This window comes from Coregonus lavaretus, assembly GCF_964263955.1.
Source record: "Coregonus lavaretus genome assembly, chromosome: 17".
NCBI classification, from domain to species: Eukaryota; Metazoa; Chordata; class Actinopteri; order Salmoniformes; family Salmonidae; genus Coregonus; species Coregonus lavaretus.
This window is the reverse complement of record NC_140004.1, coordinates 45995450-46067538: the sequence shown is the minus strand read 5'-3', so window position 1 is coordinate 46067538 and position 72089 is coordinate 45995450. Positions and strand designations below refer to the sequence as shown.

Here is a 72089-nt window from a genome sequence, read left to right as displayed (position 1 = left end):
GCTAGTTCCATCATAAAGCTGTTTAGCTGATTATCTAGGCCTGGCTGGTTGGGTGCGGTGGTTGGTGGAGCGAGAGAAGAGGATTGGACTGGGATGGGATGGGCAGGGTTATGGGGTTTACATTTACATTTTAGTCATTTAGCAGACGCTCTTATCCAGAGCGACTTACAGTTAGTGAATACATATTTTTTTTATACTGGCCCCCCGTGGGAATCGAACCCACAACCCTGGTTACTGTACTGGGATAGGATTGGGCTGAGCATCTCTGAGAATCAGAAAAAAACTTTTATTCACCAAGGAGGGAAGGATGAGGATTATTAGGGTAGATTTAAAAGGACTACTGTTCAAAGCTTATTGTACACTTTTCTCATCTTCCAATATTTCATGGATTGAACACGGCAACTTTCAGGATGAATCAAGCCACTATTTTTGAGACAATCATAATTTTACAAAATATACAGAACCACAACCCTGTAATTAAACACAGCAAACATAAAACAATAACAAACCTCTAAAAATGTCAAATGCGGCACGTAACTTCCCCCCTGAATAGTAACACGCCACTGAAACAATGCGTGATACTGGCAACTGCCGTGCCATGAACACACATTCATCCTTTCATAATACTCTGCTGTCATAAGCCTCGTTGAAATTCAGCATATACACACACTATAATTACCAAACACAACAACATTCCACAGTGCTCAGTACCTGTGTCACGATCGTTTACGGACGAGAAGGACCAAGGCGCAGCATGATATGCATTCGTATTTATTTACGGCTAAAGACACTACAAAACAACAAACGAAACGTGAAGTCCAAGGTAGCATACAAACAACATACCTTACACGGAACAAGATCCCACAATCCACTAGTGCCAACAGGCTACCTAAGTATGGTCCCCAATCAGAGACAACGAGCTACAGCTGCCTCTGATTGGGAACCACCCTGGCCAACATAGATCTAAACGATCTAGAACAAAAACATAGAAAAACTAAACATAGAAAAGTCCACACCCTGGCTCAACATTTAAGAGTCCCCAAAGCCAGGGCGTGACAGTACCCCCCCCCCCCCCTATTTTCTTCTGTTTCGTGCCAACTGAACCCGACCCAGTGTAAGGGGTCTAGGTCACAACTCTCCAGATTGGCCATTTGTTTGATTCACACCCTGCAACGGGAATGTATCCGTTGTGACCTTCAGCAAAAAGACCTGCAGCTTCTCATTGATTGGCTCTGGTGGATGGGCAGTTCTCTTGTGATTGGATGTTCCCTCTCTCCAGTTGTGTTTTCCATAAAAGATGGCGTCGCAGCATTGAAAAAAATTAATAATAGTGCACTATATGGGGACTAGGGTGTCATATCAGATGAGTAGCCTTGGCAGCTAAAGGGGTGTGGTCAAGGTGAGCCATGGAAGAGGCACCTGTCAGGTGACCTGCCAAAGGGGTGTGGTCAAGGTGAGCCATGGAAGAGGCACCTGTCAGGTGACCTGCCAAAGGGGTGTGGTCAAGGTCAGCCATGGAAGCGGAACCTGTCAGGTGACCTGCTATGCATGGTGTTTAGGCTAGAGAGTTTTGAATACGCCTGGACAAAAATTGAAAAGTAGATGAAAAAATGTCATTGAAGCCTGTAATGCCTGACCTTCAGCAGGGTCACCACCTCCACAGCCTGTGGTGCCTGGCCTCCAATGTCCAGCAGGGGCTGGTCTTGTACTTTCTCAAATCAAATACATTTTTATTTGTCACATGCGCCGAATACAATGGGTGTAGACAACCGTGAAATGCTTATTTATGAGCCCTTCCCAACGACGTAACAGTACCAGATCAATGTGGAGCTATATACAGGGAGTACCAGTACCAGATCAATGTGGAGCTATATACAGGGAGTACCAGTACCAGATCAATGTGGAGCTATATACAGGGAGTACCAGTACCAGATCAATGTGGAGCTCTATACAGGAAGTACCAGTACCAGATCAATGTGGAGCTATATACAGGGAGTACCAGTACCAGATCAATGTGCAGAGGTACGAAGTATTTGAGGTAGATATGTACATGAAGGCAGGGTAAAGTGACTAGTCATCACGATAGATAATAATAAGGTATTTGAGGTAGATATGTACATGAAGGCAGGGTAAAGTGACTAGGCATCAGGATAGATAATAATAAGGTATTTGAGGTAGATATGTACATGAAGGCAGGGTAAAGTGACTAGGCATCAGGATAGATAATAATAAGGTATTTGAGGTAGATATGTACATGAAGGCAGGGTAGACTAGGCATCAGGATAGATAATAATAAGGTATTTGAGGTAGATATGTACATGAAGGCAGGGTAAAGTGACTAGTCATCACGATAGATAATAATAAGGTATTTGAGGTAGATATGTACATGAAGGCAGGGTAAAGTGACTAGGCATCAGGATAGATAATAATAAGGTATTTGAGGTAGATATGTACATGAAGGCAGGGTAAAGTGACTAGGCATCAGGATAGATAATAATAAGGTATTTGAGGTAGATATGTACATGAAGGCAGGGTAAAGTGACTAGGCATCAGGATAGATAATAATAAGGTATTTGAGGTAGATATGTACATGAAGGCAGGGTAGACTAGGCATCAGGATAGATAATAATAAGGTATTTGAGGTAGATATGTACATGAAGGCAGGGTAAAGTGACTAGGCATCAGGATAGATAACACGAGTAAAATAAAGCATTAGCAAATTATGATTGTAAAAGTGTGTGTTTGTGTTGTGTCGGTATAAACAGTGCATTCGGAAAGTATTTAGACCCCTTGACTTTTTCCACATTTGGTTACGTTACAGCCTTATTCTAAAATGGATTAAAAAACTCAATCTACAAACACAATACCCCATAATGACAAAGCAAAAACAGTTTTTTTTTTACATTGTTGCACATGCTTTAAAAATACAAAAAACTGAAAACATCACATTACATAAATATTCAGACCCTTTACGCAGTACTTTGTTGAAGCACCTTTGGCAGCGATTACAGCCTCGAGACTTCTTGGGTATGACGCTACAAGCTTGGCACGCCTGAAAGTTTCTCTCACGGTATGAGATGGTAATTGTGAAAGGGCATGCTCCTGACACCGCTCATTCTGGCATCACATTATGCATTCAAGGGACTTCACGGGTTACAAGTGGGGGAAGTGAAATTCTTGAGAATCGCTGAATTGAAAGTGAAACAGATTGTCTACTGTAGCTTGACTGTTCTGCTGTACTGAGTGGTGGTATGGTGGGAAAGTCCTCCCCCATATCCTGTCTCCCACGGTAGGCACCCATGCTGTGGGCTGAATTTCCCCTCCACATCAAGGATTTGCTTGTATTTGGTGCCATTCATTGTTCCCTCTATCCTTACCAGCCTCCCCAGTCCCTGCCACTGAAAAGCATCGCCATAGCATGATGCCACCATGTTTCACAGTAGGGATGGTGTTAGACGGGTGATGAGCAGTGCCTGGTTTCCTCCAGACATAGCACTTTGCATTCAGGTCAAAAAGAGTTACATTTTTGTCTCATCAGAAAAACATAATTTTTTTTGCAAACTCCAGGTGTGCTGTCATGTGACTTTTTGTCAGGAGTGGCTTCCATCTTGCCACACTTCCATAAATCCCAGATTGGTGAAGTGCTGTAGAGACTGTTGTCCTTCTGGCAGGTTCTCCCATCTCAGCCAACGAATTCTGTAGTTCTGTCAGAGTGGTCATTGAGTTCTTGGTCACCTCCCTGACCAAGGTCCTTCTTGCCCAGTTGCCCAGTTTGGTTGGACAGCCTGCTCTAGGCAGATCAGTTTGGTTGGACAGCCTGCTCTAGGCAGATCAGTTTGGTTGGACAGCCTGCTCTAAGCAGTTCCATCTTTTTTTCCAATTTCCCAATGATGGAGACCGCTGTTGCTCTTGGAAACGTTCAACACTCTAGAAATTGTTTTATACCCTTCCCCAGTTACACACACACATACACAAAAAAGTATGTGGACACCCCTTCAAATTAGTGTTTTTGGCTATTTCAGCCACGCCAGTTGCTGACAGGTGTATAATATTGAGCACACAGCCATGCAATCTCCATAGACAAACATTGGCAGTAGAATAGCCTTACTGAGGAGCTCAGTGACTTTCAACGTGGCGATGTCCTAGGACATCACCCTTCCAACAAGTCAGTTCGTCAGATTTCTGCCCTGCTAGAGCTGCCCCGGTCAACTGTAAGTGCTGTTACTGAAACGTCTAGGAGAAACAATGGCTCAGCCGCGAAGCGGTAGGCCACACAAGCTCACAGAACGGGACCGCCGCATAAAAATAGTTTGTCTCGCAACACTCACTACAGAGTTCCAAACTGCCTCTGGAAGCAACATCAGCACAAGAACTGTTTGTCGGGAGCTTCATGAAATGGGTTTCCATGGCTGAGCAGCCGCACACAAGCCTAAGATCACCATGCGCAATGCCAAGCGTCGACTGGAGTGGTGTAAAGCTTGCCGCCATTGGACTCTGGAGCAGTGGAAACACGTTCTCTGGAGTGATGACTCACACTTCACCATCTGGCAGTCTGACAGATTAATCTGGGTTTGGCGGATGCCAGGAGAATGCTACCTGCCACAATGCAGAGTGCCAACTGTAAAGTTAGGTGGAGGAGGAATAATGGTATGGGGCCATTTTTCATGGTTCGGGCTAGGCCCCTTAGTTCCAGTGAAGGGAAATCTTAATGCTACAGCATACAATGAGATTCTAGCCAATTCTGTGCTTCCAACTTTGTGGCAACAGTTTGGGGAAGGCCCTTTCCTGTTTCAGCATGACAATGCCCCTGTGCACAAAGCAAGGTCCACACAGAAATGGTTTGTCGAGTTCGGTGTGGAAGAACTTGACTGGCCTGCACAGAGCCCTGACTTCAACACCATTAAACACTTGGGGATGAATTGGAATGCCGACTGCGAGCCAGGCCTAATCGCCCAACATCAGTGCCAGACCTCAATAATGCTCTTATGGCTGAATGGAAGCAAGGGGGGGGGGATCAACTCCATATTAATGCAGATGATTTTGGAATGAGATGTTCAACGAGCAGCTGTCCACATACTTTAGGTCATGTAGTGTATTATGCCGCATCACAATTCTATCTGGGAGACCGTCAGCTGTGACCGGTGTCTCTTCCTAAATCATTGTCCAATCAACTGAATTTACCACAAGGTTGTAGAGACATCTCAATCCTCATTTTCCCGTACATTTGCAAAACAAATCTAAGAAACATGCTTTCACTTTGTCGTTACGGGGAATTGTGTGTAGATGAACGGGAGAAAGAAAAATCTGTGTAATCCATTTTGAGTTCAGGCCGTAACAAAATGTTGAAATAAGTCAAGGGGTATGAATACTTTTCTGAAGGGGACTGGACATGCAGGCACACACACACACACACACACACACAGTATGGAGCAGGTGCTTCCTGCCACGTGGGCTAGGTGACAGTAATGTAACTGACCTGAGTGGACGTTGGGCACTATAAACAAAAGCATGAGAACACAGCAATGTTCACACAGGTAGTCAGTCATTACACAGTTAGTGAGTGCATATATATTTTATATTTTTTTTCATACTGGCCCCCCCGTAGGAATCGAACCCACAATCCTGGCGTTGCAAACGCCATGCTCTACCAACTGAGCTACATCCCTGCCGGCCATTCCCTCCCCTACCCTGGACGACGCTGGGCCAATTGTGTGCCGCCCCATGGGTCTCCCGGTCGCGGCCGGCTACGACAGAGTCTGGACTCGAACCAGGATCTCTAGTGGCACAGCTAGCACTGTGATGCAGTGCCTTAGACCACTGCGCCACTCAGTGTGTGTGTGTACAGTAAGAACCAGTTAATAGACTTCAGAGCCCTGCCACCAAGTGAGAAAGGCTGTTTATTTAGACTGGGCGGTCTATGAGACTTCCTCCAACTGAACAGCAACAAGACAGAGGCAATGCTGATAGGCAGTCCCCTGCAGCTTCCACCCTGTCATAGATGGCTCCATCATCATCACCTCCTGCAGCTTCCACCCTGCCATAGATGGCCCCATCAACATCACCTCCTGCAGCTTCCACCCTGTCATAGATGGCTCCATCATCATCACCTCCTGCAGCTTCCACCCTGCCATAGATGGCCCCATCATCATCACCTCCTGCAGCTTCCATCCTGCCATAGATGGCCCCATCAACATCACCTCCTGCAGCTTCCACCCTGTCATAGATGGCCCCATCAACATCACCTCCTGCAGCTTCCACCCTGTCATAGATGGCCCCATCATCATCACCTCCTGCAGCTTCCACCCTGCCATAGATGGCCCCATCAACATCACCTCCTGCAGCTTCCACCCTGTCATAGATGGCCCCATCAACATCACCTCCTGCAGCTTCCACCCTGTCATAGATGGCCCCATCAACATCACCTCCTGCAGCTTCCACCCTGTCATAGATGGCCCCATCATCATCACCTCCTGCAGCTTCCACCCTGCCATAGATGGCCCCATCAACATCACCTCCTGCAGCTTCCACCCTGCCATAGATGGCTCCATCATCATCATCTCCTGCAGCTTCCATCCTGTCATAGATGGCCCCATCAACATCACCTCCTGCAGCTTCCACCCTGCCATAGATGGCTCCATAATCATCACCTCCTGCAGCTTCCACCCTGTCATAGATGGCCCCATCAACATCACCTCCTGCAGCTTCCACCCTGTCATAGATGGCCCCATCAACATCACCTCCTGCAGCTTCCACCCTGTCATAGATGGCCCCATCAACATCACCTCCTGCAGCTTCCACCCTGTCATAGATGGCCCCATCATCATCACCTCCTGCAGCTTCCACCCTGCCATAGATGGCCCCATCAACATCACCTCCTGCAGCTTCCACCCTGCCATAGATGGCTCCATCATCATCATCTCCTGCAGCTTCCATCCTGTCATAGATGGCCCCATCAACATCACCTCCTGCAGCTTCCACCCTGCCATAGATGGCTCCATAATCATCACCTCCTGCAGCTTCCACCCTGTCATAGATGGCCCCATCAACATCACCTCCTGCAACTTCCACCCTGTCATAGATGGCCCCATCAACATCACCTCCTGCAACTTCCACCCTGTCATAGATGACCCCATCATCATCATCTCCTGCAGCTTCCACCCTGTCATAGATGACCCCATCAACATCACCTCCTGCAGCTTCCATCCTGTCATAGATGGCCCCATCATCATCATCTCCTGCAGCTTCCATGCTGTCATAGATGACCACCTCATCCCTCTCTCCTCAGTCATTGATAATTTGGGTGTGAAATTCGACCCTGCGCTCTCCTTCAACGGCCATGTTAGTCACGTCTATAATACGTTGTTCTTTCACTTGAAGAACATCTCCCGCCTAAGACCCCGTCTCATCACATCACACCTAATCTATGCATTCATTTTCTCCAGGATTGATTATGGCAGTACTTGAGGGCCTGCCTGCTAATTCAATTCATAAACTACATCTCATCCAAAACCGTGCTGCTAGGATTCTGACAAACAAACAAAAAATATCTTCCCACATCAACCCCCATCCTTGCTGATGTCCATTGGCTACCTGTTCCTCAAAAGAATTGACTATAAAATTCTCCTCCTGGTCTACAATTCCCTAAATGGCATCGGACCCACCTACCGGTCAGACCTACTCTCCCCCTATGAACCTAAATGGTATCGGACCCACCTACCGGTCAGACCTACTCTCCCCCTATGAACCTAAATGGCATCGGACCCACCTACCGGTCAGACCTACTCTCCCCCTATGAACCTAAATGGTATCGGACCCACCTACAGGTCAGACCTACTCTCCCCCTATGAACCTAAATGGTATCGGACCCACCTACCGGTCAGACCTACTCTCCCCCTATGAACCTAAATGGTATCGGACCCACCTACCGGTCAGACCTACTCTCCCCCTATGAACCTAAATGGTATCGGACCCACCTACCGGTCAGACCTACTCTCCCCCTATGAACCTAAATGGTATCGGACCCACCTACCGGTCAGACCCACTCTCCCCCTATGAACCTAAATGGTATCGGACCCACCTACCGGTCAGACCTACTCTCCCCCTATGAACCTAAATGGTATCGGACCCACCTACCGGTCAGACCTACTCTCCCCCTATGAACCTCCATGCACCCCATGTTCAAACCACGCCAAACTCCTCCATGACCAGGATCCGCACAACGGGGGACCGGGCCTTTGCCTCCTATGCACCACGCCTATGGAACTCCCCTCCTGATCATCTCAGGGCTGTTCAGACTGTTGGGGTTTTTAAAGCTGGCCTTAAGACTCATCTCTAATCAGCTGGCCTGCCATTATAGCCTTCCTCCTAGACTTTGATAATTGCTCTCATTTCTCCATTTTATGCACTTTTAGATTATTTTATGATTAAAAGCGCTTTACAAATGTAATGTAATAAGTGATTATTGATGATGGAGGGCACCTCTACTGAGGACCTGCGTCACAACGCCAGGAGGTTGAGCCTACCATCACCCCACGCAGACCCAGCTACAACCAGAGGGGGCGATGGAGCGCAGGGGTTTCCCTACTCTGTGCAAAACACTGCACCCACATTACACAAATAATGCAACAACAAAAAAAACACATTAATTTTGGTTATCAGTAGGACACAAGAAAATTCAAAAATGGTTTTGTTTGGGTCAAGTCTCAGAAATCCTAGACCCATGCTGTACCATTGTTAATGTAGGAGGCAACCGGTCTGCCTTAGGGAGACTAGTTGGGTCACAATCGGTCCAAAGGCAGCCACTGCCCACTCAGTACACCCCTGGACAACATGAAAGAGACATAGGCCGGTGTCCAACCCCCTGACTACAGAATAAACACAACCTATAGTACTACCTAAATATATTTTATATTAACCCAAGATAGACCACAGCCTGTCGCTTCCAATGGGAGCAAATGAATTAGTTGGCAGAACAAGCGAGGTGGGCGGAGCCACGCACGCGCTAGCAAAGATCCTATTGGCGCCGTTCTAGCATGTATTTGCATATTTCGATTAAGGGGAACGCCTAATCTATGAAGTGCGCGTGTGCAATAACTAAATTCACCCTTGCACTCCTAAATCAACGCAATTTGAAAGTCTACAAAAAATATATATATATATATTTTTAAAAAACACCTACGTAACAGATTCTAGTTTTGGGAAGAGAAAACTATAGAGATCACATTTTTCGTCGATGAGAAAACAAGCAGTACAATTCTCCCACAGCGCTTCTACTCATCGCCATATCTGGTGGTGAGGAGAAACGCCTACCAGATGAGTCAGATTTATTCATCTGGTGAAACATCTGGCTCATTGTTCTATGGTCCTAATCACATCCATATACTGTATAGAGGGTTTGGGCCAATGCGCTTTGGTCTGAAAGTTACCGAGAGCGTCACCTTATCCTCCACAGTTTAAAACCTATGAAAGATGTCTAGTGAAAGCAGATATGCAATTTGCTGACACCACAGACAGATACATATTATCCTGAATGCTAATCAATAAAAACGTCCTTAAATTCGCTACTCCGTTTTGCTTGCTTTCATAGGGAATTGTCGGAGGCGCTTTCGTATTAAGAATAAAAAGCCGCAGTCGCTGTAAAACCTGGCCGAACTCTATTCATGGGTCGTTCTACACAGGTGGTGTAAATTGGGGGTTAAAGATATATATATATATATATTAACTAAAATAAAGTCACATGTATCCTATATTGTCACAACCTTTCAGCACGCGTCTTCCAACATGTCAGGTAGACACACACACACACCTTACTGTATTGCATATTTGAAATATTTATCTGAATTTCTTACCAACCCACTAAATTTGTCACTGTAAAGAAGTGAGAACCATGCACAGTAGTGATCATTTTGATTAACCGATTACAGATTCATTCAAGAAAACGTTATTTGCATACCAAATTAACAAAAGAGTAAAAACATTTTGAACTGGATTTTTAAAACTTTTGAATTGTGAAATGGAATTTCTATTTTTCTGTCAAATGTTCAATGTTGACTGTATGAATCTGAAACTTGGATGGATAAGTAATTCAATGTTCATATTCGTCGCCAAACCCACTGGCTCCAGGCCATCTATAAATCACTGCTAGGCAAATCCCCACCTTATCTTAGTTCATTGGTCACAATAGCAACACCCATCCGTAGTCTGCGCTCCAGCAGGTATATCTCACTGGTCATCCCCAAAGCCAACACCTCCTTTGGCCGCCATTCCTTCCAGTTCTCTGCTGCCAATGACTGGAACGAATTGCAAAAATCTCTGAAGCTGGAGACTCTTATCTCCCTCACTAACTTTAAGCATCAGTTGTCAGAGCACCTTACCGATCACTGCACCTGTACACAGCCCATCTGAAATTAGCCCACCCAACTACCTCATCCCTATATTGTTATTTATTTTGCTCATTTGCACATCATCTCTTGCACATCTATCATTCCAGTGTTAATACTAATTGTAATTATTTTGCACTATGGCCTATTTATTGCCTTACCTCCATAACTTGCTACATTTGCACACACTGTATATATATTTGTGGTATTTTTGACTTTGTTTTGTTTTACCCCATATGTAACTCTGTGTTGTTTTTAAATCGCACTGCTTTGCTTTATCTTGGCCAGGTCGCAGTTGTAAATGAGAACTTGTTCTCAACTGGTTTACCTGGTTAAATAAAATAAAATCAGTCAAGACATGCAGTCATTTTTCAGTTCTTGTATTAGTAGTTACTGACAGTAAGAAATGCCACCCCATGTCTATTTTCTGGTTGGAGTTGCGCCACATCGTTTAATTTCAGTTCTCTTTTTTTGGAACTGAGAAGCCAAGAGAGCGTGACAGGTGGTGGCAAACTCTTTTCTATAAACACGTAACTTCCTTGATTGTGACGTTCTGACCAGTACGTAGTAACAGATGCAGCCTGAAACCTTCTTTCATGTTGCAGCCACAGATACATTTACGGTTTAAAAACATTGGGCCAATTTCCTATGAAATATGGCTGCACAGTAGGTACCTTACATCATGAAAGGCAATTTGCTGCCGAAACCGTCGCACCTGGTTTTCTATGTTGAAGATCGGAAACCTGTCGATTCAATGAGATACGTACATCAATCTTATGAAACCGTTAGGATTTACATTTTATATATATTGGGGAAATAGGCGTAAAAATATATATATTTTTAAAAGACACTGAAACAGTGTGACGGAAGTTGCAGCTGGTGGATGAGGTGAGGAAAGTATCGCCACACAAAGTTATTGGCGCATCTAAATCCAATCCATCATTTTTAATTTCTTTGCGGTTTTCCAAGAATTTCAGTGCCTTGGAATGTCACGTGACATTTGAGAAGCACATCAAAAGAGAAACAAATATTAGCTGAATCATTGACTAGCAGGGCTTTTTTTTAACTAGCTGGCTAGACCGAAGTCATTTCTTCATTCATCTTTACTGGTTTCCTCCCATCCCCTGCCACCTTCTCAAACTGGATTGGAGAAGAGGAATTTGGAAAGAGTCGTGTCCTACTCTAGCAGCGCCATGTGTCCCAACAGGGAACGAGAGATATGGGAGTGGCCTACTCTAACCATGCTACCAACAGGGACTTTTTGGCGGATGTGGGTCATGCAAAAAACAACTCTGGAATGTTTATTACATTCCCCTCAGATTACTCCCAGGATCACACCATGGGCTATGTTCTGCTAGAGTTAGATTGGTGAATTTCCACTGTCAAAATGAGGCCAAACTCCTAGGCACTGTAACACAACTTACTAAAGTAGCACCCTCAAACCAAGGAATCTGAATCCGTGGCAACAGTACTTCTAGATAAGGGGAAGGCAGTACCTTGACCATCTGCTTGAAACCTCTTTTTGGTTGAAAATGTGTCTTTTCAGCGTCGTGCTCACTGAGCATCTGGGAATGGTCAGATTTCTGGCCATAAAAATTAGCTCAACATAAGTGTTTAAAGTAGTAAGCTAACCGGTTAGTAAAACCCTTTGACATCAAAACGTGAGTACCTTCTGCAGTAATTTCAACTATTCTATACTTTGAGGATGAGCCAAAAGGAACAGCCTTTTGGGCCATGCACCTTGGTCATCCAGCCAAAGAAAAATAAATACCAAAATGGAATCATTAGAGATTGTTTTTTTTTCAAAAAAACATTTACATTGTACATTATATACATACAGATATCTGTTAGAAATAACAATAATAGCAACACATTCCACAGAAGCAGGATTGCAAAATTCTGTTACATTTTCCCCCAAAATTCCCAGGTTTTTCAGAAATCCCGGTTGGCAGATTACCGGACACCGAAGGGACTAACTATCAAATCCGCAATCCTTCAACCAGGATTTCTGGAGAACCTGGGAAATTTTGAAACCCTACAAACACAGTGAAAGATCATAGTGCATGTAGCACAGTCACCTCCTTCAGTTACACGTCAGGGTTTACACATTCATCTCCCACTGCTCTGCCCAAAGCCACGCACACACACACAATGTGCACGCACGCAGACACATTCACAAGATATTCACTCAACCACACAAATACTGCATCTCAGAAGAAATTATTCAAAACAATGTGCTTCATTCAGTACAGGGTGTGCTTGGGATTGATAAATAAACTATGTTCCCCGCAGTGCTTCCACTTCATAAGTTAATACAAATATACAGTAAAAAGAGACTAGTTTTGTTGGGGGAATGTCCGATGGATAACACACCCGTTTATTTTGAGTTGAACAGTCCGTCCGCACAAAGAAACGCTCCGGGAATTCTCAAGACAGTCCCGACAGACAGCACACCAAGGCCCGCCCCCACAGCCAGCACTTGGAAGTCCCATTGGCTAGAGCCAAGAGGCCACCAGTAAACATCCAGGTGCATCCCAAGTCCAAGGCCTCTCACCGTGTGCTCATCACTCTTCCAATCAAAGTGCTCAGACGAAGAAAAGGCGCTGCTTACCGACATTCCTTCCGCCTTTGGGTCCCCATGGTGTTGGTGCGTTGATTGTTGAATCCTTATAAGTTGTGCAATCTGTCAATCAAAGCAAGAGGACCTGTCAATATACTGGATTGATTAGACATGTACACATTAATCTCAGGACCTTGTCTAAATGGTTTAAAGTGATGTATCTAAGGAGACACCGTTAGGGAACTCAACACTAAGTGAATGGGCTGTACCTTTTTCTACTGGGTTTGACCTCCCAGCCATCACGACACTTGACGTACGTGATAACCTGTCCTGGAGAGATCTCAGTCACTGAGGGGTCCTGGGCACAGAACGTGAACCTACACAAGCACAAACAAGGAAATGAAACAAGGAAACAGGTCAATACAAAAAGACAACATAATAGAGCAGCAGACTTAAGATACAAAACAACCAAATCCCAGTTCAAAGTGAAAATACACTGAATGTTAAAACGGCAAGATGCAGTTGATTCAAAACTAAAATTACTCCATTTCCTGATTTATAAAGAAAGGTCGTTTTGATTGAGAGTATTATCAAATCAAAAGATGGCCGACTGCTTGGCGAACCAACCATAGAAATACAATTACTAGAACGAAATCCCTATTCTGAACTCCTTTTCCATTCTAGTAATTCTATGGAACCGACCACTCATTGAACGGCATATGAAAAACGTACTTCTTCTGCGTTTCTCCACACTTGACACGGATCCTGCGGACCTCCAGCACCTGGTTGGTGGTCGTGCTGTTGCTGTTCCAGGACCAGAAGGACTTCTTTATGTTCTTCCAGAAGGACCCTAGGGACTCGGTCACCCCCTCCCAGCTCAGACGAATCTTCAGCAGGTCCCCGATGTCATCCTCGGTGAAGACCAGGAAGGTGTTGGTTAGGTTCAGACCCACTTTGTTTGGACTGGAGGGGGAGAGGAGAGGGCCACAAAAAGGGTCAATCACAGGTCATCGTCTAGATACAGTAAAATAGTATTCACTTATTTGCCATTACACTTTTGTGCAGTAATAATAAAAAGGTGTTTTTAATTTGCCCCATTTCACACGTATACATAATTTGTGTGTTTTATATGCCAGTGTGAATTGGAAATGTGTTTTTTTGCATACCCCAAAGGGTCACGACCAGGATCAGCCATTATCAACAGCGATCCTGGAGCAACTTGGGTTAAGTGCCTTGCGCAAGGGCACAGATTTTTCACCTTGTCGGCTTGGGTATTTGAACTAGCGACCTTTCGGTTACTGGCCCAACGCTCTAAGGGGGGGAATTCCGACCCGAATTAAAAAAACACTCTTAAATGGAATGCAATTCCCTTTCTATGCACCCTTCTCTCTATGCTTATTCTGACCTTGAACTTAAGCATGATATTCACCTGCTATTCGTTTGCGGTGGAGATCGAATAAATGAAGGAAGGCGGTGTCTACAGATACACCACCTTTTAATTTATTTTTTACCCCTTTTTCGTGATATCCTATTGGTAGTTACAGTCTTGTCCCATCGCTGCAACTCCCGTATGGACCCGGGAGACGAAGGTTGAGAGCCATGCGTCCTCCGAAACACGACCACGCCAACCCGCACGGCTTCTTGACACACTGCTCGCTTAACCCAGAACCCAGCCACACCAATGTGTCGGTGTTGCGACCGAAGTCAGCGTGCATGCGCCCGGCCGCCACAAGGAGACGCTAGAGTGCGATGGGACAAGTACATCCCAGCCGGCCAAACCCTCCCCTAACCAGGACAACGCTGGGCCAATTGTGCGCCGCCTCATGGTCTCCCGGTCGCGGCCGGCTGCAACACAACCCTGGGAACGAATCCGGATCTGTAGTGATGCAGTGCCTTAAATCGCTGCGCCACTCGGGAGGCCTAGATACACCATGTTCTGACCTTGACTTCATTCCCTCATAATTCCACAACCTTTGAGCACGAGGAAACCATGAATAAGGTCAAGCGAAACTGCCTGTTCCAAGTGGAAAAATAATTTACCCCCCCACCCCCGATAAAAATATAATTCTCCATGCACTGTAATTTATACATTGATAAGAGCTAGGTCAATTAGTAATCCATTTGGAGAAGGGAATTGTAAATCACAAGAGGTTGGTGGCACCTTAATTGGGGAGGATGGGCTCGTGGTGATGCCTGGAGCAGAATGGTATCAAACACATGGTTTTATTTTACAATTTCTATCGTGTTAAATATTAGCCACTAGCGACAGCCACCGTAAGTAATACCCACATACATTTATAAACTGTCACGTTAGTGTTAGTGTCCTTCAACTTAAAGCCTTCATTTTGCGTAATTCCATTCACCCTTGTTTCCTCCGTCACGTCAGTGTGGTTGTTCCTGAGGGTTGCTAGCATTAGTGGACCATATTAGGCTAATGAATTACAAGTTGTGCAATAATTTGGGACATATAACCCATTTTAAATCATTATGGAACTCAGACCACACACACAGCAGTTTAAACCTGGAGCAAGTTTCACGACGCCATCAATACAGTTCCATGATTAGTGAGGATTATTAGGACTACTGGTCAACCCCTATTGTACACTTCTCATCTTCCAATATTTCATAGATTGAACTTGAATATGACAACTTTCAGGATGAATCAAACCACTATTTTGGTGTGTAAAGGCTCTCCAAACCTGTTTATTATTTCTTATGATTCACACATGTTTCTAACCCAAAACGATCTACTGAGTATTTTAAAATCTACCAGTTGGTGCTGAAACCAACATATATGCATATATTTAGATGCTTTCTTTCACTGATCCCTATATTCTGAACCCGTTTTCTCCATGTATTCTAGCGAGCCTGTCGGCAATTCTATTTTTTATTTTTTTATAATAACGCCGTATTTAAAATGCATTAGATAAATATACTGAAAAACCCTATTGAATGAAAACGCATAGAAAATCTGTTCGCCAGCAAGCGTGATGGTTTTCAGCGGTTGAATTAAAAATGTATTCAGTGCGTGAAACCGGGAACCACGCCTGAAAAGCCTATTACAAAACATGCATAAGGCAAGTCTGAATACCAATCACTAAGTGCGTAGGAAAGCCGTATATATATTTCCTAAGTCTGAATCAGGCCCAAAACCGCTAAGCTACCTGCCACTGAGTACAGCAGTACTCACATGTCTACATGCAGGTCATCGGTGTCATCGTGAGCTCCATACAGCTTGACGTGGAAGGTCGGGTCAGCATCGTCAGCCTGCTTTCTGTTGAACACGTGCATCTTCATCTGGTAATGGATGCCTAGGGCGGGACAAACGCAGCAGGACAAATAGATATCACAGGGCAGAGGCATAAAACAGGAGATATACAGTAGCTTTATGACTGCAAGATGTGAATGGGTCATACAAATAAGAGGTTCAGAGATATAGCTTGGCTACTGGTAAAGTACTGATAAGGTGCGTTATATTCAAGTGATAATGCCCGAGAAATTGGTGTCTGGAGGATATTGGCACAGGTGTTAAGCCTGAGACGAAGTAGAGAAACCGTGCCAATATCCTCCAGACACCTGCTTAGAGGGCATCACTTTTATGCAACAGGTCACCAACATTTTCAAATAATGATTGACTTTTTTGTTTTGGGTTTTGTTACTTGAACATATTCATACCATTACATCCTTCCACGAGATATACAGTACCAGTCGACAGTTGACGCCTACTCACTCAAGTTTATTTTAACTATTTTCTACATTGTAGAGTAACAGTGAAGACATCAACACTATGAAATGACACATATGGAATCATGTACTAACCAAAAAAGTGTTAAATCAAAATATAATTTTAGAATTTTCAAATAGCCACCCTTTGCCTTGACAGCTTTGCACACTCTTGGCATTCTCTCAACCAGCTTCATGAGGAATGCTTTTCCAACAGTCTTGAAGGAGTTCCCACATATGCTGAGCACTTGTTGGCTGATTTTCCGTCACTCTGCGGTCCGACTCATCCCAAACCATCTCAATTGGGTTGTGGTCGTATGATTGTGGAGGCCAGGTCATCTGATGCAGCACTCCATCACTCTCCTTCTTGGTAAAATAGCCCTTACACAGCCTGGAGGTGTGTTGGGTCATTGTCCTGTTGAAAAGCAAATGATAGTCCCACTAAGTCCAAACCAGATGGGATGGCGTATCGCTATATAATGCTGTGGTAGCCATGCTGGTTAAGTGTGCCTTGAATTCTAAATAAATCACAGACCTTGTCACCAGCAAAGCCCCCCCCCATGCTTCACCGTGGGAAGTACACATGCAGAGATCATCCGTTCACCTACTCTGCGTCTCACAAAGACACAGCAGTTGGAACCCAAAATTTGGACTCAGACCAAGGGACAGATTTCCACCAGTCTAATGTCCATTGCTCGTGTTTCTTAGCCCAAGCATGTCTCGTCTTCTGATTGTGTCCCTTAGTAGAGGTTTCTTTGCAGCAATTCGACCATGAAGGCCTGATTCACGCAGTCTCCTCTAAACAGTTGATGTTGCGATGTGTCTTACTTGAACTCTGAAGCATTTATTTGGCCTGCAATTTCTGAGGTTGGAAACTAATGAACTTACCCTCCACAGCAGAAGTAATGCTGAGTCTTCCTTTCCTGTGACTGTCCTCACGAGAGCCAGTTTCATCATAGCGCTTGATGGTTTTTGCGACTGCACCTGAAGAAACTGTCAAAGTTCTTGAAATGTTCCAGATTCACTTCATATCTTAAAGTGATGGACTGTCATTTCTCTTTGCTTATTTGAGCTGTTCTTTACATAATATGGACTTGGTATTTTACCAAATAGGGCTATCTTCTGTATACCCCCCCTACCTTGTCACAACACAACTGATTGGCTCAAACGCATTAAGAAGGAAAGAAATTCCACAAATGAACTTGTTAATTGAAATGCACTCCAGGTGACTACCTCATGAAGCTGGTTGAGAGAATGCTAAGCGTGTACAAAGCTGTCAAGGCAAAGGGTGGCTATTTGAAGAATCTCAAATATATTTTGATTTGTTTAACACTTTTTTGGTTACTACATGATTCCATGTGTTATTTCATAGTTTTGATGTCTTCACTATTATTCTACAAATGTAGAAAATAGTAAAAATAAAGAAAAACCCTGGAATGAGTAGGTGTGTCCAAACTTGACTGGTACTGTAGTCCCGAACCAAATCTAGGGTTGCTACCCTAGCGGGCTGATCGTTCGTTCCATCGGTTCGCTTGCCAGAGACACGCCAAGTATTTTTGTTTGAAATCTATGGACGTGACCCAGGCGTTCGTTCTAAATGTTCCGTTGCCATGACGGTTGGCAACATTCTTATCCCTTGCTCTCTAGCCAGCAAACGTCGGCTAACAGTCACGTCAAACAGTGCAACCAGAATAACAGCAAAGTAGCTGACTTTCCATTTGTTTAAGCTGTTTAGGTATTGTTGGGGGGGATACATCCATAACAATGAGCTGATGTGCGATTTCGCCTGGTATAGAGCAATTGCGCTCTTGCCAGGATACTGTTCAGAGGAGCTAGCCAACTACACACCTAACACAATCACTTCAAACTAAAGCTGGAATGAAAACTAGCTGAATTTCGTGTTTTTCCATTGACATCTCTGTGTGTGATTGTATGTATACATACACACACACACACACACACACTGAACAAAAACACAACAATGTTACTGAGTTACAGTTCATATCAAGGAAATCAGTCAATTGAAATAAATTATTAGGCCCTAATCTATGGATTTCACATGACTGGGAATACAGAAATGCATCTGTTGGTCAATGATACCTTAAAAAAAAGGTAGGGCCGTGGATCAGAAAACCAGTCAGTATCTGGTGTGACCACCATTTGCCCCTCATGCAGCGCGACATCTCCTTTTCATAGAGTTAAATCAGGCTGTTGATTGTGGCCTGTGGAATGTTGTCCCACTCCTCTTCAATGGCTGTGCGAAGTTGCTGGATATTGGCGGGAACTGGAACACGCTGTCGTACACGTCGATCCAAAGCATCCCAAACATGCTCAAATGGGTGACGTGGCTGGTGAGTATGAAGGCCATGGAAGAACTGGGACATTTGTGTCAGGAATTGTGTACAGAGCTTTGCAACACCGGGCCGTGCATTATTATTCTGAAATATGAGGTGATGGTGGCAGATGACTGGCACGACAATGGGCCTCAGGATTTCGTCACGCATCTCTGTGCACTGAAATTGCAATCGATAAAAAAATGCAATTGTGTTAGTTGTCCAATTTATGCCTGCCCATACCATAACCCCACCATGAGGCACTCTGTTCACAACGTTGACCTCAACAAACCGCTCACCCACACAACGCCATACACACTGTCTGCCATCTGCCTGGTTGAAACCGGGATTTCACCCATGAAGAGCACACATCTCCAGTGTGCCAGTGGCCATCGAAGGTGAGCATTTGCCCACTGACTTCGGTTACGACGCCGAACTGCAGTCAGGTCAAGACGATGAGCACCCAGATGAGCTTCCCGAGACGGTTTCTGACAGTTTGTGCAGAAATTCTTCAGTTGTGCAAACCCACAGTTTCATCATGCTGTTTAAATCAGCTTCTTGACATGCCACAACTGTCAGGAGAATGGATTATCTTGGCAAAGGAGAAATTCTCAGTAACAGGGATGTAAAGAAATGTGCGCAAAATGAGAGAAATATGCTTTTTGTGCGTATGGAAAATGTCTGGGATCTTTTATTTCAGCTCATGAAACCAACACTTTACATGTCGCATTTATATTTGGAAAAGCTGCCTGCCTGTAAGCCTCGTCCCGACGCATTAGACAGCTGGAGCATAGGCGAACTTGCCACTGGGGAATGTCCCCCCAGGATTCAGAACAGGTCGAGTCCCCCTTCCCCCCCAATAATTTATTTCAATAAAATAAATTAAAATATATGTTTTGGTTGAACCCCTGAAGGTCGGGGGCCGCATATGAACACATCAGCAATGACAAAATGTGTAGAATTGCAGGAAATTTGCTTTAAACTCCTCCCCTTTCTCAATTGTCAAACAGTAAATGGGGTGTGCCTTTGGCGGTTCATCAATGTGTCATTCTGATCATGCGCGCCGCGACCAACGTAGCAAGTTCGTCAGCTAAGCTAGCCAGTAACAGTATGACATTGAAAGTCTGTATCCAAATATCTTATTCATACATTTTTGGGGGTCTAAGCATTAAAATGACCTGGTATGATGGTGCATTGATCAGTTACAGTTTGCCTGAAGTGGACCTTTAAAAAGTAACTGTCCAGGGTTTCCACAATTAATTACTATGAGTGAAATAGTTTCTTCCAAAAACGATAATTAAGCGTGTTAAAAAGTCAGCTTTTGTGTTGGAATGGTGTGGGTGTATACCGGTCATAAAAATAATATTGTCCAGCTCATCCTCCTCGGGAGGATGCCATCAGCCTCTAAGGAAATGGTATTTCTGAAACTGTTTGTTTGAGATACAAGTTTAAGTGTTTTCTTCTCTCCAATGCTTTGGCCACAAATAGGAGTATACGAGTCAAGAACATTATTTGGGTATGAGTTAAAAAGAATATTAACTTTTAAAAGTGAAATTTTCACTGGACGGTTTCTTTATAACTGCAAACACTGTCAATAACAGCTGGTTTCACCTGGTTTTGCTCACCTGAGTATCTCAAGCTGTAGACAATTTAGATGAGAGTTCTCATCTATATTTTTCGTAGCTGTCTGTTACCGCCAAACCGATGCTGGCACTAAGGCCGCACTCAACGAGCTGTATAAGGCCATCGGCAAACAAGAAAACGCTAATCCAGAGGCGGCGCTCCTAGTGGCCGGGGACTTTAATGTAGGAAAATGTAAATCCGGTTGACATGTGCAGGCAAAAATAATTTGGACGTTTATTTTTTTTAATACTCACTCTACACCCTCCATTTGGAAAATCTGACCATAATTCTATCCTCCTGATTCCTGCTTATAAGCAAACTAAAGCAGGAAGTACCAGTGACTCCCTCAATACGGAAGTGGTCAGATGATGCAGATGCTAAGCTTCAGGACTGTTTTGCTAGCACAGACTGGAATATGTTCCGGTATTCATCCGATGGCATTGAAGAGTACACCACATCAATCACCGGCTTCATCAGTAAGTGAATCGATGAAGTCTTCCCCACAGTGACCGTACGTATATAACCCAACCAAAAGCCATGGACTACAGGAAACAACCACACTGAGCTAAAAGGGTAGAGCTGCCACGTTCAAGGAGCAGGACTCTAAACTGGACACTTAAGAAATCCTGCTACGTCTTCCGACGAACCATCAAACAGGCAAAGTGTCAATACATGACTAAGATCTGATGCTCGTCGGATATGGCAGGGCTTGCAAACTATTACAGACTACAAAGAGAAGCACAGCTACGAGCTGCCCATTGACACTAGCCTACCAAACAAGCTAAATGACTTATATGCGCGTCGAGGCAAGCAACGCTGAAGCATGCATGAGAGCACCAGCTGTTCCGGACAACTGTGTGATCACGCGCTCCGTAGCCGATGGGAGTAAGACTTTTAAAACAGGTCAATACTCGCAAGGCCAGACAGATTACCAGGACTTTTACCCAGAGCATGCGCTAACCAACTGGCAAGGTTCTTCACTGACATTTTCATCCTGTCCCTGACAGAGTCTGTAATACCTACATGTTTCATGCAGACCACCATAGTCCCTGTGCCCAGGAACGTTAAGGTACCCAGCCTAAATGACTACCGCCCGTAGCACTCACTTCTGTAGCCATGAAGCGCTTTGAAAGGCTGGTCATGGCTCACATCAACACCATCCCAGAAACCCTAGACCCACTCCAATTCGCCCCAACAGATGACTCAATCTCGATTGCACTCCACACAGCCCCTTCTCACCTGGACAAAAGGAACACCTACATGAGAATGCTGTTCATTGACTACAGCTCAGCATTCAACACCATAGTGCCCACAAAGCGCATCGCTAAGGACCCTTGGACTAAACACCTCCCTCTGCAACTGGATCCTGGACTTCCTGACGGGCCGCCCCCAGGTGGTAAGGGTAGGCATCAACACGTCTGCCACGCTGATCCTCAACACTGGGGCCCCTCAGGGGTGCGTGATTAATCCCCTCCTGTAATCCCCGTTCACCCACGACTGCGTGGCCAGGCACGACTCCAACACCATCATTAAGTTAGCCGACAACACAACAGTGGTAGGCCTGACCACTGACAACGATGAGACAGTATATTGGGAGGAGGTCAGAGACCTGGCAGTGTGGTGCCAGGACAACAACCTCTCCCTCAACGTGACCAAGACAAAGGAGATGATCGTGGACTACAGGAAAAGGAGGGCCAAGCACGGCCCCATTCTAAATTGACGAGGCTGTAGTGGAGCAGGTTGAGAGCTTCAAGTTCCTTGGTGTCCACATCACCAAACTATCATGGTCCAAAACAGTTGTGACGAGGGCACGACAACACCTACTCCCCCTCAGGAGACTGAAAAGATTTGGCATGGGTCCTCAGATCCTCAAAAAGTTATACAGCTGCACCAAAGAGCATCCTGACTGGTTGCATCACCCCCTGTTATGGAAACTGCTCGGCATCCAACCGCAAGGCGCTACAGAGGGTAGTGCGTACAGCCCAGTACATCACTGGGGCCAAGCGTCCTGCCATCCATGACCTCTATACCAGGCGGTGTCAGAGGAAGGCCCTAAAAATTGCCAAAGACTCCAGCCACCCTAGTCATACTGTCCTCTCTGCTAGCAAGCGATACCGGAGGGTCAAGTATAGGTCCAAAGGGCTCTTTAACATTTCTCTGCCCAATGTCAAACATTTGAAATGCAGGAAGTTGACCAGCTAACCCCAGCTCACCTCCGAAAGGTGTGGCAGCACGGGTCTTCAGGTACATCTTGCAGTTGCGCCGCTTCCTCATCTTCTTGGTGTTGTAACCAATGTTGTTGCAGCGGTTCTTACGGCAGCTCAGGCAGATGCCCTTCTTGAAGCGTTCGGGGTCGGTGCACTGGTAGGCAAGGCTCATGTACTCGTTGCTCATCAGGGAGTCCACAAACAGGAGCACAGCCCGCTCGTGCTCACACTTAATCACATCCATGAAGCCTGAGGAGGAAAGAGTTGTAAGCAACAGGGGAACAGCTAACTAAAAACATGACAAGCAGCCTACAGACAACTCCCATCTAGCCAAAGGAAAACAGCAGAATAGACCAGTCCCAATCTCTCCTTTCTCCCAAAGTGTACACTTGTTCACTTCCCTTCATGGATTTGAAAGGCAATGACTGGTATATGGAAACTCCCTCCAGCCTATACCAATCCAATGATTTTAGACTGGTGAGGACACACCAGGAGAAAAGGACATATTGGGACACCCGCAGTGACTTCTTCCTGTATCTCACTCCTATGTGTGGGTACTCACTTCCTCCAGTGGCACTGGTCAGCACCTCACTCAGGGCGCAGCCTGGTTGCACGTCTCCGCCGTTGGGGTAGATGTCAACGTCTCCGATGGGCTGCTGGATCCCGATGCTCACACCCAGCGCCTCACGCGTGTACGTATGCAGGATGTCCACAAAGTCCGCGTCGCCCGATGAGAGGCGCTTATCATCCCCCACCCCCTCAAACATGGGCCCTGCCGGGTCTAGACCTATAGGAGAGATGGGAGAAACAGGAACGTCTCATTTGGTGGACAAGAGAGGAGTGTGTTGAAGATCTATAGGCTTACAGCCACCTGCAGTCAATCCACCGTGACTATAGTCACGTCTTAACACATCCATCCCTCCATAAAGACATGTCGATGCTAAGGCGGTGCTGGTTTCATATTTGACTATATGGAGTTTGATTTAAAGGGGATTGGCACCATTCCAAAGGTTCAGACCGTTTGCCTTTTCAGAGTCTTGAGGAGCAACAGTGAATGATGTCATATAACCCTCCTGCCACTTACCCGTGATTCTGCCGACAGTCCCTCGCACAGACGTTCCGGCATGGCCCGCCACGTGGGCCCCCAAGCTGTAGCCAACCAGGTGCACATTCTGCAGGGGCAGCTGCTGTTCCTCCTATCAGATACAAGACAACCGACATCAGCTGCTGTTCCTCCTATCGGATACAAGACATCAGCTGCTGCCACACCCACAAGACTTGGCCCTCAGCCAATAGCAGTCGGTCGTTCCCTGGGCACCAGCCAATCCTAGCGGAGATAATGACGGCAGAATATGCACTTCCACCTTCTGCTTGTCTCTGAAGGCAGTCTGTCTACGCCACTACCCACAGCGTGAACCTGGGCTTGCGTGTCCTAGCCTGTTAGGGGGACAGAGCCTGCAAGCCTGGCCTGAATGAGACATGGGATGCAGCCCAATACTGTTAAATGGCCTACTTTCCCCTCAATCATCCATCTGAATAGAAACCAGAGTTCCCGCCCACACCTGAAAACATTGCCAGCTGTTCTGTTCATAAGGGAAACTTCCCAGCCAGCAAATCCTGCACATCACTACTACTGTAGTCAGCTGGCTGGCCTGGAAGGGTGTCGGGATACTCAGCTGTCCTCTAGCACACTGGACTCAATGAGCCCTGGATCCATCTCCGCTCGCTAAACTACTGGAGACAGTCCTGGGCCTAGTTTCCCCAGAGCCTTTGTAGCGTTAAGATCATTAGAACCATCTTTAGTAGCCAATCTGTTTCCCAGAACTTTGATCTAGACCACTCGTAGGTCAGCCAAAGTGCATCGTCAGATTCTTTTGCTCTTCCACGTCCCTTTATTCACAGAAGATCTCCGCTAAACATAGAATCAAGATGTTTAGGCTAGGCATCCATCTGACCACTGATAACTTCAGAACCAAGTTGACTACAAAATACCAAGTTGCCAAAGTATTTGCAATTGTTACAAACATGTGAAAGATACAAATGATGCTTCAAATTTAACAACAGATGACTGCATTAAGTAGCCACTCGGCTATGGTCTCGTTTCAGCCTCAATCTATGATTTAGTGCATTATTATTGGGTAAGCATAATAAGCCACCTCAATATTTGCATATCTCTCTAGGAGCTGATCCGTAGTCAGTATTGTGGAATAATTATAATGTTAAGGTAAGATTTGAGTGGAGAAGGCTGAGCCGAGAGCAGCTTTTCTTTTGATCAGTTTCGAGACGTGTTCTAACGACGCACTTAGCGAACAGTCTCTCTACGTGCTTGTTCGGGAAAAACACTTTAAAAAAGTTGGCTCGTAAATAATGACGCAACTGGTACGATCATCGTAATGCTTAAGTTACGTCGAAACTAGAAAACGAGGCCCCTGTACTGTCGCACATTAATCATTCAGATAAAACGTCCCTGAGAGAGAAACACGTCGCCCCTTACAGTGTCCCATGAACGCTCAGTACGCGTAAGCTTAGAGATCAATGTATTCAACAGCCCTGCTCACCGACGTAGGACACCGCTGAACAATCAAATCAATCCAATCACACACACCTGGAGCCAGTTGATGGTGGTGGCGACACTGAGGCCGACTTGGTGGGTGTGGTTGACAGCGTCGGGGTAGAGCTGGTGGGCCATGGGCAGCCAATCAACGATGACCACGTTGGCCTCCGGCTCTCGCTGCATCATGGCCGCCACCAGCTTCCGCATCCAACTCTCAAACATCCCACTCATCTGTAGAGGAGAGAGCAGGTCAGTGATCCTCAAACTTTCACACTCCTAACACTCTGCCCTTGGGCCCGCTAACCCGTCGCACATACAAACCTCTGACAATCATACAAAACCCTTTGGAGAAGAGCAACCCCCTCCCTAAAACACACAAACCCTTCCTAAAAAAAAAAAAAACAGACATCAAAAGGCTCACTGAAGCAAACTGTGTGACAAAGGGAATGGAGGGCTGTCTATGAGGGAGAGGGGATAAGGAGTGTGTTCTTCTGTTTACCGTCCAACCGTGGATGATGAAGAAGGTCTTGGCTGTGACGTTGAAGCCACACTCCTGCAGACTCCTCTTCTCACCAGGCAGCAGGATGCAGCCGTCCACGTCTAGATCCAGGCTCTTCCTCATGTTGTATGTGATCCTGTCATGGAGCGCCTCATCGCCGTATAGCACTTGAAACGCCTCATCTAGGAGAGAGACAGCGAGAGAGCATTAGGATGCGCAACATCTCTAGGTGCATGAAAAAAAAAATTATCATGCAAGATTCCGACACACATTCCACTTGAATAATCACATTTATTTATGAAGCTCTTTTTATATCAGCAGATGTCAAAGTGCTATACAGAAACCCAGCCTAAAACAGCAAGCAATGCAGACGTAGAAGCATGGTGGCTAAGAAAAACTCCCTAGAAAGGCAGGAACCTAGGAAGAAACCTAGAGAGGAACCAGGCTCTGGGGGGTGGCCAGTCCTCTTCTGGCTATGCAGAAATAAACAAAGAAAAAAGGTATTTACAAATATGAGCTGTTCATTCAGACCCTTTGGCTCGACGCAATCTAAGCAGTCGATCCAAAGTGCTTCTAACAATTGTCAATAAATTGCCACCTCTGCAGGAAAGAAACATTGTCTATTCCCCGGGATTTCAAGGTAGAGGCTGAGCCACGATTGGCATTCACATAACGCCGCGCGACCGCATAGCCGCTGTTCAGCTGTTCTTAATCTGAGGGAGCGTTTCTACTGAACGTAAACAAGCCCACATGGGCATTAGAGCGGGTAAACATGTGTTGTACTAGTATTTTATAAAGTATTTTATTCTTCACCCGAACATGGGTTGGAACAATGTGTACAATGTCTGCAGGGGTAGAAGCCATTAGGGGGACCTGGGAGCCAGGTAGAGGGGGAAGGTGCCGGATAGGGGGACCTGGGAGCCAGGTAGAGGGGGAAGGTGCCGGATAGGGGGACCTGGGAGCCAGGTAGAGGGGGAAGGTGCCGGATAGGGGGACCTGGGAGCCAGGTAGAGGGGGAAGGTGCCGGATAGGGGGACCTGGGAGCCAGGTAGAGGGGGAAGGTGCCGGATAGGGGGACCTGGGAGCCAGGTAGAGGGGGAAGGTGTCGGATTCGGGAACACACTGCACAACGCGATCTCTCTGATATTGCGACCCCCCTCCTAAAGCATACCAGGGGAGGGTTAGACGCAAGTCTTTGAGCGAGGCGTCACTCTGGAGAATGTGCCAGCGTTTGAGGATCGCGCTTTTTATCTGCCTTGCAGACTGGTTGAATTCAGTGGAAAAATAATCCCTAGCAGATCTCACATTTGTTTTCTTTGGTGAGGAGGGCGGCTCCACCAGTGTCTCGTGCTTTATGAGCCATGTTGAAGAGACTCACTATAGCCGTGTTCAAGGAACCTCATTATTTAGTCTCAAAATAATTTGCGGCAGTTTCGCATTAGTCTAGGAATTGACTAGTAGGAATATTGCGTTTTAGGACGATTACTGTCATATCCGCACTAGATGGCGCGCACGAGCAAGATTAAAACATCATTGCGCGAGCGAGCAAACGCTTGAGTCGAGAAAGAAGAAATGTGATCGAGCGAGCAGAGAACAGGTTCCGCAAGTACAGGCCAGCGTGCTGCGCGCAAATTAAACTTGAGCGCTTAGGAGTGTGACGGAGCAGAACTGCGTTTTCACACGCAGTAAATTAATTCAAAGAGCAGAGAGTTTTGTTTGCCTGAAGAAATACTTACATTTTACATTTACATTTTACATTTTAGTGTCAAGACTCAGAAATAAAAAGGAGGTAAGTTCGATGGTTAGCTAGTTTCTCCACTGAAAAACTAACTAATCAACTAGGATTTCAATATAGAAATTGAAGTAGGCTAACTAGGTGAGCTAGGTGAACCTCAGCTAGCTAGCTAATGTTCGCTAACTAACCAAAGCTGCGGTCTATTGGTTAGAAAGATGGTTCTATACTGAAGGTATGTGATGGGCATTGCTAAACACTATGAATAGTGTAGGTAAGGGTGGAAGTGATGAACTTATAGGAGGATAGCTCCTGCGCATCCGAGTGTCAGCGTCACTCTTACCATGGAATTGCCCCACATCTTATCACTTATTTGGCTAAATTATTAACCATTGCTGTATCAAGAGGAAACAGCAGTCTTAAAATGGACTGCTACCTCGAACGCAACATTAAGGGCTCCCGAGTGGCGCAGTGGTCTAAGGCACTGCATCTCAGTGCTTGAGGCGGCACTACAGACCCCCCGGTTCGATTCCAGGCTGTATCACAACCGGCCGTGATTGAGAGTCCCATAGGGCGGCGCACAATTGGCCCAGCGTCATCCAGTTTTGGCCGGTGTACGCCGTCATTATAAATAAGAATTTGTTCTTAACTGACTTGCCTAGTTAAATAAAGGTAAAAAAAAAAAAAGATGTTAAAACATTTAAACTCAAATTGAATGCTGACATTTCATTTTCCTCTCTCACTCCAGTTGTTCTCAGGAGACAGGTCAGTGTAAAGAGAACACCTTTGACCAGGTGGAGTCAGGCTTCTACTTCATCACCCTGGACCACTACACCAATGAGGCAGAGGACCTCAAGTTTGGACCAGTGAGTCACCAACTCATGTTATGCCTCACAACTCCGCACATCTGTGTCGCGCCACCTTCCTCAAACTCCAGCGCCATACTTTTGTTTAGCAAGGTCTACAGATTGTACAAGGATTTTAATTTGGGACTTCGACTGCGTGCTAAATTTAATTCCATCTCCCGTATTGTTCTGCCCTCGCTATAGATTATGCAGATGCCTGACTAAAAACCTGGAGAACTTCACTGGTTCTGAGGGAGGTGACGTGGCCACAAAGTGCCTGGGACACCTTCCAGTGATACCGCTGTCTAGAGAACAGCCAGAGGGTGGTCAAGACATCTGCCCCAACTTTAGTGTCAGCTATGCTGCACCTGGGAGCTAAAAAGGTATGGCACCGCACTCCAAACAGTCATATATGCTAAAAACAGACTTATGCTCATTTATGTGATTCTTAAAAAGGGGCAATCATTTAGTTTAAACAATAACAAAGTGTTCTCCTCGCCCGTTTCGTAAAAAGCTGAGGGACGGGGGCTGGAGAAATGGAACCACTCAAATGCATAGACAGAGCCATGGATGCAAGGACTGACCATCACGCCTCCTAAAACCCCTTTGAAGGAGACGACCCAAAGTTCCTCGCCTACAACCTCCTCCAGTGGAGTTTGAGAACGACGCGAGAGGGAGTGAGGAGTTGAGCAGAGATTAATTGAGACGGGGCTCAATGTCATTGTTTTAGGTGGAATCTGATGTTGAAAGACATTTATTCCGTTTGCGCTCATATCCTTGTTCTACTAGTGCCCTTTCCACAGATGGTTCTGGCTTGCTGATAACATCCGATGACTCCTCTGTTACTGACTATTCAATAAAAACTTCCAATGTCAAATATAAATACAATGTGCCATTCTATAATTGGTAGAGCATGGCGTTTGCAACGCCAGGGTTGTGGGTTCGATCCCCACAGGGAGGGGGGCCAGTATGAAAATGTATGCACTCTGGATAAGAGCGTCTGCTAAATGACTAAAATGTAACATGTAATAGACGATGGTAGTTCCCAATCAGACAATTAGTGTAAAATTTTTTTAAAAAGATAAACTTTTCCAATGTTTGGTGACTATGTCCTGATTCAGTTCTAAACCACCATCATCGAGTCCATCCTCCATCACTGCAAATGGATGGTCTGCTGAGGGCCATGGACTGCCATCTATTGGAGGACCTGCACGACTCCAGGGCAAAGGAGGACCTGCACGACTCCAGGGCAAAGGAGGACCTGCACGACTCCAGGGCAAAGGAGGACCTGCACGACTCCAGGGCAAAGGAGCGTGCAGTAAAGCTAATCACCAACCCCTTACACCAAAGATTCCCCTCCGGCAAACAGTTCAGGTCAATCGCGACCAAAAACCTCCTGCCACCGGAATAGTTTCTTCCCCCGTGCCATGACACTCATCAACAGTCCAACTGGTCCTCTCATCCATGGACTCTGCACTACTCACCCTGCACCATCATCCCAAAACTGCACATCTCTTAAAAATGCATAATTTAGCTTATTTGTTTACATTTTAGTCATTTAGCAGACACGCTTACCCAGAGCGACTTACAGGTGCAATTAGGGTAAAGTGCTTCATTCAAGGGCACACGGGTTTTTCCAGTCAGCTCGGGATTCGAACCAGCAACCTTTAGGTTACTGGGGCAACGCTATTAACCACTAGGCTACCTGCAGCTTCTAGCGTTCATACTATATCTGGATCTGTGGAAATTCTGCATCTATCTACTTTATTTTTTGTCTATATATTCTGTTTGTAGCAGCACCATTTCACAGTCAAATTCCTGTACGTGCAAATGTATTCGGCGAATAAAGCTAATTCTGACACGTTAACCTGAGTTCAGCTGGTTTATCATACGTCAGTTTACATTCTATTATTGGGGTCTCGTTACATACTGAATGAACAGTAGCAGGTAGCGGATTCTCCCATTTGTGCCTGGTTAACCAGTAATGGGCTAGCTAAGTTTAGCGCGTAGATTCCCCTCAAGGTATACTATAGAGCGTTGTGCCAGTAACCGAAAGGTCGCTGGTTCTAATCCCCGAGCTGACTAGGTGGAAAATCTGTCGATGTGCCCTTGAGCAAGGCACTTAACCCTAATTGCTCCTGTAAGTCGCTCTGGATAAGAGCGTCTGCTAAATGACTAAAAATAAATAAATAATAATAAATAAATACCAATTACAATGCATTTCATTTGGTTATCAAGCTGCTGGTTTCCCCAGTCGTACTGCTCAACCCGGCCAGCAAGCTAAACAGACTTCTCTGCAGCGCATCGCAAACAGAACACTCCTAATAGCCAATCACAACACTGGACTGGCCAACGGCAGGAATTAGTTAGTTCGTCCATCACGCCAATGAAAGTGGCCAATCTAACGTTTCTAGACCCCATCCTCAGCCTAAAATCTAAACCTAAAGGTTCCAAGACTTGAGTGTAATTGAGAGTAGTTACTGAAAAGCAGCCTTTGGCAATCCTTTGTGAACTTCCTGAGTTCACCTGTTACTATAGTACAGACCGTGTATAAAGTGTAGGAATGTGCTGTAGGTATCAGGTGGCGTGCACAGACACCCAGCTGCCTCCTACACGGCAAGCTCCGCACTCCAGAACTCCCCCGCACTTTCTTTTATTCCTATCGCCATGTGCTCTTACTGCCACGCGAGATACCGGCAGAGTAAAACTAGACAAAAAGATGATGGTCTGCGTCTCAACAAGGCAAATACTGTATTCAGGATAGAGTAAATTAGAAATTGCATTAACAATATTTAGATAACTTGTTGTGACTGCCAGACTATTAATTATTCTTGGGAACAGGACACAGTGGACGTCACAAAACTGCTTTCAGCTAGGAAAAACAAAACTTTTAAAGATGGTCGAAATGCAATGTTCCATTTTGATTGATTACAGACTTGTATAGCTAACATGTCAATAGTCCGCGGGGCACTGCGGTTCTCGGTAAAACGCGGAGTCATCGGAAAATCTCAATTCCAAATAGGAACCACAAGATGTGACGTCTTGTCCGGGTTTTACGCCACATCGCGAGCACTTCCCAAGGACACGTATCTCACATTAAAATCCATTCCCGCTCTTCCCAGTCTCCATTATCTCACTTGTTCCTCGTTGTACAATCAATGCAATTAAAACCCAGACAACCCGTGCCAATTGGTTAAATTGAAAATTAACTTAGTCCCCTGTAGCTCAGTTGGTAGAGCATGGCGCTTGCAACGCCAGGGTTGTGGGTTCGTTTCCCACGACTGTAAGTCGCTCTGGATAAGAGCGTCTGCTAAATGACTAAAATGTAAATGTAACTCTGGATAGATGTTGGGTACTTTCCATTGAACCTGCTTCTTGTCTGAATGACACCTTCCTCATGGTGTGTAGGATATTGACTGTCATTCTAGTAATAATAATAATATGCCATTTAGCAGACGCTTTAAACAAAGCGACTTACAGTCATGCGTGCATACATTTTTTAACGTATGGGTGGTCCCGGGGATCGAACCCACTACCCTGGCGTTACAAGCGCCATGCTCTACCAATTGAGCTACAGAGGTAGTGGATAGCCTAATATTTAAAATCTAGGCTTACCGAATTCCACAAACTTGGACCTCGGGACCCCAAGGGGTGCACGTTTTGGTTTTGCCCCAACACTACACAGCCGATTCAAATTATCAAAGCTTGATGACTAGTTGATTATTTGAATCAGCTGTGTAGTGTTAGGGCAAAAACCAAAACGTGCACCCCTTGGGGTCCGAGGAGCGAGTTTGGGAAACCCTGGGCTATGCTGTTAAAAAGTGTCAATGAAATAGTCTGATAAGGATTTCATATTCTTACCTTTGAATTGTTCGTTGCCTTCCACTCCCGACGCAATGAGCGCAACTGCACAAAGTAGGAAAATCCACAAAGAACGAGTGACATTTTTCATTTCTTTCTCACGCAAACAAATGTGAAGTCCGTCGATGTAAAGATAATAACAGCTCTTTAACAGTTGTTCGTGTTTTCAGTGCGCTTATGTCCAATTATCCAAGTGACTGTGGTTCGTGCGCGCCGTAGCAGTTGAGTGACCTTGCATCAAGTTGTTCATTAGAGATTTAAATACTTTCTCCTTTAGTCATCTGATCATCGGCAGAGCGCTACGTGGGGATTCAAGGCTTGCAATTGGTCAATACCCATTTCTTTACGTTTAAAGGCGTGGCGAAGAAATTCTGAATGAATTTGTAGTAGGCTGGCGTTGTCTTGAACCCTTTCATGAGCGGTCTCTGAAAGCAAACAATGCCGCCCCTGTATGAGTAGCATACACTGAATAGAACCACTACAGTGACGCATGGAGGACTGGCCAATACCGCGGTCACAACCTGTAGGCATCACAAGTCTAACTGGACCTCTAGTCTCTCCTATCCTTTGGCATCTACCCCATAGTAACCCCTCACGCTTATAGAGGCTTTATTTTTTGACAGTAAAAACACTGAGCAAGTGATGTGGTCGATTTTTTTTGGGAATAGCCTATTGTGTTTCAGAGAGGAAACGTTATTAGTGTAATTTTTACCTTTATTTAACTAGGCAAGTCATTTAAAAACAATTCCTTATTTACAATGACGGCCTACCCCCGGGCAAACCCGGACGACACTGGGCCAATTGTGCGCCGCCCTATGGGACTCCCAATCACGGCCGGTTGTGATACAGCCTGGAATCGAACCAGGGGGGTCTGTAGTGACGCCTCAAGCACTGAGATGCAGTGCCTTAGACCGCTGCGCCACTTCGGGAGCCCAATTGGTGGTGATTATCAATGATTAATTGAAATTGTGTGGCTTCTGGGCTTATTTTGGACAGGTTTTGGCGAGAGTAAAACCTGAAGTGTGGCACGTGGGAAAATGGTGGAAGCGGATGTTCTGTTTGAATCTGATCGCGTGTGGACTGGAGATGAGCGTGATAATTGGATGACAGTGGTGAATGCAAAAGGAAATAAGAGAAATAAAGTTGTAGTGGATTCTAGTAAATCCAAACCTAGATCTGAGTCTTTTTTTGTTTGGAATAATGGTCTTGGATTGATGTTGTTACCTGGGAGATCCGATTGAAGTCTCTATTAAAATTGTGGATGCGTTGGATGAGGTGGCGTCGATGAGAATTAGGAGAAGTGGGCATATTTCGTTTTTTAATGTGTTTCTATGGAACAGAAGGAGTGTGCTCTGCGCCTCAAGAAGATGTCGGATTGGAATATGCTGTGTGTGGATGGCTGGGGTGGTGCTAGAAGTAAATGCAAAGGATATGCACTACCGGTCAAAAGTTTTAGAACACCTACTCATTCAAGGGTTTTTCTTTATTTGTACTATTTTCTACATTGTAGAATAATAGTGAAGACCCCAAAACTATGAAATAACACATATGGAATCATGTAGTAACCAAAAAAGTGTTAAACAAATCAAAATATATTTTACATTTGAGATTCTTCAAATAGCCACCCTTTGCCTTGATGACAGCTTTGCACACTTTTGGCATTTTCTCAACCAGCTTCACCTGGAATGCTTTTCCAACAGTCTTGAAGGAGTTCCCACATATGCTGAGCACTTGTTGGCTGCTTTTCCTTCACTCTGTGGTCCGACTCATCCCAAACCATCTCAATTTGGTTGAGGTCGGGGGATTGTGGAGGCCAGGTCATTTGATGCAGCACTCCATCACTCTCCTTCTTGGTAAAATAGCCCTTACACAGCCTGGAGGTGTGTTGGGTCATTGTCCTTTTGAAAAACAAATGATAGTCCCACTAAGCCCAAACCAGATGGGATGGCGTATCGCTGCATCGCTGCAGAATGCTGTGGTAGCCATGCTGGTTAAGTGTGCCTTGAATTCTAAATAAATCACAGACAGTGTCACCAGCAAAGCACCCCCACACCATAACACCTCCTCCTCCATGCTTTACAGTGGGAAATACACATTCGGAGATCATCCGTTCACCTACTCTGCGTCTCACAAAGACACGGCGGTTGGAACCAAAAATCTCAAATTTGGACTCCAGACCAAAGGACACATTTCCACCGGTCTAATGTCCATTGTTCGTGGTTCTTGGCCCAAGCAAGTCTCTTCTTCTTATTGGTAATAATAATAATATGCCATTTAGCTGACGCTTTTATCCAAAGCGACTTACAGTCATGCGTGCATACATTTTTACGTATGGGTGGTCCCGGGGATCGAACCCACTACCCTGGCGTTACAAGCGCCGTGCTCTACCAGCTGAGCTACAGAGGACCATGGTGATTTAGTCGTGGTTTCTTTGCAGCAATTCGACCATGAAGGCCTGATTCACACAGTCTCCTCTGAACAGTTGATGTTGAGATGTATCTGTTACTTGAAATCTGTGAAGCATTTATTTGGGCTGCAATTTCTGAGGCTGGTAACTCTAATGAACTTATCTTCTGCAGCAGAGGTAACTCTGGGTCTTCCATTCCTGTGGCGGTCCTCATGAAAGCCAGAGTCATCATAGCGATTGATTCTCCGTATTGACTGACCTTCATTTCTTAAAGTAATGATGGACTGTCGTTTCTCTTTGCTTATTTGAGCTGTTCTTGCCATAATATGGACTTGGTCTTTTACCAAATAGGGCTATCTTCTGTATACCCCCCTCTACCTTGTCACAACACAACTGATTGTCTCAAATGCATTAAGAAGGAAATAAATTCCACAAATGAACTTTTAAGAAGGCACACCTGTTAACTGAAATGCATTCCAGGTGACTACCTCATGAAGCTGGTTGAGAGAATGCCAAGAGTGTGCAAAGCTGTCATCAAGGCAAAGGGTGGCTATTTGAAGAATCACAAATATAAAATATATTTTGATTTCTTTAACACTTTTTTTTCGGTTACTACATGATTCCATATGTGTTATTTCATAGTTTTGATGTCTTCACTATTATTCTACAATGTAGAAAATAGTAAAAATGAAGAAAAACCAGTGAATGAGTAGGTGTTCTAAAACTTTTGACCAGTAGTGTACGTGAAGAATTTGATCAAGTGGTTGTTGCACAATGACTGACCCGCGCATGGTGGCGGGAGCGAGGAAGCCCTCTCCATCCATTCTATTGTTTTTTTGATGAAGAGTCTCTCCCTTCTCACGTGTATTTGGGTGATATGAGATTCCCCGTGAGAGCCTTCGTGCCCAAACCCATGCAGTGTGATAAATGGAAATGATTTGGTAATGTGTCAAGTGTATGTAGACGGCAGGGGTATCGTATGCCAGCTGAGCCTAAATGCTGCAATTGTGGTGGGGAACATGCGCCCGAAATTCCTGAAGTGTCCTGTTATAGGGTGAAGGAGACGGAGGTGGCAAGAATAAGGACTGTCCAGCGTGTCTCGTCCCCGGAGGCGTTGAGAAGAGTGGAAGAAAGGCTTGAAGTTGAAGAAGTAATGGTAGAATGAGTAGAGACACCAGATGATGTTCCTTGCCAACGGAGGGATCCTGACATGTTGCATGTTAAGAAGGTGGACTTTGTAGCGTTTATTACTTTGGTTATCAACTGCACAGCGCAAACAGAGAGGAAATCGGAGAAAATAGGCATAATTGTGAGTGCGGCTGAGCATTTTTTTGGGACTCCGGGATTTTTCTGCATAGTCATTACAAGGAAACCTGTCGATGAATGCTCCGTCCTCACAGGCATTCGAGCCTGTGTAGGGATGTGATTTGAATGTGACTGAAGGAGTGGGATGGTTGTTTTGATTTATTTTTGTATTATGTCGGGTCCCCCGCAATGGAATATTTTTTGTTTCAATACCCCGTACAGTAGGTGGCGGCAATACACCAGTTGGTTATTTGAATCAGCTGTGTAGTGCTAGGGCAAAAACCAAAACGTGCACCCCATGGGGGGCCCCAGGACCATGTTTGGGAAACCCTGGTCTAGGGTGTCGGGTAAGGTGGAGGTGATGTGGTCCTTTAACTAGGCTCTCAAAACAATTCATGATGATAAGTGAGTGCTACGGGGCGATAGTCATTTAGTTCAGTTACTTTCGCTTTCTTTTGTACAGGAACAATGGTGGACATCTTATAATATAATAATAATAATATGCCATTTAGCAGACGCTTTTATCCAAAGCGACTTACAGTGATGCGTGCATAATAATAATTTTTTTGTGTATGGGGGGTGGTCCCGGGGATCGAACCCACTACCCCGGCGTTACAAGCGCCGTGCTCTACCAGCTGAGCTACAGGTTGTCCCCAACCAGCTTCTTAAAGCAAATGGGGACAACAGACTGGGAAAGATATAGAATGGAGATAATGAATATGGCCGTAAAATATCAATATCATTACACTGCAGTATGGGGTGACCAGAATATGGGTGTCGGTCCTGCTGCTGCAGCCCTGTGGTCTCCAGTCCTGGTGACCTCAGCTGATACCGTGCCGGGGGTCAAGATGACTCCTGCTCCTTACAAGCCCCCACTGCCGAGGTCCTACTGTTGCCTGTTCCTGGGCAGAGGGGGACGCTACCACCGGTCCCACTGCCGCATCCTGTTGGCTCCCCTCTTCCAGAACGGTCTCGCAGCCAGCACTGGCCTCCACCATGACACTCACCGTGGTCTGGCGACCTCAAGCACCTTTGTGACGACGGGGTGGCCAGGTACACCAAGAGACAGTGCTTCTGATGGACCAGTAGCCCGTCTGGTCTACGTCTCTCTGCCTCTTCACGTCATCCCCCTTAGTGACTGTCTGCCCTTGCTGCCCATTGTTGTTGATTTCAAATCTGTAAAAACGGCCAGCTTTCTAGCACTTTCTAGCACCGTAGGCCAGTGAAAAAAAATCTCAATGTAATCTATTTTTACATTCAGGCTGTAACACAAGAAAATGTGGGGAAAAATCAAAGGGCTGTGAAAGCTTTCTGAAGGCTCTGTGTGTTAATTTATTTTCTTTCCAGAACCACAGTTATCAGTCCTGAATAGGATTTCAGAATGGTCAGATGTGTGTGTGTGTGTGTGTGTGTGAATGTGGATCTCTCTCCAATTAATCCCAACAACCAGGACATCCGCCTCATCCTTGTTCTGACCGGACATTCTGTAGTGGTTGCTACCGGCAACTCTATTTTTCACCAATGTCTATGTACATAGTTTAATCTGGCAGACTACTAACGGTTGTTATCCCCTTAATAGCGCTTCTATGTGGTTAAAAGGAATAGAAATGTAGCAAAATGTAACTCTAGCGCACTCAAGTGGCCAACAAAGAAACTACGACTACCCCACTGTGTCACAAGAAGCTGTGTTGGAATTGAGTTCCAACAACTTCAATTAAATTCAGAGATCGATCAAGTAAAGATGTATGTTCCTGCGAGGGCACGTGTAGTGTAGAATTGGTACATGGCACATGCAGCTAGACACAGAGATGATGTAGACCAGGGGTGTCAAACGTACGGCCCGCGGGCCGGATCAGGCCCGCAAACGGGTTTATTCCGGCCCGCGAGATGATTTTGAAAAAAAGAAGAAAAAAATGGCGCAATAGCAATTGTGTTAAGCAAGCAAACTGTTTATACCGGGGCAGAGCAAGTAGGTCAAGCACGTGCAGCCAATGAGCTACTTTGTTTTGCCCGCGATATTTATTACGGCTTCTACTTTTAACATTATGTGCTTTGGCACCCTCATTGCCCCAATATGTCTCTGTCAAAAAAGAGAAAAGTGGACGCAGAGGGCAGAGTGTTCCAAGAAAAATGGTAATCCTATTTAATCACGGAATTGAATGGGAAAGCTGTATGTTTGGTGTGTTCAGAGCATGTTGCAGTGCTGAAAGAATATAACCTTCGTCGCCACTATGTGAGTCTTCATGCCGACAAATATGACAACTTTCAAGGACAGCGGATATGAGAGAAGGTGAATGAACTGTTGGCGGGTCTGAAGAAACAGCAGTCTGTGTTTACTCACAGCCGAGACATCAGTGACGCTGCAGTGAAAGCTAGCTACCTCATTGCTAATGAAATCGCAGTGGCTTCAAAACCATTTAGTGAGGGTGAATTTGTAAAAACATGCATGATGAAGGCAGCGGAGATTGTGTGCCCTACTCCTGAGTGGCGCAGTGGTCTAAGGCACTGCATCGCAGTGCTAACTGTGCCACTAGAGATCCTGGTTCGAATCCAGGCTCTGTCGCCGCCGGCCGCGACCGGGAGACTCATGGGCGGCGCACAAGTCGTCCAGGGTAGGGGAGGGAATGGCCGGCAGGGATGTAGCTCAGTTGATAGAGCATGGCGTTTGCAACGCCAGGGTTGTGTGTTCGATTCCCACGGGGGGCCAGTATAAAAAAAAAAATGTATTCATTAACTGTAAGTCGCTCTGGATAAGAGCGTCTGCTAAGTGACAAAGTTCAGAGAGAAAGTGCAAATGGAGGACTTGACTTTTCACTGTATTTTGCACCAGGAGGCTTTGTGTTGCAAGTCATTAAAGATGGATAACGTCATGAAGGTGGTCATCCAAACTGTTAATTTCATCCGATCCAGAAGCCTGAATCACCGTCAGTTTGACAGCCTTCTCAGAGAGAAAGACCACATCTATGGCCTGCCATACCACACTGAGGTAAGATGGTTAAGCCGAGGTGCTGTGCTGAGGCGTTTCTTTGATTTACGAGAAGAAATTGAACAGTTCATGGAAGAAAAGGGCAAACCAGTGTTAGAATTTCATTCCGCAGAATGGATGCCGGACCTTGCATTTATGGTGGATGTTACAGAGCACCTGAATAACTTGAACAAACAGCTGCAAGGGCGCAACAAAGTTGTCACGCAGTATTATGTCAGCATACGTTCTTTCAAGTTGAAGCTGTCATTGTGGGAGACGTAACTTGCCGGTGGTGATGCAGCTCACTTCCCCTGTCTGAAAAATGTGTGCGCGACCCAACATGTGGCAGACATGAAGCGGTTCAAAGATAAAATAACGGGACTGTTATGGGAGTTTGAGCAACGCTTTCAGATTTATGTTTATATGTTTTTATGTTGATGTGCTATTGTTTTTAATTGATTTTATTTGTATATTTAACCTATTCTTGACTCTGTGGTTCTTGCACTTGTTTGGGGAACAGGATTTCATTATTTTTATCTACATTTCTGCCTGAGAAATGACACCCTGATATAGTTCTGTGATCTGTGATATACTTCTGTGAATCACTGAGGCATTGTGTGTTTGTGTGTTCTTTGTCCTCAGAACTTTCAAATAACTTGAGGTGTTTTATGATTAATAGTGATGTTGTGCTTTTGGACACTGTCCTCAGGCTCCAGCTTTATGTTTATATGTTTTTATGTTGATGTGCTATTGTTTTTAATTGATTTTATTTTGTTTGTATATTTAACCTATTCTTGACTCTGTGGTTCTTGCACTTGTTTGGGGAACAGGATTTCATTATTTTTATCTACATTTCTGCCTGAGAAATGACACCCTGATATAGTTCTGTGATCTGTGAAACAGTTCTGTTAATCACTGAGGCATTGTGTGTTCTTTTTCTTTAGAATTTTCAAATAAACTTGACGTGTTTTATGATTAATAGTGATGTTGTGCTTGTACTATTTTGGACACACTGTCCTCAGGCTCCAGCTTTATGTTGTATGTTGATCGTATTACATTTACATTTTTTACATTTACGTCATTTAGCAGACGCTCTTATCCAGAGCGACTTACAAATTGGTGCATTCACCCTATAGCCAGTGGGATAACCACTTCACAAATTGTTATTTTTATTTTTATTTGTATCTTTATTTTGTTGTTTAAAAAAAAAAAAAAGTATATATTTTATTTTATTTTATTTTTTTATTTTTTTATTTTTTTAGGGGGGGGGTAGAAGGATTACTTTATCCTATCCCAGGTATTCCTTAAAGAGGTGGGGTTTCAAATGTCTCCGGAAGGTGGTGAGTGACTCCGCTGTCCTGGCGTCGTGAGGGAGCTTGTTCCACCATTGGGGTGCCAGAGCAGCGAACAGTTTTGACTGGGCTGAGCGGGAACTATGCTTCCGCAGAGGAAGGGGAGCCAGCAGGCCAGAGGTGGATGAACGCAATGCCCTCGTTTGGGTGTAGGGACTGATCAGAGCCTGAAGGTACGGAGGTGCCGTTCCCCTCACAGCTCCATAGGCAAGCACCATGGTCTTGTAACAGATGCGAGCTTCAACTGGAAGCCAGTGGAGTGTGCGGAGGAGCGGGGTGACGTGAGAGAACTTGGGAAGGTTGAACACCAGACGGGCTGCGGCATTCTGGATGAATTGGAGGGGTTTAATGGCACAGGCAGGGAGCCCAGCCAACAGCGAGTTGCAGTAATCCAGACGGGAGATGACAAGTGCCTGGATTAGGACCTGTGCCGCTTCCTGTGTAAGGCAGGGTCGTACTCTCCGAATGTTGTAGAGCATGAACCTGCAGGATCGGGTCACCGCCTTGATGTTAGCGGAGAACGACAGGGTGTTGTCCAGGGTCACGCCAAGGCTCTTCGCACTCTGGGAGGAGGACACAACGGAGTTGTCAACCGTGATGGCGAGATCATGGAACGGGCAGTCCTTCCCCGGGAGGAAGAGCAGCTCCGTCTTGCCAAGGTTCAGCTTGAGGTGGTGATCCGTCATCCATACTGATATGTCTGCCAGACATGCAGAGATGCGATTCGCCACCTGGTTATCAGAAGGGGGAAAGGAGAAGATTAGTTGTGTATCGTCAGCGTAGCAATGATAGGAGAGGCCATGTGAGGATATGACAGAGCCAAGTGACTTGGTGTATAGGGAGAATAGGAGAGGGCCTAGAACTGAGCCCTGGGGGACACCAGTGGTGAGAGCACGTGGTGCGGAGACAGCTTCTCGCCACGCCACTTGGTAGGAGCGACCGGTCAGGTAGGACGCAATCCAGGAGTGAGCCGCGCCGGAGATGCCCAGCTCGGAGAGGGTGGAGAGGAGGATCTGATGGTTCACAGTATCAAAGGCAGCAGACAGGTCTAGAAGGACAAGAGCAGAGGAGAGAGAGTTAGCTTTAGCAGTGCGGAGAGCCTCCGTGACACAGAGAAGAGCAGTCTCAGTTGAATGACCAGTCCTGAAACCTGACTGGTTTGGATCAAGAAGGTCATTCTGAGAGAGATAGCAAGAGAGTTGGCTAAAGACGGCACGCTCAATAGTTTTGGAAAGAAAAGAAAGAAGGGATACTGGTCTGTAGTTGTTGACATCAGTGGGATCGAGTGTTGGTTTTTTGAGAAGGGGTGTAACTCTCGCTCTCTTGAAGACGGAAGGGACATGGCCAGCGGTCAAGGATGAGTTGATCAGCGAGGTGAGGTAGGGGAGAAGGTCACCGGAGATGATCTGGAGAAGAGAGGAGGGGATGGGGTCAAGCGGGCAGGTTGTTGGGCGGCCTGCAGTCACAAGTCGCAAGATTTTATCTGGAGAGAGAGGGGAGAGAGAAGTCAAAGCATAGGGTAGGGCAGTGTGAGCAGGACCAGCAGTGTCATTAGACTTAACAAACGAGGATCGGATGTCGTCAACCTTCTTTTCAAAATGGTTGACGAAGTCATCCACAGAGAGGGAGGAGGGGGGGAGGGGGGGGGAGGAGGATTCAGCAGGGAGGAGAATGTGGCAAAGAGCTTCCTAGGGTTAGAGGCAGATGCTTGGAATTTAGAGTGGTAGAAAGTGGCCTTAGCAGCAGAAACAGATTAAGAAAATGTAGAGAGGAGGGAGTGAAAAGATGCCAGGTCAGCAGGGAGTTTAGTTTTCTTCCATTTCCGCTCCGCTGCCCGGAGCTCTGTTCTGTGAGCTCGCAACGAGTCATCAAGCCACGGAGCTGGAGGGGAGGACCGAGCCGGCCGGGAGGATAGGGGACACAGAGAGTCAAAGGATGCAGAAAGGGAGGAGAGGAGGGTTGAGGAGGCAGAATCAGGAGATTGGAGGGAGAAGGATTGAGCAGAGGGAAGAGATGATAGGATGGAAGAGGAGAGAGTAGTGGGAGAGAGAGAGCGAAGGTTGCGGCGGCGCATTACCATCTGTGTAGGGGCAGAGTGAGTAGTGTTGGAGGAGAGCGAGAGAGAAAAGGATACAAAGTAGTGGTCGGAGACATGGAGGGGAGTTGCAGTGAGATTAGTAGAAGAGCAGCATCTAGTAAAGATGAGGTCAAGCGTATTGCCTGCCTTGTGAGTAGGGGGGGGGGCGGTGAGAGGGTGAGGTCAAAAGAGGAGAGGAGTGGAAAGAAGGAGGCAGAGAGAAATGAGTCAAATGTAGACGTAGGGAGGTTGAAATCCCCCAAAACTGTGAGGGGTGAGCCATCCTCAGGAAAGGAGCTTATCAAGGCGTCAAGCTCATTGATGAACTCTCCAAGGGAACCTGGAGGGCGATAGATGACAAGGATATTAAGATTAAATGGGCTAGTGACTGTGACAGCATGGAATTCAAATGAGGAGATAGACAGATGGGTTAGGGGAAAAATTGAGAATGTCCACTTGGGAGATATGAGGATTCCTGTGCCACCACCACGCTGACCAGATGCTCTCGGGGTATGCGAGAACACATGGTCAGACGAGGAGAGAGCAGTAGGAGTAGCAGTGTTTTCAGTGGTAATCCATGTTTCCGTCAGCGCCAAGAAGTCGAGGGATTGGAGGGTAGCATAGGCTGGGATGAAGTCAGCCTTGTTGGCAGCAGAACGGCAGTTCCAGAGGCTGCCTGAGACCTGGAACTCCAGGTGTGTGGTGCGTGCAGGGACCACCAGGTTAGAGAGGCAGCAGCCACGCGGTGTGAGGCGTTTGTGTAGCCTGTGCGGAGAGGAGAGAACAGGGATAGGCAGAGGCATAGTTGACAGGCTGCAGCAAATGGCTACAATAATGCAGAGGAGATCGGAATGAAATGAACTAAACATCTGGGAAAGGAGAGAGCGGGCCTCCCTCACCACAACTCCCAAATATAACTCTCCCAACTTCCACCTCAGAAACTATAATTGTTGTAAACTACAGCGGTTCAATGTTTCTATGAATAGACTAACTCAGCTAGCTAACTAGGCGCAGCACGAACGGCACGAACACACAGAGAGAGCCAAACTAACGTTAACGTATTAAAACAAAGAAAACAATCTGAAGTTGTTGTTTTTAAGTTATATATACCATGATTTTTCCGGTCCGGCCCACTTGGGAATAGATTTTCCTCCATGTGGCCCCTGAGCTAAAATGAGTTTGACACCCCTGATGTAGACTAACAAATAACACCGTTTGACAGTTTTGACAGTCAATTAGTTAGATGTTTTTGGGGGAGGGACTCAGTCGAGGTCTCGACTTACTGTTGGAGAGTTAGAATAGTAGAATACACAAGGTGCGATATCAAAACTTGGTTATGCATCAGCAGTTTACCTCTTGTTAGGCTATATGTCAGTCACTGACAGTCACTCAATTAGCCCATGTCAGTTAACGTTTTTCAGATTGGTAAATTAGTCTAGTTTGTCTAGCCAGCTATCTAAACGTGGCCAGGGGCCCTGACCTCCAGGGGTCCCCCATTGACATTGTTAGTCACTCTCGCTCAGATATCATATTAAAGAGATTCTCCGGTAGTTTTGTATACTTTTTAGCCAGTAGTTCTGAAAGTTGCACTCGGGAGCCAAAAGTGGTCCCTGAAAATGGTGTACTACATCACATATTTGCAGATATGTGCACCACGTTGTTGCTTTCTCTCTCGCTCTGCTGCGTGTGCATTGCCAGCTGTCAATCAAATGGCGAGGGGCTGAAGCTCATTGGTTGAACTCGATTTGCTAGGGGGCTGGCCACGTGCGGGGAAAATGGCGCCGCACGGCTTCCAGAAAAACAGTCGCTTTCAAACTATGGATTTCGTGGCGAATTCAGGTAAGACAGTAATTCTGCATGTATGAACTACACATTGACACATCCAGGCCAAAGCAGGAGGTTTGAAAAATACTTAGTAGTTGCCAAAGTTCCGGAGCAAAATGGGTAGAATTGCAGGAAATTAGCTGTAAAATTGCAACAAACAAAAAAAGTGATGTAAACCAAACTTATTTGTTTACGCGTTGTTAATAAAATGTGTAGCGGCCAATTGTATAGCTAATAGACTATGTGTTTGTAGATCCACTGAGGTGATTGAAGCTACAGCAACCAATGTTTTATAGGCTGGGGTAATTGTTTTGCTTGGTTTCCTGTTCTCCAAATAGCATTTTTATAGTTTTTAAATGGTATAGAAATGCAGTAAATAAACTTCAACTTTCTGGACCTCACTAAAACTCAGACCCTGGCTACAGCCGAGCTGATGGGGGCAGTCAGAGGAGCAGTATGTGGACAACAGTGCCCTCTGGCGTTGCTCCGGCGCATTGGACGGTGACACCGCAGCAGCAGGCGGTGAAGTCCCTGTGCCAGACCGGATCCTTCATGAGGAAGAGGCCAGGGACAGGCAGCCCCGGCTTCTTTTCTCCAGCCGATATTAAATTGCGTAGTTCAAGCCAGAGTGAGCCCGTAGGGGGGCTGTGTTAGTGTCCATAGGATGTCCCGTCATGAAGGTAAGAAGTATACCCACAGAAAGTGCTGGACGAGGCCGGGGCAAAGCGGTTGCGCTAGCTGGCTAGCTAACTACATGGCGGTCTTCGTGTATTTTGTATTGAACTGCATTAGAATGGCTGCCGGCATACATTTTCCCACTTTATCCAGCCCCTGTGCTCCTTTAGTTAACAGTTTAACTTAGCTTGGTAACTAACGTTAGTTGGGCGCTAGGACACTGCCCAAGAAAACCGTTCCCATTTTCCCGAGGTAATTAGCTAACTAACTAGTTCGCACGGTCGGTAGCCAGCCTAGTTTGCTAGCGTTAGTTGGCTTACTAAGCTAGCTATCTAAAGCGCCAGTTACCTAGCTATCCTTTTAACCTGTAGTTAGGTAGCTAACTAGCTAGTTGGTTTGCCGTAAGCCTAGTAAACTATTATAAATGAAAATGTAGTCATTATCGTGTCTGTCAAAACATCACCTTGACAAAGTTTCCCAGTTAGCTTACTCTGTTTGCCTTCCCCTTCTAACTAGCTAGCTTTGCTAGCTAACCTTCCTAGCTAACGTCACAGGTTGTGAATGCACTGTCATGAAAGTAGCCTTGTTGGACGAGGCCCTGTAACTGAGGCCTTCAGCAGTATAGCTAGTTAGCGCTTTAGATATTTAGCATGTTAAAAATCGACCAACATACAAGTCAATCGTTTTATTGGCTTCTAAAGTAGCTAACTATTGGGCAACTCCGCTGCCTGGATCAGTTTTGACCCCAGCTAGTTATACAAACTAGCTAGCTAACGAACTAGCTAGCTAGCTATGTTGACAAGCTCTGTTTGGGAGTGTAGGCTCGCTGTGCCAGTTAACGTTAGCTAACTTTTAGCACGACTGTTGTAGTCAATCAGTTGCATGCCCTCAAAGTTGGTGGTCCACATAACTAGCTAGCTAGCTGGGTATAGTAGTTACACGTTATTCAAATTCATGCCTGTCTACTCTAGTCTTAAATAATGAGGGCTATCAGTTCTGCACTGGCGTTGTAGCTACAGTGCCTTGCAAAAGTATTCTTCTCCCTTGGCGTTTTTCCTATTTTATTGCATTACAACCTGTAATTTAAATGGATTTTTATTTGGATTTCATGTAATGGACATACACAAAATAGTCCAAATTGGTGAAGTGAAATGAAAAAAATAATTTACGGAAAACTGGTGCATGCATATGTATTCACCCCCTTTGCTATGAAGCCCCTAAATAAGATCTGGTGCAACCAATTACCTTCAGAAGTCACATAATTAGTTAAATAAAGTCCACCTGTGTGCAATCTAAGTGTCACATGATCTCAGTATGTATACACCTGTTCTGAAAGGCCCCAGAGTCTGCAACACCACTAAACAAGGGGCACCATGAAGACCAAGGAGCTCTCCAAACAGGTCAGGGACAAAGTTTTGGAGAAGTACGGATCAGGGTTGGGTTATAAAAAAATATCCCACGGAGCACCATTTAAATCCATTATTAAAAAATGGAAAGAATATGGCACCACAACTAACCTGCCAAGAGAGGGCTGCCCACCAAAACTCATTGACCAGGCAAGGAGGGCATTCATCAGAGAGGCAACAAAGAGACCAAAGATAACCCTGAAGGAGCTGCAAAGCTCCACAGCGGAGATTGGAGGATCTGTCCATAGGACCACTTTAAGCCATACACTCCACAGAGCTGGGCTTTATGGAAGAGTGGATAGAAAAAAGCCATTGCTTAAAGAAGAAAAAAAAGCAAACACGTTTGGTGTTCGCCAAAAGGCAAGTGGGAGACTCCCCAAACATATGGAAGAAGGTACTCTGGTCAGATGAGACTAAAATTGAGCTTTTTGGCCATCAAGGAAAACGCTATGTCTGGCGCAAACCCAACACACCTCATCAACCCGAGAACACCATCCCCACAGTGAAGCATGGTGGTGGCAGCATCATGCTGTGGGGATGTTTTTCATTGGCAGGGACTGGGAAACTGGTCAGAATTGAAGGAATGATGGAAGGCTGCTAAATACAGGGAAATTCTTGAGGGAAACCTGTTTCAGACTTCCAGAGATTTGAGATTGGGACGGAGGTTCACCTTCCAGCAAGACAATGACCCTAAGCATACTGCTAAAGCAACACTAGAGTGGTTTAAGGGGAAACATTTAAATGTCTTGGAATGGCCTAGTCAAAGCCCAGACCTCAATCCAATTGAGAATCTGTGGTATGATTTAAAGATTGCTGTACACCAGCGGAACCCATCCAACTTGAAGGAGCTGGAGCAGTTTTTCCTTGAAGAATGGGCAAAAATCCCAGTGGCTAGATGTGCCAAGGTTATAGAGACATACCCCAAGAGACTTAATAATAATAATATGCCATTTAGCAGAGGCTTTTATCCAAAGCGACTTACACTCGTGTGCATACATTTTTACGTATGGGTGGTCCCGGGGATCGAACCCACTACCCTGGCGTTACAAGCGCCATGCTCTACCAATTGAGCAGCTGTAATTGATGCAAAAGGTGGCTCTACAAAGTATTGACTTTGGGGGGGTGAATAGTTATGCACGCTCAAGTTTTCAGTTTCTTTGTCTTGTTTGTTTCACAAAAAAAACATATTTTGCATCTTCAAAGTGGTAGGCATGTTGTGTAAATCAAATGATACAACCCCCCTAAAAATCCATTTTAATTCCAGGTTGTAAGGCAACAAAATAGGAAAAATGCCAAGGGGGGTGAATACTTTCGCAAGCCAATGTATGTTGGCCAATTCAGTTCTGTCTCTTTTAATTACCCACATGGACGCTGGAAATGTGAAACTGCTGTTTGTCTGTGTAGCCAATAGGCTAGTTCATGTTGTGTTATGTCAATATGTTGGTTGTGTATTATGATAGCTAGCTAAATGCTGCAACGTGTAGGCTTTATTGCTGTGTGTTTTGTCTTGCGCGGTTTGACCAATACCCTGTACTGTCTGTGAATTGTCTTTCCCCAGGTGTGAGCTGCGACGCGTGTTTGAAAGGTAACTTCCGGGGGCAGCGGTACAAGTGTTTAATTTGCTACGACTACGACCTGTGTGCGTCGTGCTACGAGGGCGGAGCCACCACCACCAGACACACGACAGAACACGCCATGCAGTGCATACTAACCAGGGTCGACTTCGGTAAGTTCACACACACCCCTGCGTGTACAGCACCAGTCAAAAGTTTGGACACAGCTACTCATTCCAAGGGTTTTCTTTATTTTTTACTATTTTCTACATTGTTTTTATGTCTTCACTATTATTCTACAATGAAATAACAGATATGGAATCATGTAGTAACCAAAAAAGTGTTAAACAAATCAAAATTATATGTTATATTTGAGGTCTTCAAATAGCCACCCTTTGCCTTGATGACAGCTTTGCACACTCCTGTCATTCTCTCAACCAGCTTCATGAGGTAGTCACCTGGAATGCATTTCAATTAACAGGTGTGCGTTGTTAAAAGTTAATTTGTGGAATTTCTTTCCTTAATGCGTTTTAGCCAATCAGTTGTGTTGTGACAAGGTAGGGGCGGTATACAGAAGATAGCCCTATTTGGTAAAATACCAAGTCCATATGTCAAGAACAGCTAAAATAAGCAAAGAGAAACGACAGTCCATCATTACTTTAAGACATAACAGAAAGTTTGAAAGTTTCTTCAAGTGCAGTCGTAAAAACTATCAAACTGGCTCTCATGAGGACCGCCACAGGAAAGGAAGACCCAGAGTTACCTCTGCTGTAGAGGATAAGTTCATTAGTTACCAGCCTCAGAAATTGCAGCTCAAATAAATGATTCACAGAGTTCAAGTAACAGACATATCTCAACATCAACTGTTCAGAGGAGACTGCATGAATCAGGCCTTTGTGGTCGAATTGCTGCAAAGAAACCTCTACTAAAGGACACCAATAAGAAGAAGAGACTTGCTTGGGCAAAGAAACACGAGCAATGGACATTAGATCGGTGGAAATCTGTCCTTTGGTCTAATGCAGGGGTGTCAAACGTGCGGGCCGGATCAGGCCCGCAAACGGGTTTAATCCGGCCCGCGAGATGATTAAAAAAAAAATATATATATATATATATTTTTGTTGTGAAGTATAAAAATGCGCTGCAATTTTTCAATAAAATAAACTGCTGTTCCAATTGCGTCCACTGGATGGCGCAATAGCAATTGTGTTAAGCAAGCAAACTGTTTATAGGTCAAGTAGGTCAAGCACGTGCAGCCAATGAGCTACTTTGTTTTGCCCGCGATATTTATTACGGCTTCTACTTTTAACATTATGTGCTTTGGCACCCTCATTGCCCCAATATATGTCTCTGTCAAAAAAGAGAAAAGTGGACGCAGAGTGCAGAGTGTTCCAAGAAAAATGGTCATCCTATTTATTCACGGAATTGAATGGGAAAGCTGTATGTTTGGTGTGTTCAGAGCATGTTGCAGTGCTGAAAGAATATAACCTTCGTTGCCACTATGTGAGTCTTCATGCCGACAAATATGACAACTTTCAAGGACAGCGGATATGAGAGAAGGTGAATGAACTGTTGGTGGGTCTGAAGAAACAGCAGTCTGTGTTTACTCACAGCCGAGACATCAGTGACGCTGCAGTGAAAGCTAGCTACCTCATTGCTAATGAAATCGCAGTGGCTTCAAAACCATTTAGTGAGGGTGAATTTGTAAAAACATGCATGATGAAGGCAGCGGAGATTGTGTGCCCTGAAAAGCGGCATGCTTTTGCAAATATCAGCCTGACAAGAAACACAGTTGCAGACAGGATTTCCGATCTTTCAGTGGATTTGGGCAGCCAGTTGAAGCAAAAAGTAAAGTCATTTATTGTGTTTTCGGTTGCAATTGATGAAATCACGGACATTACAGATGTTGCACAACTGGCCATTTTCATCCGCGGAGTTGATGACACATTGACCGTCACCGAGGAGTTCGTGGAGTTGGTGCCGATGACAGATACAACGACAGCAGCTGATATTTTTACCGCACTCGTCGGCGCGCTGGACAGGGTCGGAGTGGACTGGTCCCGCGCTGTCAGCCTGGCTACAGATGGTGCGCCCTCAATGATCGGGAAAAAAGCAGGCGTTGTGACAAAGTTCAGAGAGAAAGTGCAATCTGCAAATGGAGGACGTGATTTTTTGACTTTTCACTGTATTTTGCACCAGGAGGCTTTGTGTTGCAAGTCATTAAAGATGGATAACGTCATGAAGGTGGTCATCCAAACTGTTAATTTCATCCGATCCAGAAGCCTGAATCACCGTCAGTTTGACAGCCTTCTCAGAGAGAAAGACCACATCTATGGCCTGCAATACCACACTGAGGTAAGATGGTTAAGCCGAGGTGCTGTGCTGAGGCGTTTCTTTGATTTTACGAGAAGAAATTGAACAGTTCATGGATAAAAAGGGCAAACCAGTGTTAGAATTTCATTCCGCAGAATGGATGCAGGACCTTGCATTTATGGTGGATGTTACAGAGCACCTGAATAACTTGAACAAACAGCTGCAAGGGCGCAACAAAGTTGTCACGCAGTATTATGACAGCATACGTTCTTTCAAGTTGAAGCTGTCATTGTGGGAGACGCAACTTGCCGGTGGTGATGCAGCTCACTTCCCCTGTCTGAAAAATGTGTGCGCGACCCAACATGTGGCAGACATGAAGCGGTTCAAAGATAAAATAATGGGACTGTTACGAGTTTGAGCAACGCTTTCAGATTTATGTTTATGTTTTTATGTTGATGTGCTATTGTTTTTAATTGATTTTATTTTATTTGTATATTTAACCTATTCTTGACTCTGTGGTTCTTGCACTTGTTTGGGGAACAGGATTTCATTATTTTTATCTACATTTCTGCCTGAGAAATGACACCCTGATATAGTTCTGTGATCTGTGAAACAGTTCTGTTAATCACTGAGGCATTGTGTGTTTGTGTTCTTTTTCTTTAGAATTTTCAAATAAACTTGACGTGTTTTATGATTAATAGTGATGTTGTGCTTGTACTATTTTGGACACTGTCCTCAGGCTCCAGCTTTATGTTGTATGTTGATCGTATTAAAACAAAGAAAACAATCTGAAGTTGTTGTTTTTTAAGTTATATATATATATATATATATATATATATATATATATATATATATATATATATATATGCCATGATTTTTCCGGTCCGGCCCACTTGGGAATAGATTTTCCTCCATGTGGCCCCTGAGCTAAAATGAGTTTGACACCCCTGGTCTAATGAGTCCAAATTTGAGATTTTTGGGTCCAACAACCGTGTCTTTGTGAGACGCAGAGTAGGTGAACGGATGATCTCCGCATGTGTGGTTCCCACCGTGAAGCATGGAGGAGGTGTGGGGGTGCTTTGCTGGTCACACTGTGATTTATTTAGAATTCAAGGCACACTTAACCAGCATGGCTACCACAACATTCTGGAGCGATACGCCATCCCATCTGGTTTGCGCTTAGTGGGACTATGATTTGTTTTTCAACACACCTCCAGGCTGTGTAAGGGCTATTTCACCAAGGAGAGTGATGGAGTGCTGCATCAGATGACCTGGCCTCCACAATCACCCGACCTCAACTCAATTGAGATGGTTTGGGATGAGTTGGACCGCAGAGTGAAGGAAAAGCGGCCATGAAGTGCTCAGCATATGTGGGAACTCCTTCAAGACTGTTGGAAAAGTATTCCTCATGAAGCTGGTTGAGAGAATGCCAAGACTGTTCAAAGCTGTCTTCAAGGCAAAGGGTGGCTCCTTTGAAGAATCTCAAATATAAAATATATTTTGATTTGTTTAACACTTTTTTTGGTTGCTACATGATTCCATGTGTGTTATTTCATAGTTTTGATGTCTTCACTATTATTCTACAATGTAGAAAATAGTAAAAATAAAGAAAAACCCTTGTCCAAACTTTTCACTGGATCTCCCGAGTGGCGCAGTGGCCTAAGGCACTGCATCGCAGTGCTAGCTGTGCCACTAGAGATCCTGGTTCGAATCCAGGCTCTGTCGTAGCCGGCCGCGACCGGGAGACCCATGGGGCGGCGCACAATTGGCCAGGGTAGGGGAGGGAATGGCCGGCAGGGATGTAGCCCAGTTGGTAGAGCATGGCGTTTGCAACGCCAGGGTTGTGGGTTCTATTCCCACGGGGGGCCAGTATGAAAAATAAAAAAAGAATGTATGCACTCACTCTGGATAAGAGCGTCTGCTAAATGACTAATGTAAATGTACTGTATACACACTACATACGCATCACAACTACACACACCTCACACCATGCAGTGCATACTAACCAGGGTCTACTTCACTAAGTACAAAGCTATTACAACCACACGCCCCCCCCCACCATAACCACACGGCAGACGTAAAAGACAAACACCACTTTTAAACACCCTGAGAACTGATTTGAATTACGTCAGCGCGTTGATTCTGCCTGCACTGATTCAGTCCTCTGTCCTTCCAGACCTGTATTATGGAAGGGAGGCCCCTGCGTTCACTTGTCCTTGCTGTCTAACCCCTCTCTCCTCTCCTGTCTGTGTCATTATAGACCTATATTATGGAGGAGAGGCCTTCTCGGTGGAGCAGCCCCAGGCCTTCACCTGTCCCTACTGTGGCAGGATGGGCTATACAGAGACGTCCCTCCAGGAGCACGTTGCTGCGGAGCACACAGAGACCTCCTCAGAGGTGGTGAGTGGACAGGCATAGAAACACACAAGTCTGAGTCATTAGCCAAGCACCAGGGTACATCCCTGCTGTGGAAAACCCTGGTGTGAATATCTGCTGTGGAAAACCCTGGTGTGAATGCCTGCTGTGGAAAACCCTGTGGTGTAGATTTCTACAGTGGAAAACCCTGTGGTGTAGATTTCTACAGTGGAAAACCCTGTGGTGTAGATTTCTACAGTGGAAAACCCTGTGGTGTAAATCCCTGCAGTGGAAAACCCTGTGGTGTAGATTTCTACAGTGGAAAACCCTGTGGTGTAGATTTCTACAGTGGAAAACCCTGTGGTGTAAATCACTGCAGTGGAAAACCCTGTGGCGTAAATCCCTGCAGTGGAAAACCCTGTGGTGTAGATTTCTACAGTGGAAAACCCTGTGGTGTAGATTTCTACAGTGGAAAACCCTGTGGTGTAGATTTCTACAGTGGAAAACCCTGTGGTGTAGATTTCTACAGTGGAAAACCCTGTGGTGTAGATTTCTACAGTGGAAAACCCTGTGGTGTAGATTTCTACAGTGGAAAACCCTGTGGCGTAAATCCCTGCAGTGGAAAACCCTGTGGTGTAGATTTCTACAGTGGAAAACCCTGTGGTGTAGATTTCTACAGTGGAAAGCCCTGTGGTGTAGATTTCTACAGTGGAAAGCCCTGTGGTGTAGATTTCTACAGTGGAAAACCCTGTGGTGTAGATTTCTACAGTGGAAAACCCTGTGGCGTAAATCCCTACAGTGGAAAACCCTGTGGTGTAGATTTCTACAGTGGAAAACCCTGTGGTGTAGATTTCTACAGTGGAAAACCCTGTGGTGTAGATTTCTACAGTGGAAAGCCCTGTGGTGTAGATTTCTACAGTGGAAAACCCTGTGGTGTAGATTTCTACAGTGGAAAACCCTGTGGCGTAAATCCCTGCAGTGGAAAAGAGACATCAGTGCTTCCTCTAGATTATTTTCCAGGCAGGCAGGAGGGATGTGCAAAATGTCCCCAAAGCAACATTCAGGACATGCTCAGTAAAATGAACAGCACCCAAAAAAAGACTGTGGTTAGTGTGTTCAAATGCATTTGATGTGGAGCATGCTCTTTCCCTCTCCTCTGCAGATCTGTCCCATATGTGCGTCGCTGCCCGGCGGGGACCCTAATCACGTGACCGACGACTTCGCTGCTCATCTCACACTTGAACACAGAGCCCCCAGAGACTTGATATCCTTTACCCCCTCTAAACCTGGTTCCTCTTGGTTTCTTTGTTCTAGGGAGTTTTTTACTATTTTCACCGTCCTTTCGCTTCTGCTTTGCTCGCTCTTTGGGGTCTAGACCGGCGAAATGGAAAGCACTCTTGGGACAACTGCTGATGTAAAAAGGGGCTATGTAAAATAAATGTGATTGATTTGGTCTACTATTGTCTGCTCTGCAGTCTAAACCCTAAACCAGATACTTTATATCCTTCACAGACAGACTACAACTCTGCTCTGCTCTTAGAAATACAATACAATGCTCTAATTGTAAGGGGCATTCCACAGCAGTTCCACTATGTAACATGTCTAACGTGGAAAACCCCTTCAGGTCAGTGTAAAGCTCCCTGGCCATGCTGCATGGAACCACAGGGCCATCCGCTGAACAGCACTGGGTACTGCAACAAACTGTCTGTGTCTGTCTGTCTGTCTGTCTCTGTCTGTCTGTGGCTCATTATGTCTGTGAGTGTTGCAGTTTTAGCCTCTTGTGAGTGTGTGTTTTTAGATCGGGGCAGAGAGAGTGTGTGTGTGTATTTCATGACGTGTCCATGATGTTCCTTGACGGTGTTGCTCCACGATGAGTCGAGCGGGGTGCGGCACGTGCGTCGGATGTTCCACCCGGGTCGGGGTCTGGGGGGGCCGAGGGCCCGGCGCTCCAACATGCACTTCACCTCCTCAACCTCCGGAGGGGGCTCTACCACACAGACCTCTACCCAGAGCTCCAGCTACAACAGGGAAGCCATGGATCCTATAGCAGGTAGGACACACACAGACACACAGACACACAGACACACACACACACAGAGACCACCTCACAGACCACCTCACAGAGCTCAAACTACATCACACACACACACACACACACACACACAGACCACCTCACAGAGCTCGAACTACATCAGAGAGACACACACACACAGACCACCTCACAGAGCTCGAACTACATCACACACACACACACACACACACACACAGACCACCTCACAGAGCTCGAACTACATCAGAGAGACACACACACACACACACACACACACACAGACCACCTCACAGAGCTCGAACTACATCTCACACACACACACACAGACCACCTCACAGAGCTCGAACTACATCACACACACACACACACACAGCAGATTTGTCCAAAGAGAACATGCACTGTGCAACACGCCCTTTATAGACCAGGCTAGACAGTAAAGACAGTGTTTTGTGTTGCAATGACACATTGCTTGAAGTTATCCTGATTTGGTTTCGGTGCCTGATGTGTTTTTAATGACTGGCACCGGCCACACGGACAGACGGAGCGGGTTCAGACAGACGGCCACACGGACAGACGGAGCGGGTTCAGACAGACGGCCACACGGACAGACCAAAGTATTAAATCCCTATTTATTTATTTATACTGTACAACGTACATTCTATTGTGTACATAGGTAGCTTAGTGGGTAAGAGCGTTGTGCCAGTAACCGAAAGGTCGCTGGTTCTAATCCCCGAGCCGACTAGGTGAAAAATCTGTCGATGTGCCCTTGAGCAAGGCACTTAACCCTAATTGCTCCTGTAAGTCGCTCTGGATAAGAGCGTCTGCTAAATGACTAAAATGTAATGTAAATGTACATAAAAGTGCTGCTTGATGACAGTGCGTTCAGAAAGTATTCACACCCCTTGACTGTTTCCACATTTTTTGTTGTGTTCCAGCCTGAATTTAAATAGCGTAAAGTACATGTCGGATAAAAGATGATACGACAGGATGTAAACTGCTACACTGAACAAAAAATGTAAACGCAACATGTAAAGTGTTGGTCCCATGTTTCATGAGCTGAAATAAAAGATCCCAGAAATGTTCCGTATGCACAAAAAGCTTATTTCTCAACAAATGTGTTTGTTATCCCTGTTAGTGAGCATTTCTCCTTTGCCAAGATAATCCGTCCACTTGACAGGTGTGGTATACAGTGCCTTCGGAAAGTATTCAGACCCCTTCACTTTTCCCACATTTTTGTTACGTTACAGCCTTATTCTAAAATGGATTAAGTAAATGTTTTTCCTCATCAATCTACACACAATACCCCTTAATCAAAAAAAACCATGAAAAACAGGTTTTTAGACATTTTTGCAAATTTTATTAAAAAAAATATTCAGACCCTTTGCTATGAGACTTGAAATTTGAGCTCAGGTGCATCCTGTTTCCATTGATCATCCTTGATGTTTCTACAACTTGGAGTCCACTTGTGGTAAATTCAATTGATTGGACATGCTTTGGAAAGGCACACACCTGTCTATATAAGGTCCCACAGTTGACAGTGCATGTCAGCGCAAAAACCAAGCTATGAGGTCGAAGGAATTGTCCGTAGAGCTCCGAGATGACAGGATTGTGTCGAGGCATAGATCTGGGGAAGGGTACCAAACATTTCTGCAGCATTGAAGATCCACACGAACACAGTGGCCTCCATCATTCTTAAATGGAAGATGTTTGAAACCACCAAGACTCTTCCTAGACCTGGCCGCCCGGCCAAACTGGGTAGAAGGGTCTTGGTCAGGGAGGTGACCAAGAACCCGATGGTCACTCTGACAGAGCTCTAAAGTTCCTCTGTGGAGATGGGAGAACCTTCCAGAAAGACAACCATCTCTGCAGCACTCCACCAATCAGGCCTTGATGAGTAGAGTGACCAGACGGAAGCCACTCCTCAGTAAAAGGCACATAACAGCCCGCTTGGAGTTTGCCAAAAGGCACCTAAAGGACTCAGACCATGAGAAGCAAGATTCTCTGGTCTGATGAAACCAAGATTGAACTCTTTGGCCTAAATGACAAGTGTCACGTCTGGAGGAAACCTGGCACCATACCTACAGTGAAGCATGGTGGTGGCAGCATCATGCTGGCAGCATCATTCTGTGGGGATGTTTTTCAGTGGCAGGGACTGGGAGACCAGTCAGGATCGAGGCAAAGATGAACGGAGCAAAGTACAGAGAGATCCTTGATGAAAAGCCCGGACTTGAACCCGATCTAACATCTCTGGAGAGACCTGAAAATAGCTGTGCGGCAACGCTCCCCATCCAACCTGACAAAGCTTGGGAGGATCTGCAGAGAAGAACGGGAGAATCTCCCCAAATACAGGTGTGCCAAGCTTGTAGCGTCATACCCAAGAAGACTTGAGGCTGTAATCGCTGCCAAAGGCGCTTCAACAAAGTGCTGAGTGAAGGGTCTGAATACTTATGTAAATGTAATATTTCAGTTTCTATTTGATAAATTAGCAAACATTTCTAAACCTGTTATTGCTTTTTCATTATGGGGTATTAATACATTTTAGAGTAAGGCTGTAACCTAACAAAATGCGGAAAAAGCCGCCTCAAACCTTTTTAAAGATAATTTGGCAGTACGTCCAACCGGCCTCACAACCGCAGACCACGTGTAACCACGCCAGCCCAGGACATCCACATCCGGGTTCTTCACCTGCGGGACGTCTGAGACCAGCCTCCCGGACAGCTAATGAAACTGTGGGTTTGCACAACCGAAGAATTTCTGCACAAACTGTCAGAAACCGTCTCCGAGAAGCTCATCTGCGTGCTCGTCGTCCTCACCTTGACCTGACTGCAGATCTGCGTCGTAACCAACAGTGGGCAAATGCTCACCTTCAATGGCCACTGGCACGCTGGATAAGTGTGCTCTTCACGGATGAATCCCAGTTTCAACTGTACCTGGCAGACAGCGTGTATGGCATCGTGTGGGCGAGCGGTTTGCTGATGTCAACGTTGTGAAGAGAGTGCCCCATGGTGGCGGTGGGGTTATGGTATGGGCAGGCACAAGCTACGAACAACTAACACAATTGCATTTTTATCAATGGCAATTTGAATGCACAGCGATACCGTGACGGGATCCTGAGGCCCATTGTCGTGCCATTCATCCGCCGCCATCACCTCATGTTTCAGCATGATAATGCACGACCCCATGTCGCAAGGATCTGTACACAATTCCTGGAAGCTGAAAATGTCCCAGTTCTTCCATGGCCTGCATACTCACCAGACATATATCACCCATTTGAGCATGTTCGGGATGCTTTGGATCGACATGTACGACAGCGTGTTACAGTTCCCGCCAATATCCAGCTACTTCGCACAGTCATTGAAAAGGAGTGGGACAACATTCCACAGGCCACAATTGACAGCCTGATCAACTATGCGAAGGAGATGTTGTGCTGCATGAGGCAAATGGTGGTCATACCAGATACTGACTGGTTTTCTGATCCACACCTCACCTTTTTTGTTTTTTTGGTATCTGTGACCAACAGATGCATATCTTTATTCCCAGTCATGTGAAATCCATAGATTACGGCCTAATGAATTTATTTCAATTGACTGATTTCCTTATATGAACTGTAACTATATATTTCTGTTCAGTGTAATTTGTTAGTAAACTTTCCAAATGTCGACAAAACAAAATACAAGATGGGATCTGTTTCTCTGTAAAATGTATTATGCGAGAAATGGAGGTGGAAATACTTTTTTTTTTTATGCGCAAAAATTGATATAATAACCATCATATAGAAGTAAACTTGGGAGTCACACAATGACATGTTGTGTGGTCCCTCCCACTACGACTCGGGAAGCCATGCAGTTTTATTAGGCTACAGATGAAAAATAAGTTATGATGAATTTCACAGGGTGGTGAAAGTGCAAAGGTGATGAGCTTGATGATCCTTTCCAATAAATATCAAGGGTCTTATTCTGGTGACATGATGATCAATGCTTGGCTGCCGTTTTGACACACACAAAAAAATAACCTCGCTCTTTTTGTCCATAATCTTGTAATGTAGGCTATACTCGCACTGTATCTGCCAGCTGTTGGCTAGAGCGCACGTGCCACTACCAGAGTTGGCGCATCCACTGTATAGAGTCGCCACACTGTGGCTATATGTAACTGTGTTGCTTCCGTCCCTCTCCTCGCCCCTACCTGGGCTTGAACCAGGGACCCTCTGCACACAATCGACAACAGTCACCCTCGAAGCACGGTTACCCGCACCGCTAACTAGCTGGCCATTTCACACCGGTTACATATACAGGTGTAATGTGGTCCTCTGTAGCTCAGCTGGTAGAGCACGGCGCTTGTAACGCCAAGGTAGTGGGTTCGATCCCCGGGACCACCCATACGTAAAAATGTATGCACGCATGACTGTAAGTCGCTTTGGATAAAAGCGTCTGCTAAATGGCATATTATTATAATCTTCACTATATAACAACAGGTTTTGTGACAGAACCATCAGTAGAGTGAATGGAAACCTAGCTACGGATCTACACACAATACCCCATAATGTCAGTAGAATTATGTTTTTAGACATGTTTACAAATTGATTTAAAAGACATTTCAGCTTTATTTGAGACTAAGTATTCAACCCCTTTTTGTTATGGCAAGCTTAAATATACTGAACAAAAATATAAACGCAACATGCAACAGTTTGAAAGATTTTACTGAGTTACACTTCATAGAAGGAAATCAGTCTATTGAAATACATCCATTTGGCTTAATCGATGGATTTCACATGACTCGGCAGGGGCGCAGCCATGGGTGGGCCTGGGTGGGTATAGGCCCACCCACTTGGGATCCAGGTCCACCCACTGGCCAGCCAGCCCCAGCCAATCAGAGTGAGTTTATCCCCACAAAAGAGCTTTATTACAGACAGAAATACTCCTTTTTGTCAATGTTACTATGGTATACTGAAGTATAATTACAAGCATTCCATAAGTGTCAAAAGCTTTTATTGACAATTACATTAAGTTTATGCAAAGAGTCAATATTTGCAGTGTTGTTGACCCTTCTTTTTCAAGACTTCTGCAATCCGCCCTGGCATGCTGTCAATTAACTTCTGGGCCACATCCTGACTGATGGCAGCCCATTCTTGCATTATCAATGCTTGGAGTTTGTCAGAATTTGTGGGGTTTTGTTTGTCCACCCGCCTCTTGAGGATCGACCACAAGTTCTCAATGGGATTACGGTCTGGGGAGTTTCCTGGCCATGGACCCAAAATGTCGATGTTTTGTTGTTCCCCTATCACTTTTGCCTTATGGCAAGGTGCTCCATCATGCTGGAAAAGGCATTGGTCGTCACCAAACTGTTCTTGGATGGTTGGGAGAAGTTGCTCTTGGAGGATGTGTTGGTACCATTCTTTATTCATGGCTGTGTTCTTAGGCAAAATTGTGAGTGAACCCACTCCCTTGGCTGAGAAGCAACCCCACACATGAATGGTCTCAAGACGCTTTACTTGTTGGCATGACACAGGACTGATGGTAGCGCTCACCTTGTCTTCTCTGGACAAGGTGTTTTTCCGGATGCCCCAAACAATCGGAATGGGGATTCATCAGAGAAAATGACTTTACCCCAGTCCTCAGCAGTCCAATCCCTGTACCCTTTGCAGAATATCAGTCTGTCCCTGATGTTTTTCCTGGAGAGAAGTGGCTTCTTTGCTGCCCTTCTTGACACCAAGCCATCCTCCAAAAGTCTGCGCCTCACTGTGCGTGCAGATGCACTCACACCTGCCTGCTGCCATTCCGGAGCAAGCTCTGCACTGGTGGTGCCCCGATCCCGCAGCTGAATCAACTTTAGGAGACGGTCCTGGCGCTTGCTGGACTTCCTTGGGCGCCCTGACGCCTTCTTCACAACAATTGAATCTCTCTCCTTGAAGTTCTTGATGATCCGAAAAATGGTTGATTTTAGGTGCAGTCTTACTAGCAGCAATATCCTTGCCTGTGAAGCCCTTTTTGTGCAAAGCAAAGATGACGGCACGTGTTTCCTTGCAGGTAACCATGGTTAACAGAGGAAGAACAATGATTTCAAGCACCACCCTCCTTTTAAAGCTTCCAGTGTGTTATTCTAACTCAATCAGCATGACAGAGTGATCTCCAGCCTTGTCCTCGTCAACACTCTCACATGTGTTAACGAGAAAATCACAACTGTGTATATACACCTGTTCTGAAAGGCCCCAGAGTCTGCAACACCACTAAGCAAGCGGCACCATGAAGACCAAGGAGCTCTCCAAACAGGTCAGGGACAAAGTTGTGGAGAAGTACTGATCAGGGTTGGGTTATAAAAAAATATCAGGAACTTTGAACATCCCACGGAGCACCATTTTAAAAATCCATTATAAAACAAATTGAAAGAATATGGGACCACAACAAACCTGCCAAGAGAGGGCCGCCCACCAAAACTCACGGACCAGGCAAGGAGGGCATTAATCAGAGGCAACAAAGAGACCAAAGATAACCCTGAAGGAGCTACAAAGCTCCACAGCGGAGATTGGAGGATCTGTCCATAGGACCAGTTTAAGCCGTACACTCCACAGAGTTGGGCTTTACGGAAGAGTGGCCAGAAAAGCCATTGCTTAAAGAAAAAAATAAGCAAACACGTTTGGTGTTCGCCAAAAGCCATCTGGGAAATGTCTTGGAATGGCCTAGTGAAAGCCCAGACCTCAATCCAATTGAGAATCTGTGGTATGACTTAAAGATTGCTGTACACCAGCGGAACCCATCCAACTTGAAGGAGCTGGAGCAGTTTTGCCTTGAAGAAAGTGCAAAAATCCCAGTGGTTAGATGTGCCAAGCTTATAGAGACATACCCCAAGAGACTTGCAGCTGTAATTGCTGCAAAAGATGGCTCTACAAAGTATTGATTTTGGGGGGGTGAATAGTTATGCACGCTCAAGTTTCTGAACGCTTATTTCTTGTTTGTTTCACAATGAAAAATATTTTGTATCTTCAAAGTGGTAGGCATGTTGTGTAAATCAAATGCAATCACTAACTGTAAGTCACTCTGGATAAGAGCGTCTGCTAAATGACTAAAATGTAAATTATACAAACCGCCAAAAAAATCGAATTCCAGGTTGTAAGGCAACAAAATAGTAAAAATGCCAAGGGGGGTGAATACTTTCACAAGCCACTGTACAGGCGTCCTTCCTAACTTAGTTGCCGGAGAGGAAGGAAACCGCTCGGGGGTTTCACCATGAGGCCAATGGTGACTTTTAAAACGGAGGTTAATGGCAGTGATACGGAGAGAACTGAGGATGGATCAACAACATTGTAGTTACTCCACAGTACTAACCTAAATTAGAGTGAAAAGAAGGAAGCCTGTACAGAATAAAAAATATTCCAAAACATGCATCCTTTTTGCAATAAGGCACTAAAGTAAAACTGCAAAATATGTGGTAAAGAAATGAACTTTTTGTCCTGAATACAAAGTGTTTTGTTTGGGACAAATCCAACATGGCACTGAGTACCACTTCATATTTTCAAGCATGGTGGTGGCTGCATCATGTTATGGGTATGCTTGTCATCAGCAAGGATAAAAATAAACGGAATGGAGTACCAAAGGCGAATATATTGGGAAGTCACCTTGTCCGGCAGAGATTTACGGTTATCAAATCGTCACTCCAGGGTAAGCCTACACGAAACACAGCCCTTATTTTAAGTGTTTCTAAAATCCCCTATGGGGAAAAATGAATGGTGGGGAAAAAACAATTTGGAACCATTTCCCTGTTTGACCGCTAGGTTTTATGGGTATTATGACACATGCACTGTAGGTCTCAATAGAGCTAAGCACAGGCAAAATCCTAGAGGAAAACTTGGTTCAGTCTGCTTTCCACCAGACACTGGGAGGCAAATTCACTCTTCAGCAGGACATGCTTAAAACACAAGGCCAAGTATACACGAGTTGGTTACCAAGACAACATTGAATGTTCCCGAGTGGCCTAGTTACAGTTAATCCCACTTTAACACATCAAAATGTGGAAAAAGTCAAGGGGTGTGAATACCTATCTGAAGGCAGTGTGTATACGTTACTTATTTTAAAGCTTTCTCCTGCTACTTATTTTTTATTAGACTTTTGATTATTCGTATTTGTACTGCACTGTTGAGGGAGCTTGAAAGTAAGCATTTCACTGCACCATTTATATCTACTGTGTACGTGACGATTAAACATGGATTTGATATGGTGTTTCTAAACAGGAGTCAAAATCATCTCACACTCACTCTTTCCAAGACCTGTCAGGTTAGGGTTGAATTAATGAATTTTCTGTGACCCCCCCCACCCCCTCTCCTTCCACCCTCCCTCAATCTCTCTCTCCCCCCTCCCTCCCTCCCTCTCCCCCCTCCCTCCCTCTCTCTCCCCCTCCCTCCCTCTCTCTCCCCCCTCCCTCCCTCTCTCTCCCCCCTCCCTCCCTCTCTCTCCCCCCTCCCTCCCTCTCTCTCCCCCCTCTCAGAGCTTCTCTCCCAGTTGTCGGGGGTGCGTAGGTCAGCGGGCGGCCAGCTGAATTCAGGTCCTTCAGCCTCCCAGCTACAGCAGCTCCAGGTAGGTCAGAGGTCAGAGGTTAGAGAGGCAAGCCAGCAACCAGAGGGTCGCAGGTTTGAATCCCAGCTCGCTCCTTTTGCTGGTGTCAGTATCCTAGAATCTATTATGCCCTTAAAGCAAAGCACTGAAACCCTTACTCTCCTACTGCTCCTGAACCCCCTAATCTTCTACTACTCCTGAACCCCCTTAACTCGCACGGCTCCTGAACCCCCTTAACTCCTACTGCTCCTGAACCCCCTTAACTCCTACTGCTCCTGAACCCCCTTAACTCCTACGGCTCCTGAACCCCCTTAACTCCTACGGCTCCTGAACCCCCTTAACTCCTACTGCTCCTGAACCCCCTTAACTCCTACTGCTCCTGAACCCCCTTAAGTTCTACTGCTCCTGAACCCCCTTAACTCCTACGGCTCCTGAACCCCCTTAACTCCTACGGCTCCTGAACCCCCTTAACTCCTACTGCTCCTGAACCCCCTTAACTCCTACTGCTCCTGAACCCCCTTAACTCCTACTGCTCCTGAACCCCCTTAACTCCTACTGCTCCTGAACCCCCTTAACTCCTACTGCTCCTGAACCCCCTTAACTCCTACTTCTCTTTCTCCTCCTCCACTAGATGCAGCTCCAGTTGGAACGACAGCAGACCCAGGCTGCCAGACAGCAGCTGGAGTCGGCCCGGAGCGCCACGCAACGCGGCAGCCGCGCCTCCACCAACGCAGGGCTGAACGCCAACCCCAGCCCAGGGCATCACAACGCCAACCCCAGTTCCAACTCTTGTAACCCCAGTCCCAACCCAGGGCAGCACGAGTCCAACACACACACACAGAACAGCAACTCCCAGTTCCTCCTCAACAGGTTAGCTACTGTCTGCTACACTTCATTTAACCTTTTTCATTTTTAGTGGTTATTCTAATTTAGAGAATTATCTCTTGAACAAGAGACTTGTTCTGAGGCTGTCTGCTACATGCAGGGAATGGATTGTGTTTGTAATGGAGCGCCATCTCTCTCTCCCCCCACTCCCCCCTTCTCTCTCCCCCCACTCCCCCCTTCTCTCTCCCCCCACCTCTCCCCTTCTCTCTCCCCCCACCTCTCCCCTTCTCTCTCCCCCCACCTCTCCCCTTCTCTCTCCCCCCACCTCTCTCTCCCCACTCCCCCCTTTCTCTCTCCCCACTCCCCCCTTTCTCTCTCCCCACTCCCCCTTTCTCTCCCCCCACTCCCCCTTTCTCTCCCCCCACTCCCCCCTTCTCTCCCCCCACTCCCCCCTTCTCTCCCCCCTTCTCTCCCGCCTCCCCCCTTCTCTCCCGCCTCCCCCTTTCTCTCCCGCCTCCCCCTTTCTCTCCCGCCTCCCCCTTTCTCTCCCCCCACTCCCCCCTTCTCTCCCCCCACTCCCCCCTTCTCTCCCGCCTCCCCCCCTTCTCTCCCCCCACTCCCCCCTTCTCTCCCGCCTCCCCCCCTTCTCTCCCGCCTCTCCCCCCTTCTCTCCCGCCTCTCCCTTCTCTCCCCACTCCCCCCTTCTCTCCCCACTCCCCCTTTCTCTCCCCCCACTCCCCCTTTCTCTCCCGCCTCCCCCTTTCTCTCCCCACTCCCCCTTTCTCTCCCCACTCCCCCTTTCTCCCCCCACTCCCCCTTTCTCTCCCCACTCCCCCTTTCTCTCCCCACTCCCCCTTTCTCTCCCCACTCCCCCCTTCTCTCCCGCCTCCCCCTTTCTCTCCCCACTCCCCCCTTCTCTCCCGCCTCCCCCTTTCTCTCCCGCCTCCCCCTTTCTCTCCCGCCTCCCCCTTTCTCTCCCGCCTCCAGACTGAGTGAGCCGAGGTTGTCGGAGGCGGAGCGTCAGCTGAATGAGGGCCAATGGGCGGACCGCTCCCTCTTCGTCACCGAGCTCCTCCTCTCCACCCTGCTGGCCAATCCCGAACACAGCGAAGACGACGATCTCCATGACTACCACGACGCCGTGACCCGAGGCCCGGACGCATTCAGTGATTTCGTCACCTTCGGAGACATGGGCTGCGCGGAGGTCATGACCTTGGACGTGGCGTTGGAGAACCTCAACCTCCGAGAACAGAAGGAGCAGCAGCCCCCGTCTCTTTGACGACGTCACCGCCAGCTGCAACGTTTAAAACCACCGACTGCCGTTACCGACCGGTCACAGCTCTTTTCAGCTTTGGTTGTTATTATTTTTGTTTTTCTTTATTTGGCTGGGTGATGTCATCTCACTTCTGTCACCCCTCCCTCCCTCGACCCACCCCCCGTTGTGTACCTGAAGTCGGGAGCAAGACGTGTGAACGTGAGAGAGCGAGTGTCTGAACTATATATATATATAAAAATCTATATAAATAAATCTATATGAAAGAAAGCCAATAATCAACTCGGCATAAAGCTGTGTGTTTTTGACCCTAACAGCCCAAGGTAGGACGGGCAGGTAGCCGTTTGATAATGATCATAAACGAGGGCAGCACAGGCATACAGGGAGAGGCAGACAGACTCTCCCCAGGAGCTGAGCTGCTCTCTGTTAATGGTTATTAATAATAAAACGTGCTTGGCTGGTTTACCACAACAAACGCTGGCATGTTGAGGTTTTTCACCCTTAACTACTTTCCGTTAAGTACCATATTAAACCGCTATCAAAATGGGGAGTTAGACGTTTAATCTCTGATGATACCCATCTCTTTAGTCCTAAATTATAGCTTATTTGTTCAGTCTCCGTGGGTACTTACCTAACCTGCTATCATTATAGGGGTGTTCAATTCTACACAAATTATTATTTTCCTCAGACTTGATTGATGGTTTTAATTTATTTAGCTCCTCCCCCTACCCAGGATGACATCACTTATGGGGTCATGTGACCTTGCTTTGTGCCAACTGAACTGTGGACCCTTTTGAATTTCATATGCAAACTGTATGCAGTTTCTGTGGATATAATACTACATATGCGCTACATAAAGAGGTCATAGACATGCAACATGGGAAGGCCATAGGACAATCACATGAAAACTAACCTGATTTCTATTCTCTCTCCTGACAGTTTCCTTGTTGTTTTGCTGGACTGATAGGCCTTTTCTCAATTGGATTTGCTCAACTCCTGCATCCTCCCTCTTCCATCCTCTGGCCTCCTTTTGAAAAAGGTCAAAGGTAATCGAGGAGAGGGGAAAGTGGAGGAAAATGCGCTTGTATAAAATGACTCCTCCAATCGCGCGTCATCGGGCAAATTACGTTTACAGGGTGGAATCCCCAAATAAATGTATAAAGTGATAACTAATGTATCTAGTTGTGCAAACATTTTATAGATAAAAGGATAAATAGAATACAGTTTTAAATGTTTGCATGCTTTTCTTCTTTTGAGAAAACAATAGCTGATTCAAAGGGGGTGTGGCTGATTTCAAAACTCTTCCACGACGGACTCAGGGTAGGATACACTTGTGCTTCCTCACCAAAAGGAGCCCATCGAAGAGGGGAGGGACCGTCTTCCGTTTGCCTACTAACAAATTGACACTTCGACCACTCCATCGCTTATCGGTTTCCGGGTCACGGAGGAGAGTGGAGGATAGACTTTTGCCCAAATGAGAAAAGGTGATTTAAAGACGATGATCCACCACAATGTGGCTGGAGAGATCCTGTATGCTCTCTCTCTCTCTCTCCATTGGTTTGACTGAGGACAGATCCTGTATGCTCTCTCTCTCTCTCCATTGGTTTGACTGAGGACAGATCCTGTATGCTCTCTCTCTCTCTCCATTGGTTTGACTGAGGAAATATCCTGTATGCTCTCTCTCTCTCTCTCTCCATTGGTTTGACTGAGGAAAGATCCTGTATGCTCTCTCTCTCTCTCTCTCCATTGGTTTAACTGAGGAAAGATCCTGTATGCCCTCTCTACATTGGTTGGTTTCTCTGTGTGAGAATTAGACCTTGTATGCCTCCCCTGCTACCTTAACAAATGCCATGTATACTGATGCCATGTTGTTCTGGGCGTTTGGAAAAGGCCAAGACAGGGTAAACTGTTCAACTTGGAGAACAATAAAACACGTTGGATGTAAAATGAACTACACCAATCTTGCTGTGTGTGTGTGTGTGTGTGTATATCAAGAGTCTCCTATAAATGCGACCTTCCTGGCCTACTGGGAAACATTTAGAAGGCAGCTGATGACCTGTAGCTGGCCTACATTGATGGAGGTGCGACAGGCAGACAGAGATGCCCAGCAGGTAACCATCTATCCATACATACATCTATGTGGTCCTCTGTAGCTCAGCTGGTAGAGCACAGCGCTTGTAACGCCAGGGTAGTGGGTTCGATCCCCGGGACCACCCATACGTAAAAATGTATGCACGCATGACTGTAAGTCGCTTTGGATAAAAGCGTCTGCTAAATGGCATTATTATAAATTATATCTAACAGTAACCAGGCAGACAGAGATGCCCAGCAGGTAACCATCTATCCATACATACATCTATCTAACTACACTGCTCAAAAAAAATAAAGGGAACACTTAAACAACACAATGTAACTCCAAGTCAATCACACTTCTGTGAAATCAAACTGTCCACTTAGGAAGCAACACTAATTGACAATAAAGTTCACATGCTGTTATGCAAATGGAATAGAGAACAGGTGGAAATTATAGGCAATTAGCAAGACACCCCCAATAAAGGACTGGTTTTGCAGGTGGTGACCACAGACCACTTCTCAGTTCCTATGCTTCCTGGCTGATGTTTTGGTCACTTTTGAATGCTGGCGGTGCTTTCACTCTAGTGGTAGCATAAGACGGAGTCTACAACCCACACAAGTGGCTCAGGTAGTGCAGCTCATCCAGGATGGCACATCAATGCGAGCTGTGGCAAGAAGGTTTGCTGTGTCTGTCAGCGTAGTGTCCAGAGCATGGAGGCGCTACCAGGAGACAGGCCAGTACATCAGGAGATGTGGAGGAGGCCGTAGGAGGGCAACAACCCAGCAGCAGGACTGCAACCTCCGCCTTTGTGCAAGGAGGAGCAGGAGGAACACTGCCAGAGCCCTGCAAAATGACCTCCAGCAGGCCACAAATGTGCATGTGTCTGCTCAAACGGTCAGAAACAGACTCGATGAGGAGGGTATGAGGGCCCGACGTCCACAGGTGGGGGTTGTGCTTACAGCCCAACACCGTGCAGGACGTTTGGCATTTGCCAGAGAACACCAAGATTGGCAAATTCGCCTATGGCGCCCTGTGCTCTTCACAGATGAAAGCAGGTTCACACTGAGCACGTGACAGACGTGACATAGTCTGGAGACGCCGTGGAGAACGTTCTCCTGCCTGCAACATCCTCCAGCATGACCGGTTTGGCGGTGGGTCAGTCATGGTGTGGGGTGGCATTTCTTTGGGGGGCCGCACAGCCCTCCATGTGCTCGCCAGAGGTAGCCTGACTGCCATTAGGTACTGAGATGAGATCCTCAGACCCCTTGTGAGACCATATGCTGGTGCGGTTGGCCCTGAGTTCCTCCTAATGCAAGACAATGCTAGACCTCATGTGGCTGGAGTGTGTCAGCAGTTCCTGCAAGAGGAAGGCATTGATGCTATGGACTGGCCCGCCCGTTCCCCAGACCTGAATCCAATTGAGCACATCTGGAACATCATGTCTCGCTCCATCCACCAACGCCACATTGCACCACAGACTGTCCAGGAGTTGGCGGATGCTTTAGTCAAGGTCTGGGAGGAGATCCCTCAGGAGACCATCCGCCACCTCATCAGGAGCATGCCCAGGCGTTGTAGGGAGGTCATACAGGCACGTGGAGGCCACACACACTACTGAGCCTCATTTTGACTTGTTTTAAGGACATTACATCAAAGTTGGATCAGCCTGTAGTGTGGTTTTCCACTTTAATTTTGAGGGTGACTCCAAATCCAGACCTCCATGGGTTGATCAATTTGATTTCCATTGATCATTTTTGTGTGATTTTGTTGTCAGCACATTCAACTACGTAAAGAAAAAAGTATTTCATAAGATTATTTCATTCATTCAGATCTAGGATGTGTTATTTTAGTGTTCCCTTAATTTTTTTGAGCAGTGTATAACCCTAACCCAGCAGGTAACCATCTATCCATACATACATCTATCTAACTATAACCCTAATCCAGCAGGTAACCATCTAACTGTAACCCTAACACATTATATCTATCTCTAACCCCTCTGAAGAAGCCTAGTGTGCTGAAATGACAGGAGGGCCTTTTTTAATTGACTTAATCTTTCTAGAAACTTCTAAATGAACCTTATGGATTTCATTTTACATTTTAGTCATTTAGCAGACGCTCTTATCCAGAGCGACTTACAGTTAGTGAGTGCATACATTATATTTTTTCATACTGGCCCCCCGTGGGAATCGAACCCACAACCCTGGCGTTGCAAACGCCATGCTCTACCAACTGAGCTACATCCCTGCCGGCCTGTACTCTGGAGCGGGATCGATTTGGAGGTGGAGGGTCCGTCATGGTCTGGGGCGGTGTGTCACAGCATCATCGGACTGAGCTTGTTGTCATTGCAGGCAATCTCAACGCTGTGCATTACAGGGAAGACATCCTCCTCCCTCGTGTGGTACCCTTCCTGCAGGCTCATCCTGACATGACCCTCCAGCATGACAATGCCCCCAGTCATACTGCTCATTCTGTGCGTGATTTCTTGCAAGTCAGGAATGTCAGTGTTCTGCCATGGCGAGCGAAGAGCCCGGATCTCAATCCCATTGAGCACGTCTGGGACCTGTTGGATCGGAGGGTGAGGTCTAGGGCCATTCCCCCCGGAAATGTCTGGGAACTGGCAGATGCCTTGGTGGAAGAGTGGGGTAAAATCTCACAGCAAGAACTGGCAAATCTGGTGCAGTCCATGAGGAGGAGATGCACTGCAGTACTTAATGCAGCTGATGGCCACACCAGATACTGACTGACTTTTGATTTTGACCCCCCCCCCTCCTTTGTTCAGGGACACTTTATTCAATTTCTGTTAGTCACATGTCTGTGGAACTTTTTCAGTTTATGTCTGTTGTTGAATCTTGTTATGTTAAGTTTGCTGAAAATAAACACAGTTGACAGTGAGAGGACGTTCCTTTTTTTGCTGAGTTTATATATACACTACCAGTCAAATGTTTGGACACACCTACTCATTCAAGGGGTTTTCTTTATTTTTACTATTTTCTACATTGTAGAATAATAGTGAAGACATCAAAACTATGAAATAACACATATGGAATCATGTAGTAACCAAAAAAGTGTTAAACAAATGAACATTCTCTCAACCAGCTTCATGAGGTAGTGACCTGGAGTGCATTTAAATTAACAGGTGTGCCTTGTTAAAAGTTCATTTGTGGAATTTATTTCCTTCTTTGACCCAATCAGTTGTGTTGTGACAAGGTGGGGGGGGGGGGGGGTATACAGAAGATAGCCCTATTTGGGAAAAGACCAAGTCCATATTATGGCAAGAACAGCTCAAATAAGCAAAGAGAAACGACAGTCCATCAGTACTAAATTAAGAACTTTGAGTGCAGTCACAAAAACCACAAGCGCTATGATGAAACTGGCTCTCATGAGGACCGCCACTGGAATGGAAGACCCAGAGTTACCTCTGCTGCAGAGGATAAGTTCATTAGAGTTAATAGCCTCAGAAATTGCAGTCCAAATAAATGCTTCACAGAGTTCAAGTCACAGACACATCTCAACAAACTGTTCAGAGGAGACTGTGTGAAGGCTGTGTGGGTGAACGGGATGATCTCTGCATGTGTAGTTCCCACCGTAAAGCATGGAGGAGTTATGGTGTGGGGGTGCTTTGCTGGTGACACTGTGATTTATTTAGAATTCATGGCACACGTAACCAGCATGGCTACCACAGCATTCTGCAGCGATACGCCATCCATTCTGGTTTAGGCTTAGTGGGACTATCATTTGTTTTTCAACAGGACAATGACCCAACACACCTCCAGGCTGTGTAAGGGCTATTTTACCAAGAAGCAGTGATGGAGTGCTGCATCAGATGACCTGGCCTCCACAATCACCCGACCTCAACCCAATTGAGATGGTTTGGGATGAGTCGGACGGCAGAGTGAAGGAAAAGCAGCCAACAAGTGCTCAGCATATGTGGGAATTCCTTCAAGACTGTTGGAAAAGCATTCCTCATGAAGCTGGTTGAGAGAATGCCAAGACATCATCAAGGCAAAGGGTGGCTATTTGAAGAATCTCAAATAAAATATATTTTGATTTAACACTTTTTTGGTTACTACATGATTCCATATGTGTTATTTCATAGTTTTGATGTCTTCACTATTATTCTACAATGTAGAAAATAGTAAAAATAAAGAAAAACCCTTGAATGAGTAGGTGTGTCCAAACTTTTGACTGGTACTATATATATCGAGCTAGAACAGGATGATCTATTTTGGATACAATTTAAATGGAGTTGATGGAGAGAGAGAGACTGCGAGAGGATGCTTGCGCCTGCACTGATTTAAAGCAACGATATAAAACTCTGCAGCTTCAATCAAAAATTACATATATATATATATATACACACTCACAATTAAAAAATAAGGTGACCCCGAAAGCCAGATGGAGATGGGTAAATTAGACGGGCATTCAGTCGTTATATTACTGTAGCTTAAGCTATGCTGCAGTAAATGCAGGCCTACCTGTCACAAGAAAGTTAACATGATGGGATGATACGTCTATATGCGTTGTGAACTGCGCTCCATACTGAGATGGTCTGTCCCCACCGTGAGCGTTGATGATTCATCATGCAGAGGCCGTAGAGAAGCCAGATTTAGACATCGCGTAAAATTCAACAGTTCCATTTCACGCCATGTTGTTAATATAAATAATTTATAATAATTTACCGGTTTCTCGCAGTTATTTATCCCGGAAAAAGAGAGTGAGTTCGGGCGGTAATTCTCGGCAACCGGGTTCCTGCCATTCAACCCTAGCCTCTATGTGGCAAGC

General features: G+C 45.8%; 2 protein-coding genes across 3 annotated transcripts; one reads left to right on the top strand and one right to left on the bottom strand.

The window, feature by feature from the left end:
- Positions 1-12162: 12162 nt before the first annotated feature.
- LOC311144654 (endothelial lipase-like) lies at positions 12163-32419 on the bottom strand. The gene is made up of 10 exons (XM_084180704.1): positions 32317-32419; positions 25879-26060; positions 25431-25610; positions 23910-24021; positions 23388-23612; positions 22832-23074; positions 16130-16250; positions 13672-13902; positions 13209-13316; positions 12163-13062 (listed from the first exon to the last, which is right to left on the bottom strand). Exons 1-10 carry the CDS (start codon positions 32405-32407, stop codon positions 13047-13049), a joined length of 1509 nt encoding a protein of 502 aa, XP_084036830.1. The 5' UTR covers positions 32408-32419; the 3' UTR covers positions 12163-13046.
- Positions 32420-44734: 12315 nt separating this feature from the next.
- On the top strand, positions 44735-67192 carry LOC311144307 (E3 ubiquitin-protein ligase KCMF1-like). Of its 2 annotated transcripts, none has more exons than XM_084180340.1 (10): positions 44735-44926; positions 47886-48053; positions 52451-52590; positions 53708-53809; positions 54415-54595; positions 63071-63159; positions 63770-64008; positions 64951-65317; positions 66176-66282; positions 66504-67192. In XM_084180340.1, exons 1-8 carry the CDS (start codon positions 44911-44913, stop codon positions 65240-65242), a joined length of 1227 nt encoding a protein of 408 aa, XP_084036466.1. In that variant the 5' UTR covers positions 44735-44910; the 3' UTR covers positions 65243-65317; positions 66176-66282; positions 66504-67192. The 2 variants fall into 2 exon arrangements, with proteins under 2 accessions (XP_084036466.1, XP_084036465.1); XM_084180339.1 differs by having other exon boundaries at positions 44780-44926; positions 66494-67192.
- Positions 67193-72089: the final 4897 nt, after the last annotated feature.

What these genes read in the sequence shown, in the direction of transcription:
- LOC311144307 (XM_084180340.1), top strand. An exon ending in AGCCATGGATCCTATAGCAG is followed by an intron (nt 54,596 to 63,070) that starts GTAGGACACACA and finishes CCCCCCTCTCAG; the next exon opens with AGCTTCTCTCCCAGTTGTCG. An exon ending in CCCAGCTACAGCAGCTCCAG is followed by an intron (nt 63,160 to 63,769) that starts GTAGGTCAGAGG and finishes CTCCTCCACTAG; the next exon opens with ATGCAGCTCCAGTTGGAACG.
- LOC311144654 (XM_084180704.1), bottom strand. Translation starts at nt 32,407, where the DNA reads ATGAAAAATGTCACTCGTTCTTTGTGGATTTTCCTACTTTGTGCAGTT. An exon ending in AGGCAACGAACAATTCAAAG is followed by an intron (nt 26,061 to 32,316) that starts GTAAGAATATGA and finishes TCTCTCTCCTAG; the next exon opens with ATGAGGCGTTTCAAGTGCTA. An exon ending in TCATCATCCACGGTTGGACG is followed by an intron (nt 25,611 to 25,878) that starts GTAAACAGAAGA and finishes TCTCCTCTACAG; the next exon opens with ATGAGTGGGATGTTTGAGAG.